The following is a 64,894-nucleotide window of genomic DNA, read 5'->3' as shown; positions in this document are numbered from 1 at the left end:
CATTTCCTTCTCCCATGCATGAAAGTGAAAAGTGAAAGTGAAGTCACTGAGTCGTGTCCAACTCTCAGCGACCCCATGAACTGCACCCTACCAAGCTCCTCCGTCCTTGGGATTTTCCAAGCAAGAGTACTGGAGTGGGGTGACATTGCCTTCTCCATATGATGTACTCTACATATAGTTAAATAAGCAGGATGACAATATACAGCCTTGATGTACTCCTTTTCCTATTTGGAACCAATCTGTTGTTCCATGTCCAGTTCTAACTGTTGCTTCCTGACCTGCATACAGATTTCTCAAGAGGCAGGTCAGATGGTTTGTTATGCCCATCTCTTGAAGAATTTTCCACAGTTTATTGTGGTCCACACAGTCAAAGGCTTTGGCATAGTCAATAAAGCAGCAATAGATGTTTTTCTGGAACTCTCTTGCTTTTTCCATGATCCATCGGATGTTGGCAATTTGATCTCTGGTTCCTCTGCCTTTTCTAAAACCAGCTTGAACATCTGGAAGTTCATGGTTCACGTACTGCTGAAGCCTGGCTTGGAGAATTTTGAGCATTAATTTACTAGCATGTGAAATGAGTGCCATTGTGCGGTAGTTTGAACATTCTTTGGCATTGCCTTTCTTTGGGATTGGAATGAAAACTGACCTTTCCCAGTCTTGTGGCCACTGCTGAGTTTTCCAAATTTGCTGGCATATTGAGTGCAACACTTTCACAGCATCATGTTTCAGGATTTGAATGAGCTCAACTGGAATTCCATCACCTCCACTAGCTTTGTTCGTAGTGATGCTTTCTAAGGCCCACTTGACTTCACATTCCAGGATGTCTGGCTCTAGATTAGTGACAACATCATCATGATTATCTGGGTCATGAAGATCTTTTTTGTACAGTTCTTCTGTGTATTCTTGCCACCTCTTCTTAATATCTTCTGCTTCTGTTAGGTCCAGAACATTTCTGTCCTTTATCAAGCTCAATTTTCATGAAATGTTCCCATGATATCTCTAATTTTCTTGAAGAAATCTCTAGTCTTTCCCATTCTGTTGTTTGCCTCTATTTCTTTGCATTGATCGTTGAAGAAGGCTTTCTTATCTCTTCTTGCTATTCTTTGGAACTCTGCATTCAGATGCTTATATCTTTCCTTTTCTCCTTGGCTTTTCGCGTCTCTTCTTTTCACAGCTATTTGTAAGGCCTCCCCAGACAGCCATTTTGCTTTTTTGCATTTCTCTTCCATGGGGATGGTCTTGATCCTTGTCTCCTGTACAATGTCATGAACCTCATTCCATAGTTCATAAGGCACTCTATCTATCAGATCTAGGCCCTTAAATCTATTTCTCACTTCCACTGTATAATCATAAGGGATTTGATTTAAGTCATACCTGAATGGTCTAGCGGTTTTGCCTACTTTCTTCAATTTGAGTCTGAATTTGGTAATAAGGAGATCATGATCTGAGCCACAGTCACCTCCTGGTCTTGTTTTTGTTGACTGTATAGAGCTTCTCCATCTTTGGCTGCAAAGAATATAATCAATCTGATTTCGGTGTTGACCATCTGGTGATGTCCATGTGTAGAGTCTTCTCTTGTGTTGTTGGAAGAGGGTGTTTGCTATGACCAGTGCATTTTCTTGGAAAAACTCTATTAGTCTTTGCCCTGCTTCATTCCACATTCCAAAGCCAAATTTGCCTAATACTCCAGGTGTTTCCTGACTTCCTACTTTTGCATTCCAGTGCCCTATGATGAAAAGGACATCTTTTTTAGGTGTTAGTTCTAAAATGTCTTGTAGGTCTTCAAAAAATCGTTCAACTTCAGTTTCTTCAGCATTACTGGTTGGGGCATAGACTTGGATTACCGTGATATTGAATGATTTGCCTTGGAGACAGACAGAGATCATTCTGTCGTTTTTGAGATTGCATCCGAGTACTGCATTTCAGACTCTTTTGTTGACCATGAAGGCTACTCCATTTCTTCTGAGGTATTCCTGCCCAGAGTAGTAGATATAATGGTCATCTGAGTTAAAGTCACCCATTCCAGTCCATTTTAGTTCGCTGATTGCTAGAATGTCGACGTTCACCCTTGGCATCTCTTGTTTGACCACTTTCAATTTGCCCTGATTCTTGGACCTGACATTCCAGGTTCCTATGCAATATTGCTCTTTACAGCATTGGACCTTGCTTCTATCACCAGTCACATCCACAGCTGGGTATTGTTTTTGCTTTGGCTCCATCCCTTCATTCTTTCTGGAGTTATTTCTCCACTGATCTCCAGTAGCATATTGGGCACCTACTGACCTGGGGAGTTCCTCTTTTGGTATCCTATCATTTTGCCTTTTCGTACTGTTCATGGGGTTCTCAAGGCAAAAATACTAAAGTGGCTTGCCATTCCCTTCTCCAGTGGACCACATTCTGTCAGACCTCTCCACCATGACCCGCCCTGTCTTGGGTTCCCCTGCGGGTATGGCTTGGTTTCATTGAGTTAGACAAGGCTGTGGTCCTAGTGTGATTAGATTGACTAGTTTTCTGTGAGTATGGTTTCAGTGTGTCTGCCCTCTGATGCTCTCTTGCAACACCTACCATCTTACTTGGGTTTCTCTTACCTTGGGCATGGGGTATCTCTTCACAGCTGCTCCAGCAAGGCAAAAAGTGGCCATTTAACTGAGAGAATGTACGTACCACAGTTTAGGCCAAGCACACAGCATCATCTTAGGAGCCTCCATTTTAGAAGATACACACCCTAGACACACAATTAAGAGGACATGGCCTTCATGAGGCATAGACACACCCTGTGATACCCACACAGCTCCATAAACCGTTCATTGGTAACACTGTAAGTCTAATGCAAACAATTGCCCAAAGTCACTTAAATTATTCTGAAAGATGTATCTTAAAATAGACATAGTCCAGGTATACCTTAAGAACACATTTGTCAGAGGCACTTCAGCCATCCTGACACATAGTCCAGGGAAACTGAGTCAGGGTAAACCTTACTCCTGATCATTCATCTCTCCCTCATACCCGTACATCCTGCTGCCACTACCTGCTCTTCACCCCATGTCTCAGCACTGTTTGTCCTAGCTGCTATCTCCCTTTTTAAGAGTTGGGTGGAGACTTGAGACACTGGTATATGTGCCCTTGTTAAGTAGGAGTGTATATCTCAAGCTAGATAGTAACTTCAGGAGAATTATCCAAGAGTGAATAGTGTACTGAGAGGAAGTGAAAGAAAGTGAAAGTGAAAGTTGCTCAGTCGTGTCCAACTCTGCTACCCCATGGATTGTAGCCTGCCAGGCTCCTCTGTCCATGGAATTCTCCAGGCAAGAATACTGGAGTGGATAGCTGTTCCCTTCTCCAGGGGATCTTCCCAACCTGAGTATCAAACCCAGGTCTCCCACATTGCAGGTGAATTCTTTCTCATTTGAGCCACCAGGGAAGCCCACTGGGAGGAAAGGAAGAAGATAATTTTATGAGAAGAAAAGAAAAATGCACTTTAAGAGGACAGAGTCACTGAAAGCAGAGGAGGGATAACTGATCAGCTTCATCTCAGACCATATGTATTTTGTCTCCATCCAGGTTATTAAGGTCAAAAAATTGAAGTGAAAGGGATCAATTCAGATCAACTGGTCTAAGCAGCATTTAATTGAAGAATATCTGAAATGTACAACTTCTTCAACCAGATGGTGAGTTACTGGAGAGCAGCAGAACCCAGGCTCCTTCCTAACTCCAGATGAGTCAGGATAGGAAAATTCCTGAATAAACCATTCCAAAATTTCAACATGTTATCACAATAAAAGTGTATTTCTCGTTTATTGAAGCCTATAGCCAGGTTTAGTTTGGGGTGATGATAGGGTTCTGCTCTATGTAAATATTCAGGAATATTATAGATGTTCAATATCTATTAAATGAAAAAATAATTAATAGGAAATATGTACTATTTGTAGCTATACAAGTTAATATACACTATAAATAACCAAATTCACAGCAAAAATATCAAAGGTTTAGAGCATGAAATAATTGTCAGTCTCATTGATAACATGAAAAATGAAGTTAATCTAAAATTTATTTTCTCATGTTTAACTGTTCTACAAGATAACTGAGGTTCAAAAAGAAGGATTGGAAAAATTTTTTTCAGTAAAACATCCAATAGGACATATTGGGTTGGCCAAAGAGTTATTTGGGGATTTTCTGTAGGGTAATACAGAAAAACCTGAACAAACTTCACGGCCAACCCAATGTTTTAATCTACATGAGCCCTATAGTCTCTATTACAGATGCTTGCTTTGCATTGGCTACAAAAGCAGCCATAGACAGTCCGTAGATGAATGAGCGCGTTTGTGTAATAAAACTGCATGGTAGTCACTGAAACTTGAATTTTATGTAATTTTCCTGTGTCACATTTGTCTTTCGATTTCCCCCCAAGTATTAAAAGATCTTCATAAGAAAAATTTTGATAATTTAAACTTCATCAAAATAAACATGTCTTTTCAAAAAATACCTTAAAAGCATGAAAGACAAGCCGTAGATTGAGATGTTAATATTTGCTAGCCACATAGCTACTAAGGATTCTAAAACTGCAATTTATAAAAGATTCCCAAAACTCAGTATTGTGAGAACAAACAGTTAAATTTTTAAGATGCGGGAAAAAAAAAAAAAAGATACACGGGTGGCTAATAAACACATAAAAAGATGCTCCAACTAATTTATCTTTAGGGAAATGCAAATTAAAACTACAGTAAAACACCACTATGCAGAAATTAGAAAGACTAAAATTTTAAAAGACTGACCATACCAGCAACCGATAAGGATAAGGAGGAGTTAAGACTGGCGTATAATGGTAGCAGAAACATTAAATGGTACACTGCTTTGCAAAAGAGTTGGACAGTTTTGTTTGTTTGTTTGTTTTTAATTAACATTCACCTACAGTGCTAAATTTTGAGGTGGATACAGAGCAACTGAAACTCTCACAGATTGCTCCAGGGAATGAAAAATCTATAGTCACCTGAGATAACAGTTTGGCAATTTTTTACATACTTGAAATACATTTACCATATAAACCAACAGTGTCACCCCAAAAGTTTTACTCATGGAATGATAATATAGATTCACACAAAAATCTGCATGTGAGTATTCGCCTCAGTTTTATTTGTAACTCTGTGAAAGTGTCAACAATCCAATCGTTCCTCACTTGGGGAATGGATAAACTTCAGTGAGTCCACACATTAAATTCTACACAGGAATAAAAAGGAAAAAACCAATACACACAACTACATGGATGAATCTTAAAACACACTATACAAAGTAAAAACAGCCAGATTCAAAATGCCATTTTAAATTCCATCTTAGGAAACTTTGGAAAAAGAGAAAGTTTAAGTTAAGAGGGCCTTCCCTGATAATTCAGTTGGTAAAGAATCCACAGGCAATGCAGGAGACCCTGGTCCAATTCCTGGGTCAGGAAGATCCACTGGGGAAGGAGTAGGCTACCCACTCCAGTAATCTTGGGCTTTCCTGGTGGCTCAGCTGATAAAGAATCTGCCTGCAATGCGGGAGACCTGGGCTCAATCTCTGGGTTGGGAAGATCCCCTGGAGAAGGGAAAGGCTACCCACTCCAGTATTCTGGGATGGAGAATTCCATGGAATGTATAGTCCATGGGGTCACAAAGAGTTGGATGCAACTGAACAACTTTCACTTTAAGCTTTTCTAGATTCCCTACATATGCATTAATATGTATTTGTTTTTCTTTTTGGAATCTAGGAAAGTAGTACTGATGAGCCTACTTTCAGGGAAGGAATGGAGACGCAGAAGCAGAGAATGAACTTATGGACACAACAGAGGAAGGAGAGAGTGGAATGAATTGAGAAAGTAGCATCGAATATATACAGTATTAAGTGTAAAATAGATAGCTGTGGGAAGCTGCTGTAATACAAGGAGCTCAGATGGTGCTCTTTGATGACCTAGACAGTTGGGGTGAGGGAAGGGGATATGTATAATTATTACTGACTCGAGTTGTACACAGAATCCAGCACAATATTAAAAGCAATTTCCCTCATATTATAAAATAACTAAAAATAAAAATAAAAAACTATACTAGTGGTTTCCAGGAGCTTGGATTAGAGAAAGCATTGGCAAAAAAGTGGCATGGGGGAAATCCTTTTTATGATGGAACTGTTCTAATCATTAAAAACATGATCTTGCCATTCTGTCTCTTATTTTTATTAGGAGAGTTGAAAAAAAACAATCCTATCAACCCTCTAGAGCTGGTATAAGATTAAGTGACACAAAATAATTGTAAAATATCAAGTACCAAATGTGGGCTCAACAAATACACTCTAAAAAAACTATACTCAATATCCTGTAATAAACCATAGTGGTTTATTAAATAATACAAAAAAGAATACATTAATATGTATAACTGAATCAGTATGCTGTACAGCAGAAATTAACATTATAAATCAACTGTACTTCAAAAAAATAAATGTAAAAGAACACACTGTTAAATCAGTGTTAGTTACTTTCTGCCACTGTAAAAGTGAAGTCGTTCAGTCGTGTCTGGCTCATGGACTATAGCCTACTAGGCTCCTCCATCTATGGGACTTTCCAGGCAGGAATACAGGAGTGGGTTGCCATTTCCTTCTCCAGGAGATCTTCCCAACCCAGAGATTGAACCCAGGCCTCCCACATTGTAGGCAGATGCTTTACCCTCTGAGCCACCAGGGAAGTCACTGTACTGTAAAGTAAATTAATTATTCTTCTGCTGCTGCTAAGTTACTGCTAAGTTGCTTCAGTCGTATCTGACTCTGTGCGACCCCAAAGATGGCAGCCCACCAGGCTCCCCTCATCCCTGGGATTCTCCAGGCAAGAACACTGGAGTGGGTTGCCATTGCCTTCTCCAATGCATGAAAGTGAAAAGTCAAAGTGAAGTCGCTCAGTCGTGTCGGACTCTTAGCAACCCCATGGACTGCTGCCTACCAGGCTCCTCCGTCCATGGGATTTTCCAGGAAAGAGTACTGGAGTGGGGTGCCATTATTCTTCAGTGTTTGCCTAATCCAGGTCTTTGCCTGGAGCAACCTTCTCATAGGACCCATACATGTGCGGACCATGAAGTATAACTGGAGAACTACTGAGCTGTTGGTACTTGAATAAATAAGTGGAACCAGTTATTTCACATGAGAGGGACCAGAGTTAATTTCAAAATGTACCAGTAGCTTCGGGCAAATAGCCAAAAGCTGCTTTATTTTGTAAGCAAATTACCCAATCATGGCCCCTCCTGGAGATCAATTCTGAAAAGATAACGTTGTTTTAGACTAAAGCAGCTCCACCCTGGGATGGGGGTTGGCAATGAAGGACAGATGGAATTTCAGTTGGTCTGCTTTCCTCCTGGGCTCTTTGAGCACAGCTTGCTCAACCTGTTCATTCTTGACCAGAGTTATATCCTGTAAAGATCACACCCAAAGTATAAATTCAAATATTGCTTCAGGCTTAGGTGTCTCTATCTGATTTTCAGGCCACAGATGACTATTTCCTTTTAAGCAAGAAACCAATGAATTAGACTCCTAGGGATACATAATTTCAGGAAAGGAAAACATAATATTTATTATTTTTTTCCAAGTTATAAAAGTTATAGATGCAAAAAGGGACATTGAGATATTACAGAAAAGTATAAAAAAATGTAAAGCTTTTCATTCCTAAGAAGTAATGGCTAATAAAGTACACTATATGTGTGTGTGTGTGTACACACACACATTTTTGCTTTAATTCTATCTAAGTTCCATAAGCATCAATATTAATGACATCCAGGTTTTTAGAAGAACAGCTCTGAGCAGGTTTCCATATATGAATCAGAATTGTGTGGTTGTTCTTTGCTTGACCTTGGTGACCTTGAAGAAGAAAAAGATAAACAATGAGATGAACCTGATTATATATTTCTCCCTTCATTCACATTGTCACATCCCTTTTCCTCTTTCCACCTAAGAGGCTCTTCTTTGAGTCTCACCTAGCTTATTTAGTGAATTCCTATCTTTTGAGCCATCACCCCCAATTCTTTGTTGGAACCCTCAAATGAGATAGGCACTCATACCCAGCATAAGTGCATGTAGACAGGCAAGAGTTTTGGAGAACAAGAGAGAAGAATCAATTATACTCAAGGCCAAGAGTTGAGGGGAAAGTTCTTACTGGGAAGAAAGGTGGAAGGAAGGGACAAAAGGTATTCCTGGTGCCATGCTGTGAAGGAAGGATTGGGATGTCTCATTGAGAGCCTGAGAACTGGCAAGACTAAAGAGCATGTGCATTTCTGAGTGCTTGGATATGTCAGCCTTTGTATCTGATCTGTTTGCATTCCAGTACAGGCACACCTCAGAGATAGTATGGGTTCAGTTCCAGACCACTGTGACAAGGAGAATATTACAATAAAATTACACATATATATATTTTTTGCTTTCCCAGTACATATAAAAGTTATGTTTATATAATACTATACTGCAATCTATTAACTGTGCAAGAGCATCAATGTACATAACTGAATCAAAAAATACTTTATTACTAAAAAACATTAACCATCATCTGAATTTTCAGTGAGTCATAATCTTTTTTTTTTTTTTTTTTTTTTTTCTGGAGGAGGATCTTGTCTGGATATTGATGGCTGCCAACTGATGAAGCTGATGTTTGCTGAAGCTTGGGTTAGTGGTGGCAGTTTCTTAAATAAGACAGTGATGGATTTTGTTGGAATGATTGACATTTCCTTTCATGGAAAATCTGTCTGTAGTATGCAATGCTGTTTGATAGTGTAGAGGAAATTTATCACCCCCAAAAGATGTCTTTCAGGCATGAGGATTAACTTCTATTGATTATTTTTAAGAAACAGAAGCCTCTGGAAATCTTTCTTTTCAGAGCCCCTTTAGTACCTAAAAGATACTTGCTCCTGGAAAGGAAAGTTATGAGCAACCTAGACAGCGTATTAAAAAGCAGAGACATTACTTTGCCAACAAAAGTCCGTTTAGTCAAAGATATGGTTTTTCCAGTAGTCATGTATGGATGTGAGAGTTGGACTATAAAGAAAGCTGAGCACAGAAGATTTTATGCTTTTTAACTGTGATGTTGGAGAAGACTCTTGAAAGTCCCTTGGACTGCAAGGAGATCCAACCAGTCCATCCTAAAGGAAATCAGTCCTGAATCGGAAGGACTGATGCTGAGGCTGAAGCTCCAATAATTTTGGCCACCTGATGTGAAGAACTGACTCATTTGAAAAGACCCTGATGCTGGGACAGATTGAAGGCAGGAGGAGAAGGGAATGACAGAGGATGAGATGATTGGATGGCATCACCGACTCAATGGACGTGAGTTTGCTTAAACTCTGGGAGCTGGCTATGGACAGGGAGGCCTGGAGTGCTTCAGTCCATGGGGTCTCAAAGAGTCAGACATGACTGAGTGATTGAACTCAACTGAACTTAGCTACCTAAAGAATTCAGTTAAAGAGGCTGTTCCCAGAATAAAGGTCTCATAAGAGGTATCTGCAAAGAATATGGGCTAAGTGTGGTAGAGGAAACTTTGCAGGGTCCATAGAGTAGAGGTCACTCTCTGTCCCATCTTCTCTGGATGTCCAGCAAACATTTGTTTACTATAACATTTGTTTTTCCATCTCCATGTGAATTGTCTTTCTCCCCAGTGGAGGTCTCAAACAACTACCCCTGACATTCTCTTTTATCATTAACTACTATGGTATCTAACTGAAGATGGTATTTAAATTGAGGGTTTCAGCCATTTTGGTAAGCTATTCATTTTTTCTGGGTCTCTCATGAATCAGTCAGTTCAGTTGCTTGGTTGTGTCCGACTGTCTGTGAACCCAAGGACTGCAATGCCAGGCTTCCCTGTCCATCACCAACTCCTGGAGATTGCTCAAACTCATGTCCATCAAGTCGGTGATGCCATCCAACTATATCATCCTCTGTCGTCCCCTTCTCCTCCTGCCTCCCATCTTTCCCAGCATCAGGATCAGTTGTTCACACCAGGTGGCCAAAGTATTGGAGCTTCAGCTTCAGCATCAGTCCTTCCAATTCAGGACTGATTTCCTTTAGGATTATCTGGTTTGATCTCTTGCTGTCCAAGGTACTCTCAAGAGTGTTCTCCAAACCATAGTTCAAAGACATCAATTCTTTGGCACTCAACTTTCTCTATGGTCCAACTCTCACATCCATACATGATAACTGGACAAATCATAGCTTTGACTATACAGACCTTTGCTGGCAAAGTAACATCTCTGTTTTTTAATATGCTGTCTAGGTTTGTCCTAACTTTTCTTCCAGGGAGCAAGTAAGCAGGACATGTGTCCTCTCCATGTACACATGTTATTAAATTTTTGTTTGCATTTCTCTTGTTAATCTATCTCATTTTAATTCTTAGACCAGTCTAAAGAACTTAGAAGAGTAGAAGAAATTTTCTTTCCTCACCAACAATAACCATAGTATAACTTTTTTCCAAAATTAGAGCCAAACTTCTCAAAGCCTGCCACTGTTTTATCAACTAAGTTTGTATAATATTCTAAATCCTTTGTTGTTTCAACAATATTCACAGCATCATCCTCAGGAGTAGATGACATTTCAAGAAGCTATCTTCTTTGCTCACCCAGAGATGGTTAGATAGCATCACAAAGTCAATGGACATGAATTTGAGGAAACTCTGGGAGAAGGAGGAGGCCTGGTGTGCTGCAGTCCATTGGGTCACAAAGAATTGGGCATGACTTAGTGACTGAACAAGAACAACAAGAAGCAACACCACATCTATTAAAGTTATCATCAAAGTCCAATAATTCAGTAACATCTTCATGCTCCACTTCTAACTCTAGTTCATTTTCTACCACATCGGCCATTACTTCCTTCACTGAAGTCATGAACCTTTCAAAATCATCTATGAGGGATGGAATTAATTTCCTTCAAATGCTTATTCATCTTGGTATTTTGATCTCTTCCCATGAAATATGAATGTTCTTGATGACATCTAGAATGCTGAATCCTTTACAAAAGGTTTTTATTTGACTTTGCCTAGACCCATCAGAAGACTCATATCTGCTGCAGTTATAGCCTGGTGAAATGTATTTCTTAAATCATGATCCATGGGCTGCAGAATGGATGTTATGTTAGCATGATAACAACATTAATTTTTTTCATATATCTCCATAGGACATCTTGGGTGATCAGGTGCATTGTCAATGAGCAGCAATATTTTAAAAAATATATATTTTTTTCTTTTTCTAAACAGTAGGTCTCAGTAGTGGACTTAAAATATTCAGTAAAACATGTTGTAAACAGATGTGCTATCATCCAGGCTTTATTGTGCCATTTATAAGAGCAAAAGCAGAAAAGATTTAGCATTCTTAAGGACCCTAAGATTTTCAGAATGGTCAGTGAGCACTGACTTAAACTTAGTCACCAGCTGCATTAGCCCATAACAATAGAGTCAGTCTGTCCTTTGAAGCTTTTAAGCCAGGCACTAACTTCTTTTCTCTATCTGTAGAAATTCTAGATGATACCTTCTTACAATATAAGACTGCTTCATCTTCTTTGAAAATCTGTTGTGGAGTGTAGCAATCATTATTAATCATCTCTTCTAGGTCTTCTGGATAACTTGCTGCAGCTTCCATATCAGCAGCACTTGCTGCTTCATCTTGTACATTTATGTTAGAGATGGCTTCTTTCCTTAAACCTAATGAATCAATTTCTGCTAGCTCCAAACTATCCTTCTGCAGATTTCTCATGTCTCTCAGCCTTCATGGCATTTAAGTGTTAGGGCTTTTCCCTAAGAATGATTTCCATCCAGACCACAAAAATTTTCCATGTCAACAATAAGGTTGTTTTGTTGTCTTATCATTCATAGGTTCACTGGCATAACATTTTTAATTTATTTAAAAAATTTTTGCATTCACAACTTGTCTATTTGTTGCAAGAAGCCTAACTTTTGACAGCTTGTTTTCCTTTCTCACTGAGCTTAATCATTTCTAGTTTTTTTATTTAATGTGAGAGATGTATAACACTTCCTTTCACTTGAACACTTAGCAGCTTATATAGAGTTATTAAATGGCCTAATTTCAACATTGTTTTGCCTCAGAGAATTGGGAGACCAAGGAGAGGGAGACAGATGGGGAAATTGTCCATCAGTGGAGCAGTCAGAACATGCATAACCTTTATTAAAGAATTCCCCGTCTTATATAAGCGTGCGATTCATAGCACTCCAAAATGATTTAATAGTAACATCAAAGATCACTAACCCCAGATCAAAATGACAAATACAAGAATTCAAGAAAAAGCTTGAAATATTAGGAGAATTGCCAAATATGACACAGACACTCAATGTGAAAAATGTTTTGGAAAAACGACTCCAGGAGACTTGCTCTACACAGGATTGCTACAAATCCTTTATTTGTATAACAAGCCAAAGAAAAAGCAAATATCTATGACGCACAAGACAGTGAAGTATAATAAAGCAAAGTATTTCATTAGTAGCCTTTGTTAGTATTCAAAGAATCCATTCCACATGAATGTGTGGGTTTGACAAAAATCATGGAATTTGTCCCATAGGACCAATCACCTCTGTTGTTGACCAACATGTGTATCTCACCAAAGGCAGGTAACTTTGTGTTCTGAAAGGCTCAGAGGCACCCTTGATCATTTATTAATAGATCTGAAATGGGCAAGTAACTACCTCTGAGATAAAAGATATTTCCTCCATTTTATAGATGATGAATCAAAAGTTTTTAGTATTTATTAGTCAGCTAGCAAATCATAGAACCAGTATTCAAAATATATTTGCCTTAAAAAGTCAAAATTTAATAATTAATCCACCTGATCTTAAAATTCCAACAACTTTATAATATTCAGCTTAGATATAGCTTTTGATAGACTTTCTGAAGTTTTTCTCTTTAATATGATTAAAAATATCCTTAAATGAAAACTAATAGATGTTAATGAAAGAAACTGAAGATGACACAAACAGATAGAAAGATATACCATGTTCCTGGATTAGAAGAATCAATATTGTTCAAATGACTATACTACCTAAGGCAATGTACAGATTTAATGCAATCCCTATCAAATTACCAGTAGCATTTTTTACAGAACTCCAAAAAGTTTGTAATTTGCATAAAACTTCAACAGACCACAAATAGCCAAAATGATCTTGAGAAATAAAAATGGAGCTGGACAAATCATGCTCCCTGACTACAGACAATATAACAAAGCTATAGTCATCAGAATAGTATGGTACTGCTGCACACACACACACACACACACAAATATAGATCAATGGCACAGGCTAGAGAGCCCAGAAAGAAGCCTACACATTTATGGCCAATTAGTTAATGACAAATGAGGAAAAAATATACAATGGAGAAAAGACAGTCTCTTCAGTAAGTGGTGATGGGAAAACTTGATAGTTATGTCTAAAAGAATCAAACCAGAACATTCTCTAACACCATTAAAAATTAAACTCAGGATGGATTAAGGACTTAAATGTAAGTCTGGATACACTAAAACACCTATCAGAAATATAGGCAGAACAATCTTTGAAGTAAGTTGAAGCAATATTTTTTGGGTCAGCCCCCTAGAGTAATGGAAATAAAAACAAAAATCACCAAATTGAACCTAATTAAACTTAAAAGATTTTGCATAGCAAAGGAAACCATAAATAAAACAAAAAGACAACCCACAGACTGGGAGAAAGTGTTTGCAATGGATGCTAAAAACAGGGATTAATTTACAAAATATACAGACAGCTCATACAGCTTAATATCAAAACTCAAACCCAATCAAGACATGGGCAGAGGACTAATAAGCATTTCTCTAAAGCAGACATATAGATGGAATACAGACTCATGAAAAGATGCTCAATATTGCTTATCATTGGAGAAATGAAAATCAAAAATACAATGACTGTCACCTCACACCAGTCAGAATGGCAATCACGAAAAAGTGTTAAAGTAACAAATGCTGGAGACGATGTTGAGAAAGTGAAACCCTCTTACACTGTTGGTGTGAACATAAATTGGTGCATCCACTCTGGAGAACAGTATGGAGGTTCCTTAAAAAACTAAAAATAGAGTTACCATATCATCCTACAATCACTCTCCTGGGCAAATATCTGGAGAAAACTAATTTGAAGAGATACATGCAGCCCAATGTTCATAGCAGCACTATGAACAGGTTATAGTACCAAGACATGTACGTAACCTATATGCCCATTGACAGATGAATGAATATAGAAGATCGGGGGTAACAATGGAATGCTACTTAGCCATAAAAAGAATAAAATAATGCCATTTGCAGTAACATGGATGAACCTAGTGATTTTCATACTGAGTGAAGTAAGTCAGACAAAGGACGAATATCATATGATATTACTTACATGTGGATTCTAAAAAAGAAAAAAAAAAAAAAAAAGAAAGAAAGAAAGATATAAATGAACTTACCAAACAGGAAAAGACTGACAGAAACAGAAAAAAATTTATGGTTACCAAAGGGGATAGTGGTGGGGGGAGGGGAAATAAATTAGGAGTTTAGGATTAACATATACACATTACAATATATAAAATAAGTAAACAACAAGGACCTACTGTATAGCTCAGAGAATTATACTTGATTTCTTATAATAACCTACAATGGAAAAGAATCTGAAATGAATATATATACACGTGTATGTGTGAATACAATATATAAATATGTGTGTGTGTAAGTGAATCCCTTTGCTGTACACTTTAACCTACATTTTAAAATATCCTTTAAAAAAAAAAAGAATGATGAAAAGGGACTTCACACACACTAAATGACAAGGATTAGTTATTTCACCTGATGGACTCTCTGTGTAATAGCAGCAGTATAGTTTTCTTAAAGACTTCTACTTTGGAACAATGATGACCCACCAGAAGTTCTCACCTTGATGTAACTATGAATTACAGATCTCAGCTGCCTCTTAGCCCTGCTTTCTGCCAATTCAAAGCACACGAGTGTGAGTCTGTCACCCTCTTCACAGCTGATACTGGTTAGTCGCTGTCCATAAACCATGACTTCCATCACTCCTGTATCATCTCGTATTTCATAATATATGAATTCATTATATACCCATTTCTGCAAAAGAAAATTAGCATTCATCTTTTGAGGACTGGATCAGGAATTACCACAACTTTGAAAAATGGAGAATGTTAGTGGAAACTTTTCTCTCAGAATAGTGAAACCGAGCTGGAGGTCTAAGTATTACAGGTATCAAATAGTGTAAGATATCTTGTTCAGTTTATTCTCCCATGTAAATTCTCTATCTTTTCTTCCTTTAGGTGTTTGTGTGCTGGGTCATTCTAGAAAAAGGGATTACCTCCCTAATTTTTCCTGCTTCCATCTAAGACTAGCTGAGATTTCTTAAGGATCTTAGATGTGGTGTGGTCTGAGAAACATCAGAGCCTTTTTTGGATTTCCCTGGCTTCCCTGGTGGCTCAGATGGTAAAGCGTCTGCCTGCAATGCGGAAGACCTGGGTTCGATTCCTGGGTCAGGAAGATCCCCTGGAGAAGGTAATAGCAATCCACTCCAGCACTCTTGCCTGGAAAATCCCATGGACAGAGGAGCCTGATAGGCTACAGTGCATGGGGGTCACAAAAAGTCGGACATGACTGAGTGACTTCACGATGAAGAACAGAGAAGAAAGCCTATTCCTGTCTTATGCTTAGTCTAAAAAGATTGCTACAAATCCTCCTTCAGTTGATTGTTACTTCAATATGCAATTCTTTCCTCTATCTTCTGTATCTATTCATTCTTCCCTAATCTGCCCAAATCTTGACTCTAGATCATCTTGTTCCATTGTTCTAGTTTCGATATCACTTACTTTACTCATCAATTCTGCTAACGCTCATGTATGCACAGTTTCTATAATAGAGTGCACAAAAAAAAAAAAAAACAGGATAAGTAAAGAGCCACCCTAGAAGACATATATAATGAGATATAAAACATACTTCACATAAAAGTTAGGTCAGTTAAGTTTAGTATTTCTGTGAAGTGTTGGGACTAAAATACCTACTCTGATTCTAAGAATTCACCTAAATTCTATCTTTTATTGTCCATATAATAAATTTAAAAATGAAATGACATTTTTTCAATATCCATATTTCTCACTTAATTAATGCTAAAGTTTTTGGCTCAGTGATTTTTTGATGAAAGAATGTGAAGATGTGAGAACACTTTACAGTTCAGATGATCAGAATCTTAGCTAATTGTTGATAAGAGCAAATTCTAGGGAAAAGCAGTCTACTGATTTCTCATCTTCTTTGTTAAAGTTGAAATCCAAGCTTGAAAGAACAATTCTTTATTCACAAATTAACTTAAACTGTCACTGAAATAGGTAGGTAGAACTTAAAAAAAACACACACAATTATAAGGAGTGCTCTCTCTATGTTACCATGTTAATAATATGTTAATAGATGTTAATAGATGAATATAAATTCTGCACAGGGTGGCTGTGAATGGATCAGTACAGCTCATAAAATACTCTGATTTCTGGTGAACCACTTTCTTAAAAACTTGCATGTTATTATGGCAAGAAGAATGTTAAGAAATTATCAGCCCTATATTCTGAAGTGAAAGACTGCACCCAACTATCCCTAGTCAGAAGGGCTTTGAGTTCCTGTATTTATTAACTTTATTCATTTGGCAGTTAAGACTTTTGAATTCTGAGATTGCAAAAGAAATATTGCAAAACAATGATGTGGACTTACCTTATGAACCACAAAAACCCCATTCACAAATGTTCCTAGGTGTTGCAGATAAAGATGACTGATTTTAGGAGTTGCTTTTGCCTTTTGAATTAGGCTTTTAGAGATCTCCATCTTTCGGTCAGTGTTAACATCAGACACAGATGAGACATTGAACACTTCCAGGAACCCATTGCGGCCAATATACTCTGATATGGCAATGACTTTATTGGGGATAAACTTCTCCTTCAGGGCAACATTAAAAATCTTCACTTGGAAGAACCGACTCTCAGTAGCCACTGTGGCATGAAACATCATCTTGCCTCCTGTGACATCATATGTAAATGGTTCCGTTGCCTTCAGCACCATCACTTCTTTGGGGCCCTTCTGGAAGCCCTCTTCTGTGGAAGCTTCTTTAGGTACAGACTTCAATCTTGGTTTCTACTTAGAAGTACACACCAAATACAGGCACAATTAAGAAAAGGAATGTAATTTCATTCCCTAATGAAAGTCATCTATGGCTTAATGTTGAACCTCAATAAAGAGCATAATCGGGTAGAGCTTGGGGCGGGGGGGGAAACTAGACAAAGATCACTAACATGGTATAAATAAACAAATGGAATAATGGAGATTTAATCAGTGATTTCTCTCTCTCTCTTTTTTTTTTTTTCTATTCCTTTATGAGTGTGGTAGGAAGAATATTTTTCTTTAAAAAGTGTTAGCTCAAAAGGAAAAGTATTTTTTCCCCAAGAAAAGCTATGTAGAGTCAGAAGCAGTAGACAGTAGCAATGTTTCTGTGTAGTGATTCCTAGTAGAGATGAGAATGAAAAAAATCATCTTAAATTGTCCCATTAACTTATTTTCGTGCACGGATTAATATACAAAGGCTCAGACGGTAAAGCGTCTGCCTGCAATGCGGGAGACCCGGGTTTGATTCCTGGGTCGGGAAGATCGTCTGGAGAAGGAAATGGCAATCCACTCCAGCACTCTTGCCTGAAAAATTCCATGGACAGAGGAGCCTGATAGGCTACAGTCCATGAGGTCGCAAAGAGATGGACACAACTGAGCGACTTCATTTCATTTCATTTCAATGATGAAATAGTGATACTGTGCAGGCCTTGAGGGGCTTCTGGGCACAAGGCTTTTGTGTGCCCCATTTCTTTGACTATAAGAAGCAGCCTTCATTCAACCTCCATGACCTTCCCTGAGTTCAAGCAACTATTAATTGAGGAAGGAAGTAAATGGGAGACCAAGAAGAAAGAGTCAAGAGTAGCCTTGGGGCAAGGTACTATTTCCCCATCAAAGGATAAAACAGAAGTATCTTTAATCTATTTTGCAGATACTGAATCTTCCTCCAAATGGGAGAAGTTAATTAATGATTAACAATGATATGCTGCCTACAAGCATGTAGATCCCAGACCAGCTGGACTTGAAGGTTGTTTGTGCTGACTCCTACTTAGTTCATCACCAACCCATTATACGAATGTCCATGAGCTTATCATACCTTCTTTTACTATAAAACTTGCCACTATCTTCCTCAAGTTGGGACATATAGGTTTGAGGACATTAGCCCACTGTGTCCCCTTTTGCCTGGCAAAGCAATAAAGCTATCTTTTTCTACATCGCCCAAAACTCTCTCTGAAATTTGGTTCAGCACAGGTGTACAGAGAAGTTGAGCTTTCTGCATCAGTAGCACTGAGAGTAGAGAATGGCTCCAGTTAGAATCCACTGATGTCATCCCTGTTGGTGTTTAGGCACTAAGTCATGTTCAACTCTTTGCAAGCCAATGGACTGCAGCATGCCAGGCTCCTCTGTCCTTCACTACCTCCTGGACTTTCCTCAATTCATGTTCATTGAGGTGGTGATGTTATCTATCCATCTCATCCTCAGCCATCACCTTATCCTTTGCCTTCAATCTTTCCCAGCATCAGAGTCTTTTCCAATGGGTCAGCTCTTCATGCCAAGTGGTCAAAATATTGGAGCTTCTGCTTCAGAAACAGTCCTTCCAGTGAATTTTCAGAATTGATTTTCTTTAGGGTTGACTGGTTTGATCTTCTTCCTGTCCAAGGGATTCTGAAGATCTCTAGCACCACAATTCAAAAGCATCAATTCTTTGGCACTCAGCCTGCTTTATGATCCAACTCTCATATCCATACATGACTACTGGAAAAATTATAGCTTTGATCTTTGGCAGCAAAGTGATGTCTCTGTTTTTTAATTCAGCATCTGGGTTCCTCATAGCTTTCCTTCCAGGGAGCAAGTGTATCTCATGGTTGCAGTCACCATCCACAGTGATTTTAAAGCCCAAGAAAATAAATTCTGTCATTGCCTCTATTTTTTTTTCCCCTTCTATTTTCCATGAAGTGATGGGATTGGATTTCATGATCTTAATTTTTTAAATGTTGAGTTTCAAGCCAGATTTTTCACTCTCCTCTTTCACCCTCATCAAGAGAATCTTTCCTCTTCAATTTCTGCCATTAGAGTGGTATCATATGCACATCTGAGGTTGTTGATATTGCTCCTGGCAATCTTAATTCCAGCTTGTGTTTCATCCAGCCTGGCATTTAGCATGATGCACTCTGCACAGAAGTTAATAAGCAGGGTGACAGGATACAGTCTTGTTATATTCTTTTCTCAATTTTGAACCCATTAGTTGTTTCATGTCACAGGCAAAGTGGTATGGTATTCCCACCTCTTTAGAATTTTCCATAGTTTATTGTGATCCACAGTCAAAGTTTTTAGCATTGTCAATGAACCAGAAGTAGATTTTTTTTTTTTTTGGAATTCCCTTGCTTTTTCCATGATACAAAGAATGTTGACAATTTGATCTCTGATTCCTCTGCCTCTTTGAAACCCAGCTTCTAAATCTAGAATTTCTTAGTTCATGTACAGTTGAAACCTAGTTTAAAGGATTTGGAGCATAACTGTGCTAACATGTGAAGTGACTGCAATTGTATGGTAGTTTTAACATTCTTTGGCATTGCCCTTCTTTGGAATTGGGATGAAAACTGAACTTTTCCAGCCCTGTGGCCACTGCTATGTTTTTCAAATTTGCTAACATATTGAGTGCAGCACTTTAACAGCATCATCTTTAAGGATTTTAAATAGCTTAGCTGGAATTCTGTCACCTCCACTAGCTTTGTTTATAGTATGCTTCCTAAGGCCCAGTTGACTTCGTACTTCAGGATGTCTGGCTCTAGGTGAGTGACCACACCATCATGGTTATCTGAGTCATTAAGATCTTTCTTGTGTGGTTCTTCTGTGTATTCTTACTACTTCTTCTTAATCTCTTCTGCTTCTGTTAGGCTCTTATCCTTCCTGTCCTTTATTGTGCCCATTCTTACATGAAATATTTCCTTGATATCTTGAGATCTCTAGTCTCTCCCACTCCATTGTTTTCTACTATATCTTTGCATTGTTCATTTTAAAAGGCCTTCTTATCTCTCCTTGCTAGTCTCCAGAACTCTCCAATCAGTTGGGTATATCTTTCCCTTTCTCCCTTGCCCTTCACTTCTCTTCTCTCCTCAGCTAGTTGCAAAACCTCCTCAGACAATCACTTTGCTTTCTTGCATTTCTTTTTCTTTGGAATGATTTTGAACACTGCTTCTATACACCCCCCTCCTGGAGAAGGAAATGGCAACCCACTCCAGTACTCTTGCCTGGAGAATCCCATGGTGGGAGGAGCCTGGTAGGCTACAGTCCATGGGGTCACAAAGAGTCGGACACGACTGAGTGACTTCACTTCTATACACCCCAGTAGATGTGACAATTTAAAGACCAAAATTAGACAGTCCTTCTTCAGGAAAGCAGTGTTATGTTGAAAAAGTATTAATAAAACAATGATTGGAAGAATCTCATGAATTTTCTGAATGTGGAAATGTCCTGGATAAAGGACATTTTGAAGAGTAACAAAATCAGCCACTCCAAAATATGTTTCCTTGGCACAAGATTATCTTAAACTGATCATTTTTACAAAACAGCATACATAGAGGAAGCTCTAAAACCAAAAAGGAAGATGCCTTTTTGGAAGGGAAATTTGTATTTATAAATTAAATCTCCATTTCTAAGTGTGTCTGTTTCTGTGTACCAGGAAGAGAAGGAGGACTCTAAACCTCGAGAGAATATTATCACTAGAGGAGAAACTGACTTAAACCTGCATAACAAACATTACCCTTGTTTACCCTGATTTTCCTGGTAGCTTTCCTATGACTGACCTCCCATACTTTTCTTTCTACTGTCTTTCACTAAAGATGGTATTTTAAGTTGGTGGCTTAGGTCACCTCAGGGAGTTACTTATTTTTCCTGGGTATCTTCTATGTATAGATGAGATACACCTGTTAGTAAACTTCTGCTTGTTTGTTTGTTTCTTTTTTCTTGTTAATCTCGGTTTTAACAAAGATACCACTCTAATGGCAGAAAGTGAAGAGGAACTAAAGAACCTCATGATGAATATGAAAAAGGAGATTGAGAAAGCCAGCTTAAAACTAAATATTGAAAAAAAAGAAAAAACAGTAAGCTCATGGCATCTGGCCCCATTACTTCATGGCAAATAGGAAGCAGTGACAGATTTCCTCTTCTTGGACTCTAAAATCAGTCTGGTTGGTGACTGCAGCTATGATATCAGAAGATTGCTTCTTGGCAGAAAGCAGTGACAAACCTAGACAGTGTGTTGAAAAGCAGAGACATCACTCTGCTGACAAAGTTCCATACAGTCAAGATTATGGTCTTCCCAATGGTCACATGTGCTTGTGAGAGCTGGATCGTAAAGCAGGCAGAGAGCCAAAGAATTGATACCTTTGAACTGTGGTGCTGGAGAAGACTCTTGAGAGTCCCTTGGACAGCAAGGAGATTAAAGCAGTCAATATTAAAGGAAATAAACCCTGAATACTCATTGGAAGGACTGATGCTGAAGCTGAACCTCCAGTATTTCGGTCACCTAATGTGAATAGCCAACTCATTGGAAAAGTCCCTGATACTGGGAAAAATTGGGGACAGAAGGAGAAGAGGACATCAGAGGATGAGATGGCTGGGTGGCTGGATGGCATCTCTGTTGCAATGGACAAAAACTTGGGCAAACTCCAGGAGGTGGTGAGGGACAGGAAGGCCTGACGTGTTGCAATCCATGGGGTCACAAAGAGTCAGACACAACTGGGCAACTGAACAACAACAACAACAACAATCTTTGTTTTAAAAAAGGGATCTCAGCTAAGACCTCAGAAGGGCAGAGGGCAAATTGTTTTTCCTCCTCTACACACTCATGGTAGAATAATGGCAGGACCCTGAGGAGAAGAATGCCAAAAGAGAAGTCAGGTGTCAAGGGGCTCATTCCCAGGACAAGTTAACCAGTAACAACAAATTTCTTACTAGTAATATGAGCAGCACCTTGAGAAGAAGTACACAGGACTTGAGAAAAAAGTTATATTCTATACACAGGGTCATGAAAGTAGGCCTGATGGACAGAGGCTCTTATTATGCTCATCGTATGTTTGTGGAACACTGAAAGAGCCTAAAGTCAAATAGCAAAGAATTATTATTTAATTTACAAAATAATCAGGTAATTATTTTTATGTTAAAATAATAATTTAAATCTACATTTCTTGAATAGCATTTCAAGATGAAAGAAAAAGAATGAATTATAGAAAAATATGTGTAATGTGATCAACCTGAAACAAATTAATATTTTTTCTATATACACAACAAAAGGTACAATCAGAAAGTCTATTTACCAAAAGAGAGCATTTGATAGAGGGGAGATTTCAGACGGTTAACAGTAATTATCTTTGTCCATGTATCTTCATTTCCTAAATTTCTGCATCCTAATATGGATGATATTATTTCCAAAAGAAAAAAAAAAAAGACGATAGTGCTGTGTTTCTCTATTTCTCTACCCTATTGCTCCTTAAGTTTTCTCTTTCACAGTGAGAAAACTATAAGGAAACTTTCTGTCTTTCATAGTATTGAAGGAAACACAAAAATAAAATTAAACAAGTTACTAATTATACCCACTACTGAAGAGGAATGATTTAGGTGCACACTAGGCCATAGATTATCCTAAGGCCAGGGACAGCGTAGTTAGAGTCAGAATTTGAATGCCAGTAGATCCTCAAAGTACACACTCAGTAACAACATGTGCGACCTAATGAATAAAGAATTGGATACTGTAAGGGATGAGTGAGAAGTTCTTATATGGTTCTACTGGTGCCTGTCATTATATTGTAGGAAGAGGGAAATATTGAAAATGAGAATCTGATACCTTGGTTGAGGAACCGCTGGATGTGGTTGGTGGCAGCTTTTGAGGAGTATGGAGGCAATTCTTAGTTGGCATTATGCTGCATGTTGGAATTTGCAGAAGCTGACTCTGCTCCAGGGATAGTTTCATCCTGGGGTCAGCAGTTCTAGTGGTTATGTCTTCTATTTTTCCAGTTGAAAGACATGCATTTTCTTCTTTCTGGTTAATGATTTTCAATATCATATGAACAATAACATTTCTCTCTTACCCTCCATCTTTCTCTGTATCTGTCTGTCTTTCTTTCTCACAGACACACCACAGTATCCACACTCTGTCAATTTTCTCTGGAATAACGAATTTCTCTGGAATAAGAGCACATCTTCTGACACTCCCAATGCCTCCCCAGCTTGGCTCCCCACTAGGATTGCAAACTTCTCTCTGCAGATGTTAAAACTCAGGTAATTGCAATGCCATTGGTCTGTTTTTGAATTCTGGCCCTACCTCTGCTGCAACTTCACTAAGACAACACTTGGAGTAATAAAATAGTGGAAAATTCTGCCAGGTTATAACGGTCTCAAAACAATATAGGCTGCATTCATGGACTTTTTTACTCATTAAGTCTTTCATTACCTCATGCATTTACCAAATAAGCAAAATGGTTTCTATCTTCCACTCTTCAAATCTAGGAAACCCAGGTCTCCTTTCATTTCAATGCTTTGTTTGTCCACATACCAGAGATATTCACTCAAATTCATAAACCCTTAGGCAGGATTCTCTTGTCTGCATAGTCTCTATCAGGCAACCAAATCTTTCATCACTATGAACAATGCACAAATCCATTTGCAATTTCACCCAGGGTACAGACCCATACATATACAATTTTAGGACTTGAATTTTTATAGTTGTTTAAGCCAGGGCAGGAAGTGTCTATGAAATAATGTATCTTGACCATCTCAGGTTTTACCCATGAAAGACTATTTCTAACATTCTACAGTATAGAGGGCTTCACCAGTGCCTCAGCGGTAAATAATCTGCCTGAAATGCAGGAGCTGCAGGAGTCGCAGGTTCTATCCCTGGGTCAGGAAGATCCCCTGGAGGAGGGCATAGCAGCCCACTCCAGTATTCTTGCCTGGAGAATCCCATGGACAGAGGACCTGGCAGGCTACAGTCCATGGGGTCGCAAAGCGTTGGACACGACTGAAGCGACTTAACACGCACAGTATAGAAGTGCCACAGTTCTTACCACTTCGAGCATCCATTTAACCAATTCATAAAGTATCAGTTGTTGATAAAACTTTAGATGAGGGACCTGATTTAAATGACTGTCTCTGACATGTAGCTTTTTGATTAGAATACTCTCTCACCTCCCTTGTCACTTCATTTCTCATTAGAAGGCTTGAGAGCCTAGGATATGAAAACAAATCTGAGACATAACATTATCTGATATAAATTTGTAGAGGTAAATTTCAGATATTGAAGTAGTCTATCCTCTGACTGTGGGAGCAATATATGCCATTAAATGCTCATGTTTTAGAATTCAATTAAGCTAGATTTGAATCCTGGCTCTAACGTTTATTTTCTGTATGACTTCAGTTCAGTTCAGTTCAGTCGCTCAGTCGTGTCCGACTCTTTACGACCCCATGAATCGTAGTACGCCAGGCCTCCCTGTCCATCACCAACTCCCGGAGTTCACTCAGACTCATGTCCATCGAGTCAGTGATGCCATCCAGCCATCTCATCCTCTGTCATCCCCTTCTCCTCCTGCCCCCAATCCCTCCCAGCATCACAGTCTTTTCCAATGAGTCAACTCTTCCTTCATGACTTAGGAGATTTTTAACCCCTAGGAACTTCAGCATTTTCATATGTCAAGTGGGATTAACAATAGCATCCTCATGTGGTGTTATAAAGAATAAATGAGATAATGTACACAAAGAACCCACATCTTAAAAGTCTAACACCATTAAGTGCTCATACATAGAAATATCACTGCATTATTATTTTACAGTAGACACAGGGGTTTCTGTTTCTGCTCTGATCCACAGATGTTTCATGCTTAATTCTGGTCTTTTTGATGGAAACCCCAGATAGAGGTGGTATTGGAAGGACTTTATTAAAGAAACTTTTCTATTAACCTCTACTACTAATTTAATCACATTAACAAGAGCATCATGATTGGTTTTCATAATCAGTTAAAGCAAAAACTTCCATCATAAAAGCAGGATTTAGATCCCTAAAATATACTATTTGGGTGGTTAGTATTTAAAAATAGTAATTGATTTTTTTCCCTTGGCTTATGTCCTTCACAACTCCACCTGGTTCTTAAATCATGTCAATATGTGGTATTTGCTTTTTTAGGGAGACACAGCAGTAGTAATCAAAGAAAATATTGGTCTGCTTCTGTCTCTGAATCCCAAACATAGCCTATATCACAGAAAAAATAGTTGGGAGACCCTCTGATGAAGGAGCAAGGCTTTCCTGCTCTTTCCCAGAAGAATGGCCAGATCCTTTTAGTTCCATGCCTCCTATTGAAGTGGCTGGGCTCCAAAGGAGAAATGACTGCAAGGTGTTTTTAGGTGTATGAAGCCAAGGGAATAGATGGGGCTCTCTGGGATTCCTATGCTCCCAGGGATTTGGGGGGTAGAAGAATGATTCATATGAAAGTAGAAATGACTATTTCACAAATTTAGGCAGATGGGACCTTAGAAAGTGTCGATTCTAAGCCTGTATGCATAGAAAAGCATAGTTGACTTGTGGTGTACATGCATGTCATTGTCACAGCAGACTGACAGTGGGTCTGAGGTTTCAATGACTAGACCAGGGCCATCTGGACCTAGAGGCAAACAGGCACAGATTACTAGCTCTATCCCATAAATAAAACAGAGACTACGTGAGGCATTACTAATTATCAGAGTTAACAGTAATAAAAACAATAACACGATAAAACTTGAACAATTATGTTAAAAGAAACGTCTTCAACTGGTATGCTTGGATTCGTATAGAGGGCTTCAGCCTAGGCAGCTTGGAACTTGCGTGACAAGCTATTTTCGTGATTTAAATGTTGCTTTGGCCTATTTCTCCTGTCACTTGCTTATTTGCTGCAGGAATAGGTGTTGTACCCCAGCGTGATGGTAACCACAAGGGTCATATCAGGACAGAATAAAGGCAGGTGAGGATAGGAGTCGATGCACACATGCGTGTGCTCACTTTTCCATCCTGATCTGCTCTTATCCCGGGAATAGGGCACTATGAATGAAAAACGCTGCCTGCCATATCAGTAAACTGAGAATGTTGTGGCCATCAAGCCATCGCATTACAGCTGCCCACACTGTAAGCCCTGAGGGAACTCAGGATAGAAGCAAAATGCCCTCCAGCAAGCAGTCAACTGCTTCAGCCAATCCTGACGGTGCCCCCTCAGGAGACTCAGGGTAAGGATACTGCCCCCAGATAGCTGAACTTTATAGCAAAGGGTCTGTGAGCCCATGTCTTTGCATCTTTCTGTATATAAAAATGTGTTAAATTTTAACTTGAGACTTCAGGTTCTCTTTACAAACAGTAACATTTTGATGTTCTGACTGCCTGGTCCTTGTTACAAGATTCCTGTATAACCTGCCTCCCCCTCTTGCTTCTTCAGAGCAGCTCTCTCAGAGCTACCTGAGAATCTGTGTCCCCATCTTAAGTCCTCATATTTGTCTGCTGAATAAAGCATAATTCTTAACTTTTAGGTTGTGCATTTTTTCAGTTGACAGGCACCTTATAATTTATATTATAGTCCAGTAACAAAGAAAAATGTACATTTATTATAGTTTCAGTAAGTGCTAAAAAAGGGAAAGTAAACTGACCTTTGAAAGCAAGCAAGAGGAATACCTAATATATTCTGAGAGTGGGCAGGTATCAGTGGGGACTTGCCCTAGGAAGAGATTAAACTTTGCAACGCAAGACAAGTGATTTCAAACATGAAAAGGGTCTATGTCAAAATATCAGACCTGAGAAGGAGCACCGGACTTCGAAAATGAACCCTGCCATGTGGTCAGTGAGCAAATGGGAAGAGGGCCAAAGGAAAGTGGAATGTATGAAGTACAGACACACTCGTTTTGACTTGTTTAGTCACCTTTCCCTCCTCTTTCTATTCAATACAAGAAAGTAAACCTCTCAAACTTGGAGGTTTCACGAACTCATGCTTTGGTAAACAGCCAAATTAACAGGAGTTAGAATAGAGTGGGATCACAGACTAAACACTGATAAAGGAAGGAGTAAGCATAATAAATGACTAAATGGGAAATTCAATGATGATATTCTTGTACTTATGTTGTAAGAAGTCCAAGGAATGGGATCAAAAAGCTGGTACCTTGCTTGAGAAATTGCTGAATGGTTTTGGTAGAACAATTGGAGTGATCTGGCCACTGCTCACAGTTGGGCACAAGCTGGTTGCTGAAGTTCCTGGAAGCTGACTCTGGTTATAAGATATCATCTTCCTTTTTAAGTCCTTATGTGTGGTGGCTGTGTCAGTTTTTCTCTGGATAAAAATAGATTTTTTTCTTAGTTCTTGACAATGATTTTCAAAATCACACAGAATATAGCATCTTTTCTCTTTCTCAATGTTGAATCTGAACTTTTCAATTTTTTCTGGGCTGATAGCACATATTCCGATATCTGTATTACTTATCCTTTACCTACCTCAACTATGATTACAAATTTCACTCTCCAAATACTAAAAGCTCAAACAAAATTTCATTGATTTGGGGATGGAATCTGGGTCCTACATCTGATGCAAACTGGCCAAAGCAAGTAGATAACCTTCCCTGGCTATAAGAGAAGTAAATCTCAGTCTAAAGTTGGCTACACTTAAGGATGTCTGTTAACTATGACTTTTTCATCAAGAAAAGACACAAGTGGGTTTCTAACATCTATTCTATAGGCTTCTACAAACCTACTGATCTTCTGAGAAATATTACTGGGAAAAATATGGACTCTTGTGACTAATAAGAACAATGGCAACAACCACAACAAAACCACAAATTTAAAGTCCTCTTATGTAGGAGTTCTGTCTTCAGGTGGAATGTGCGGGGTGGTGGTGAGGATATAGCCTGAGTTAGAGGGCAGCTTGGGTCTTGGGTAAGAAACTGGGTTAGAGATTGTGGTTTAAATCTTGCCTTTGCCTACCCTGAACACTTATCTTGGGGGAATCTTTTCCTGCCCATTCATCTTAGACACACACTCCATAGTTCCAGGTTTCATGTAACCCAGGGCAAAATAAAAAGCAGGTTGGGATAGAAGTTGATGCCTACAACTGTGGCCTCACTTTCTCACCCCTGTCTTGTATTCTCTTTTGATAGAGTACCTATACTCCAAGATCATTGTCTAAAAGAGAAGAAAAACAAATTTATTAGAGTTGTGATACACACTATAAAGGAATAGTAAAGGATTCTGTAACGGCGATAAAAAATGAGACTATCTATAAGTTTTGGGGAGGGGTGTCTCAGTGAGGACATGCTGAGGAAGGAATTCAGGCTGGTACCTGATGGTTTTATTAATTTAGCCGTTAAAGCAACATGAATCATGAGTGCGAATCAAGGAATTAGCCTGTGAGCAAAGACCTGACATGGGAAGGAGCATAGAATGCTGAGAACTAATCTAGAGGTGTGGTTAAGAGAAAAGGGATGAAAGGAAACCGAGATGTCAGGGATAAACATACCCTTATGTTCCTGTCTAATTGCCTGGCCACCTCCATAGGCCTGTCACATTTGTAAGGTCAGCAATTATTCATAAATGTAAAAATGTCCAAAAGTCCAAGGACTTAGAACACACTAAGACCTCAACACTTTTTTAATTCATTTATTTAATTTGCCTCAATATTTTATTTGATAAGTTTTGGGGTGATTTGATTGCATAAAGAAGTTTGTATCTAGAAAGGGAATACTGAGAGATTCTTTCGGGGTCATGAGTATTCTTATAATATGTTGTAAGGAGGGACACGTATTAGGAACAGGAAAATGGCACCTTGGTTGAGGAACTGCTGGATGGCTTTGGTGAAGGCATTTGAGGAGTCTGGAGAAGGCACTTAGTTGACTCTGTGCTCGTTCCTGACAATCCTGGAAGCTGACTCTCCTCCTTGGTTAGCTTCATCCTCTTAGATTCACTAGTTTTGGCGGTTTTCTTTTTCTGAAAAGTAGGATTTCCCCTGCCTGGTTAGTAGTTTTCAATGAGAAATGAAATACATCTTCACTACTTAGAAAATCAACTTTTTATTACTAGATTCTAATTATACTCATTCTAGTTAATCTCATTCTCTGTTGCTCACTTCTCCTGTCCTCAGTCTTTCTCAGCATCGGGGTCTTTTCCAAAGAGTCAGCTCTTTGCATCAGGTAGCCAAAGTACTGGAGCTTCAGCTTTAGCGTCAGTCCTTCCAATTAATTTTCAGGGTTGACTTCATTTAAGATCGACTAGTTTGACCTCTTTGCTGTCCAAGGAACTCTCAAAAATCTTCTTCAGCACCACAATTTCAAAGCATCAGTTCTTCAGCACTCAGACATCTTTGTGGTCCAACTCTCACATCTGTATATGACTACTGGAAAAACCATAAGTTTGACCTTTGCCGGCAAAGTGATGTCTTGGCTTTTTAATGCACTATCTGGGTTTGTCATAGCTTTTCTTCCAAGGAGCAGCCATCTTTTAATTTCATGGTTGTGGTCACCATCCACAGTGACTTTGGAGTCCAAGAAAATAAAGTCCGCCACTGTTTCCACTTTTTCCCCATCTATTTCCCATGAAGTGATGGGACAGGATGCCATGATCTTCATTTTCTGAATGTTGAGTTTTAAGCCAGCTTTTTCACTCTCCTCTTTCACCTTCATCAAGAGGCTCTTTAGTTCCTCTTCACTTTCTGCCACAAGTGATGTCATCTGCATATCTGAGGTTATATGTTTCTCCTGGCAATCTTGATTCCAGCTTGTGTTTCATCCAACCTGGCATTCCGCATGATGTACTTTGCATATAAGTTAAATAAGCAGGGTGACAACATACAGCCATGTGGTTCTCCTTTCCCAAATTTGAACCAGCCCCTTGTTCCATGTCCAGTTCTAACTATTGCTTCTTTTCCTGTATACAGTTTTCTCAGGAGGCAAGTAATATGGTCTGGTATTCCCATCTCACTAAGAATATTCCACAGTTTGTTATGACTCACACAGTCAAAGTGGGGGAGGGCTGGCAGCAACAGAGAAGGATGGCATGCATGTACAGCAAGGGCTGTGGGGACAAGGACTTCCCAGGTGACACAGTGGAAAGAATCCACCTGCCAATGCAGGAGATGCAGAAGACACGGTTTCAATCGCTGGGTCAAGAAGATCCCCTGGAGAAGGAAATGGCAAGTCACTCCAGTATTCTTGCCTGGAGAACCCCAAGTACTGAGAAGCCTAGTGGGCTACAGCCCATAGGGTCACAGAGTCGGACACGACTGAGTGACTGAGCATGCACATAGTCAAAGGCTTTAGCATAGTCAGTGGAGCAGAGTTCAAAGTTTAAAGTGTTAATCACTCAGTCATGTCCAACTCTTGTTGACCCCATGGACCGTAGCCCACCAGGCTCCTTTGTCCATGGGATTCTCTGGGCAAGAATACAGAAGTGGTTTGCTACTCCCTTCTCTAGAGGATCATCCCAACCCAGGAATCAAACTCAGGTCTCCTGCATTGCAGGCAGATTCTTTACCATCTGAGATGTTTCTCTTTATTAGAATTCTCTTGCTTTTCCTATGATCCAGCAGTATTTGGCAATTTGATCTCTGGTTCCTCTGAATTTTCTAAATCTGCTTTGTACATCTGGAAGTTCTTGGTTCACATACTGCTGAAGCCTAACTTGAAGGATTTTGAGCATAATCTTGGAGGCATGTGAAATGAGTGCAATTGTACAGTAATTTGAACATTCTTTGGCATTACCTTTCTTTCAGATTGGAATGAAAATTGACCTTTTCCAGTCCTTTGGCCACTGCAGAGTTTTCCAAATTTGCTGGCATAATGAGCACTGCACTTTAACAGCATCATCTTTAAGGATTTGAAATAACTCAGCTGGAATTCTATCACCTCCTAGCTTTGTTCATAGTAAGGCTTCCTAAGCCCACTTGACTTCACACTCCAGGATGTCTCACTCTAGGTGAGTGACCATACCATCGTGGTTATCTGGGTAGGCTTTGGCAAACGTTGGTAAACTGTTTTCCTAATATGATTGTTTTAATATACTTCTAGAAGAGGAGTAATGATTCCATATTTCCATCATTCAGAATTATATTATATAAGTTAAAGTGCACAGTAGTTCAAAAACATAATGGGTAGTCAAGTTCAGTTCAGTTCATTTCAGTCGCTCAGTCATGTCCGACTGTTTGCGACCCCATGAATCGCAGCACGCCAGGCCTCCCTGTCCATCACCAACTCCCGGAGTTCACTAAGACTCGCGTCCATCGAGTCAGTGATGCCATCCAGCTATCTCATCCTCTGTCATCCCCTTCTCCTCCTGCCCCCAACCCCTCCCAGCATCAGAGTCTTTTCCAATGAATCAACTCTTCGCATGAGGTAGCCAAAGTACTGGAGTTTCAGCTTCAGCATCATTCCTTCCAAAGAAATCCCAGGGCTGATCTCCTTCAGAATGGACTGGTTCAGTACCTATTAATTTACTGACTCTGAAACTCATTTTCACTCTGCCCCCGGTACCCCTTTTCTCTGATTCTTCTATTTGCACATTGAGAAATGAATAAAGAACTAAGTGTTCATAAAAAGAGCCATAGGAAAAACTCCTTCTGTGGGACCTAAGCCATCCTACCTTCACAGGTGTATCCTTGACTGATTCAGATCCCGAAGCTTCATTCGCGGTGGATGTGGATTGCCCAAGACTGGACTTATCCTGTTTTTCCGCTGGAGTTGCTCCTTTTGCCTTGATTGTCTTTATAGCTGATGTCATAAAAGAGAACATGGTAAATCCAAAGGAGCTGGTCGAGATACATGAAGCACCTTCAATAGTGTCTCCTCTCAGTTCCTGCGGGTGGATCTGGGTATGGTTTCATCTACCTCTACTGCATTAGCCTCACTTGGCCAAAGGTGGCCAAAGTAACAACATAGGTACAGATTCTGACTCGAACATCCTCAGTGGTTTCCTTTCTTGTCCCCTGTACAACAAGCATACTCATCCTATTCTCTGGACTCATCTATCTCAGTCGAATCCTTTTACAACTCTCATATTATTTATCTTCCTCTTAATAAACTAAAATTTCATGATGCTAGTCATGGGTCAATGCCTATAGAAGATCTATTTGAATTATTGAAACCAAAGAAGGAAAATATAATCTAACTTGTGATGGGACAAAATGGTGATACTGGATTTCATTTTTTCAAATATGTTTTCTAATCCAATGGTTTTATAAGAGGTGAGTTCTTCACATCTCTGAGAGGTAGGTTTTTGCTTAAGGTTTTTGTCTCATATTTATTTCTAGAAAGTATAAAAATGATGATAATAGAGCATGCATATTAACTGATTTAAATACTTCAAAATCCTACATGGTCTAATTTTGTTTCTTCATTGTCTAAATCTTTGAATGCATGGAAGTCTCAGACTTTCTCATAAATTCCTACTAATTTCTTTGCCCACACCCCCAAAATACACTCTCTAAAACACATCAGATCTCTCTGTAGGAAACACATCCTCTAAGTTGTTAATTTTTGGCATCTAAAATGCTACCATTGTCATGGCTACTGAGTCTCAAGTTGGGAAAGAGAGGTCTAAACTTTGACCAATTCAAGGTCAAAGTTGAGGTCCGTAAGAGAGAGTGATAAATAAGGGTTCTTCCAGTTACCTTTTAACTTCTCCTTTCTAAGAGTTTTGACAAGGTCTTTAGTTTCATCTATTTCTCTGAACAACTCTATCAGCTTGTCAACACATGCAGGCCCTCGGAACTTCATTTCCATCAAGTCAGCAATTTTAGTTCTGTCGTATTCATCTTGCGTTTTACTAGTCAGTTTTAAATCGTCTTTAAGTAAAGACTTAATCATGTTAAAACATTTATCACTGATGTGCTGAAATCCTTTTAGCAGGATAATTTTCTTGTATTCATTCCCCATCTCTCAAGTTAGGGATGTGCCTACAAGAGAAAAAAAACATATAGTGTTACACCTTTATATAGACCACAAAGTGGGGTGGAGGGATTGTTTCAGGATGATCTGAGCACATTACATTTATTGTGCACTTTGTATCTATTGTTATGCTGTGATATATAATGAAATAATTATATAACTCACCATAATGCAGAATCAGTGAGAGACCTGAGCTTGTTTTCCTGCAACTAACTGGGGATTCCCAGGTGGTGCTAGTGGTAAAGAACTTGCCTACAAATGCAGGAGACATAAGAGACATGGGTTCAGTCTCTGGGTCAGGAAGATCCCCTGGAGGATGGCATGGCAACCCACTCCGGTGTTCTTGCCTGGAGAATCCCATGGACAGAGGAGCCTGGTGGGCTACTGTCCATAGGGTTGTAAAGAGTTGGACATGACTAAAGCAACTTAGCACATTAGTACATAGGCAGTCCCATTTGGCAGTGATGAGAAACAGTGACACTCGGAGTATGTTGCTTATTCTCAGTGTACTCTGTAATCTCATTTTGCTTCCAGTCACTGGAGAAAACTCTGCTCCACAAAGATAGGATGTTGAAAATGGAAGCAGGCTTTTCAATGCTTTTGAGGCAATCTCCAGATATTCCACCAGAATGTATGGAGATTTGAAAGTTTGGAGAAAGGCATGGCAACCCACTCCAGTAGACTCTTCAGTCTGGATTAGGTACCAGGGTGATTCATTAATCCCAACAATATTGTGTCAATATCTTCTGGTATTTCATCAGCTCATCCAGTTATGATACTAGCTGAAAGAACACTTTCTTTTCAACTGTCCCCTTTTGAACTGCAGCCTCTCCTAAAAGTTCACAACAAATGTCTTTAACAGCAGGCAGGATCAACTCTTCACCAATAATATAGTAAAGGGCTTCTTAGCTTTAGCAATGTGGTTAGCCACTATAGCTTTAGCAATGTGGTTAGCCACTAAGAATGATCTTCTCAGTTCAGACATATTTGATGAAGTGGTGGCCTACAAAAATTGTTTCTTTTCTTTGTGTAATATGTTTTTCTTTTGAAAAAATCCAAAGGTGACATTTAATGCAGGGTGCTTTTTCTCTATGTTGCAAGGAAGTTTTAAAGGTTTCATGGCTTCATTGGATGGTTAGTTAACACATATTATACAAAGCAGGCTTGGAGAATGTGAATTACCTGTGCAAGGAGCTTGTAATTTAAGAGGACTTGATACTTTCTTTTAAATTCAGTTTTCTTTCAGCCTACAATCTTAGAGTCTTCTGCTGTCTCATCACTGGGTCTTTTCAATTTTTCAAGGTGGCTCTCCAGTATGTATGACATTTGTATTTCAATCATTTTGGCAGGGATTAACTTATGGACTTACAAAAATTGTGACCAAGACTAGCACACAGTGAGGAAAAGAGACCTTAATGGTAGTGGTAAATAAAATAATGGGCAGGCCACATGAGGACTAAAATAAGTGTTGAATTCTGACTTAAAGTACATCAACTCACATACCACTATAGAACCTGCCACCAGATGCAACTTGTCTTTTGCCATTCACTAAAAGGGTTTTGATACGTCTGCAACCAATTGATTTATTATGGTCTCTGTGCAGTCAAACCTCTCTGCTAAAGATAGTCTGCATTTGCAGGCACTCGGCAGCACTAGCGTCACCATCTCAGCTCCACCTCAGATCATCAGGCGTTAGAGTCTCATGACGGAAACACAATCTGGATCCCTCACAAACAGAATTCACACTAGGGTTTGTGCTCCTAGAGCTTATAGCTCTGGTGACCAGAAAGGATGCCCTAGAGGGACAAGTAGGGTATGTTCAACAAAAGACTATTTCTCTAAGGTTAGGAAATGTAACAAATGTAGCAAATACACAGAAATAAAGCAGGAAGTTAGACAAAATGAGGCTACAGAAGAATATGTTTCAAATGATGAAAGGAGCTAAAACCTCAGAAGTAAGTGAAATGGAGATAGGCAATCTACCCAATAAATAGTTCATAAAGATGACAGCAAAGATGCTAAAAAAAAAAAAAACTCAGGAGAAGACAGGATGTACAGAGTGAGAAGTTATAAATGTTTAACAAAAAACTAGAAAATATAAAGAACAAAGAGATGAAGAGTAAAATAATTGAAAAATACAGCAGAAGGAGTCAACAGTAGATCAAACGATACAGTGGAAAAGACCATTGAGCTGGAAGACAGAATAATGGAAATCAGTGAAGCTGAGCAGAATAAAAATAGAAAAAATTTGAGGACAGTTTAAGAGAACTCTGGGGAATGTCAAGCATGTTATCATTTATCATATCATTATAGTGGGTCCCAGGAGGAGAATAGAGAGAAAGGGGGGCAAAGAACATATTTAAAGACATAATAGTTAAAAACTGCCCTAACTCCAGTAAGCAAATAGACATCTGGGTCCAGGAAGCATGTGGAGTCCCAAACAGAGTAAACCCAAAGAGGACCATGCTAAGATACATTGTAATTAAGTTGGCAAACATTAAAGGTAAGGAGAAAATATTAAAATCAGCAAGGGAAAAGCAACATATATACAAGGGAATTCCTTTAAGGCTATCAGCTGAATTTTCAGCAGAAACTCGGCAGACAAGAAGCGAGGGACATGATATGTTTAAAATGATGAAAAAGAAAACTCTGTAACCAAGAATGCTCTAGCTGGCAAAGCATTTATTCAGATTTCACAGAAACAATAAAAGTTTCATAGGCAAGCAGAAGATAAATGAGTTCAGCACCAGCAAACCAGTGTTAAAAGAAATGCTAAAGGGACTTTTTCAAGTAAAAAGAAAAGAAACATTAAACATAGAAGGAAAAATCTTATTAGTAAATGTAAATATACAGTAAAGGTAATATATGAAGCTAGTAGGAAGGTTAAAAGATAAAAGTTGTCAAATCATCTATACATAAGATGTTAAAGGATATACAAAGCAAAAAGTTGTGAAATATGATGTCAAAATTTTAAACATGGTAGTGGGGAGGAAATGCAGCATTGTTAAAATGTATTTAAACTTAGATTAGCAACTTATAATAACCATATATATATATATGAACTAGACAAGGATGTCCAGTCTTCCCACTTAAATTGAACATATTATTAGAAGTCCTAGTCACAACAATCAAACTAGAAACAAAGAAATAAAAGGAATTCAAACTGCAAAGGTAAATTTAAAATGGTTACTGTTTGCAGATGAGATAAAGACATCACAAAAAACCTACTAAAACTCATCAATGAATTCACTTAAGTTGAAGGATACAAAATTAATATATAGGAGGAACTTTCAAGATGATGGAGGAGCAAGATGGAGAGATTTATATATATTAAAGAGATATATATATTTATCCCCACATTTATATATATTAAAAAAATACATCTACATATGGAAAAACTCTTGCAGAAGTCTTTTAAACACTGGCAGAAGACCCCAGACTTCCAAAACGGCAAGCTAACCTCCACAGAATGAGATGGGACAGAAGATATAGAAAAATGAAGAGACAAAGGACTTGGGACAGGGACCTGCGCCTTGGGGAGGAAGCCAAGAAGGATGAAAAGTTTCCTCATACTCGGAAACCCCTTCATGGGCAGGGATGGGCGGAGCTTCGGAACCTCAAAGAGGAACACATCAACAGGTCCTCAGAAGGCAGAATGGAGATGATTCACCACAGATATCATTGCTGACCAGCACTTTCCAGTCGAGACTGTTTGCACGCTCATGGCAATGAGTGGGAGTTGGGTGCTGAGGCTCAAGTTTTGGAGGTCGGACCCTAGGGAGATGACTGGGATTGAGTTGCTGTGAAGATACTCTGAGGATGCTAGTATGACAGCTTAGGGAGTCCAGGGAAAAGCCTGGGCCTGCCACAGAGGCAACAGACCCTCTAACACTGCATGCTCGCATATCATAGATGTCGCCTTTGTGAGTGCTGTAAGTGGCATGAGCCATGGCTGTGGACTGCAACCCCAGAGATATAGATATCCCAAATCCGGCCTAAGTGCCAGAGGTGAGACTACACATAACCGCATTTGTGATCCCAGAGTGGGGAGGGACCAGTGTAGATGCCAGAGGCAGAGGACAGGAGGCCACTGCAGTCTTGACCTCAGGGCTCACAGCTGTCACCAAGCTGCGTTCAGGTACAAGTCATTGTTCATACCTTCCTGGGAATCTGTGAAACTTGGCCCTGCTGAGGGACCGAAGACATGGGACCAGTTCCTCTGGGGAAACACACACCCCCCACCTCAGACTGTGGTGACTGGCCGCAGATCTCAGCCACAGTGGACACTCCGCACATACCATAACTATGTCTGACATACCTCTCCCTCTTCCAAATCCAACTGAGTAAGTGAGCCTTAATAAGCTGCTACTTTCACCCCATTGTGTCTGGGGAGGGAACAGACACCTGGATCTCAGTCGCATCTGATTCTTTGTGACCCCATGTACTGCAGCACACCAGGCTTCCCTGTCCATCACCAACTCCCGGAGTTCACTCAAACTCATGTCCACTGAGTCAGTGATGCCGTCAAACCACCTTATCCTCTGTCATCCCCTTCTCCTCCTGCCTTCAATCTTTCCCAGCATCAGGGTCTTTCCAAATGAGTCAGTTCTTCGCATCAGGTGGCCAAAGTATTGCAGTTTCAGCTTCAACACCAGTCCTTCCAATGAACACCCAGGACTGATTTCCTTTAGGATTGACTGGTCAGATATCCTTGCAGTCCAGGAGACTCTCAAGACTCTTCTCCAACACCACAGTGCAAAAGCAGCAATTCTTGGGTGCTCAGCTTTCTTTATAGTCCAACTTTCACATCCATACATGACTACTGGTAAAACAATAGCCTTGACTAGATGGACTTTTTTTGGCAAAGTAATGCCTCTGCTTTTTAATATGCTGTCTAAGTCGGTCATAACTTTTTTTCTAAGGAGTAAGCGTCTTTTAATTTCATGGCTGCAATCACCATCTGCAGTGATTTGGAGCCCAAAAAAATAAAGTCAGCCAAAATTTCCACTGTTTCCCAACATATTTGCCATGAAGTGATGGGACTGGAGCCCATGATCTTTGTTTTCTGAATGTTGAGCTTTAAGCCAACTTTTTCACTCTTCTCTTTCATCAAGAGGCTCTTTAGTTCCTCTTCACTTTCTGCCATAAGGGTGGTGTCATCTGCATATCTGAGGTTATTGAGATTTCTCCCTGCAATCATGATTCAGCTTGTGCTTCATCCAACCCAGTGTTTCTCATAATGTACTCTCCATATAAGTTAAATAAGCAGGGTGACAATATACAGCCTTGATGTACTCCTTTCCCTATTTGGAACCAGTCTATTGTTCCATGTCCAGTTCTGGCTGTTGCTTCCTGACCTGCATATAGGTTTCTCAAGAGGCAGGTCAGGTGGTCTGGTATTCAGAATTTTCCACAATTTGTGGTGATCTACACAGTCAAAGGCTTTGGCATAATCAACAAAGCAGAAGTAGATGTTTTTCTGGAACTCTCTTGCTTTCTCAATGATCCAGTGGATGTTGGCAATTTGATCTCTGGTTCCTCTGTCTTTTCTAAAATCAGCTTGAACATCTGGAAGTTCACAGTTAATGTATTATTGAAGCCTGGCTTGGAGAATTTTGAGCATTACTAGTATGTGAGATGAGTGCAATTAAGTGGCAGTTTAAGCATTCTTCAGCATTGCCTTTCTTTGGGATTGGAATGAAACGGACCTTTCCCAGTCCTGTGGCCACTGCTGAGTTTTCCAAATTTGCTGACATATTGAGTGCAGCACTTTCACAGCATCATCTTTCAGGATTTGAAATAGTTCAACTGGAATTCTGTCACCTCCATTAGCTTTGTTTGTAGTGATGCTTTCTAAGGCCCACTTGACTTCACATTCCAGGATGTCTGGCTCTAGGTGAGCGATCACACCATTGTGATTATCTTGGTCATGAAGATCTTTTTTGTATCATTCTTCTATGTATTCTTGCCACCTCTTCTTAATATCTTCTGCTTCTGTTAGGTCCATACCATTTCTGTCTTTTATCAAGCCCATCTTTGCATGAAATGTTCCCTTGGTATCTCTAATTTTCTTGAAGAGATCTCTAGTCTTTCCCATTCTGTTGTCTGCCTCTATTTCTTTGCATTGATAGTTGAGGAAGGCTTCCTTATCTCTCCTTGCTATTCTTTGGAATGCTTCATTCAATTGGGTATATCTTTCCTTTTCTCCTTTGCTTTTTGCTTCTCTTCTTTTCACAGATATTTGTAAGGCCTCCTCAGACAGCCATTTTGATTTTTTTTTTCATTTATTTTTCTTGCAGATGGTCTTAATCCCTGTCTCCTGTACAATGTTACAAACCTCTAGCCACAGTTCATCAGGCAGTCTGTCTATCAGATCTAGTCCCTTAAATCTAGATTTAAGAGGACAGGGCCAAAACCAAAGAGGCACCAAAGGCAGGGCCAAAACCAAAGCTGAGAACCAGAGGTTGTGTGACCAAGGAAGAGGGAGGAAATTATTCCTGCAGCCACAGGTGCAGTGGATTAAGTATCCACAATCAGCTTGAGATTGTGGACTTTGGGGGCAATTATGGGATTTGGAAGCAAGTACAAGCTGGAATTAGGCCAGATGTGAGTGTGAACTGAGCCCAGAGTGCCCACAGCACGTCCAGAGACCACCTTCCTAGAAATATTGGTGGGCTTCCTGAGCAGGCAGATTGGCTGATGCTCACTGTGTGGTGAGGACAACAGAAGACTGAGGAGGACGTTCTTCTTACTATCACTCTTTATATATGTGTATGTGTATATATGTATACATACATATATATATATATATATACACACACACACACACACACACACACACACACACACTTTTTTTTTTCTTTTTTCTTCTATCTCTTTCTTTCTGTACTGTATGATTTGTGGAGTCTTGAGTCTATAGTAAGGGTTTCGGCCTGAACCCCTGAGGTGGGAGATCAGAGTACAGGACACTCAATCACCAGAGAACTTCTGACCCCATGGAACATTAATCAGTAAGAAGTCTCCTAAAGGTCTCCATTTCAACGGTAAGACCAGGCTCCACCCAAAGGCTAGCAAGTTCGGTGTCAGATGCCTCATACCAAACCATCAGTTAAACAAGAATATAACATTGCCCATTAGCAGCAGGCTGCCCAAGGCCATACCAAACCCACAGACACCCCAAAAAAACAAACCACTGAGCACGGCACTGCCCTCCAGAGAGAAAAGATCCAGCTCCACTCACCAGGACAGACACCAGTCTCCCCAACAGGAAACTTTCACAAAGCACAGATCCATCCCCACCCACTGGGTGCAGACTTCACAAATAAGAGGAACATGACCTTGCAACCAGTAGAAAGGAGATGGCAAATACAATCAATCAAACAAATTGAAAAGAGAAAGAGGCAGCAGATGAAGGAATATTGTAAAAACCCATAAGACCAAACAAATAAAGAAACAGGCAATCTACCTAAAAAAGAATTCAGAGTAATGGTAGTAAAAATAATCCAAAATCTTTCAAATAAAATGGAGGCACAGATAAATAGAAGAGGCACAGATTGAGAAGATACCAAAAAATGCATAACAAGGATCTCGAAGAAATAAAGAATAGACAATCAGCAATGAGAAACACAATAACTGAGATTAAAAATGCACTCAAGGGAACCAAAAAAAAATAACTGAGATAGAACAGATAAGTGAACCGGAAGATAGAATGGTGGTGATAATTGAAGTAGAGCAGAATAAAGAAAAAAGAAATGAGGACAGCCTCATAAACCTCTGGGACAACATTAACCACACCAACATTTGAATTATAGGGGTCCTAGAAGAAGAGAAAAATAAAGAGTATGAAAAAAATTTTGAGTTTATAGTAGAAAAGTTCCCAAACATGGGAAAGTAAATAGCTACCCAAGTTCAGGAAGCTCAGAATCCCATACACAATAAACACAAAGAGAAATACATCAAGATACATATTAGTCAAACTAACAAGAATTAAACACAAAGAAAGAATATGAAAAGTAGCAATAGAAAAGCAACAAATAACATATATGGGTGTCAGGAAACATTTAACAAGAGGCTTCCTGTGTGCTGTTTTGGATCTGTCAGGAATTCTCTGTTCCTTATTAATTCCTGAATACTCAGTAATTAAGAGGAGAGGCAAGCCTCTCCCAGAACTGAGGAATCCAGGCATTTCCTTCATTAATGTTTCTATATGGTGATAAGCACCTTCTTCCTTCTTGTGAACCATACGGTAAAAGTGATTGTTTACAACTCTCTCTCTCTTACAACTCTCTCTCTCTTTAATATGGATCACCTATGTTTTGTAAGTCTGGAATTTTAATCTTTAGCTTTGCTGAGAATAACTACTTTGTAAGACAGTATATATGCCCACACCATGTTGATTAAAACAACTTTGCTCCATCAGAGCTCTGCCCCCTGTGTCTTTCTTTCTCTTTCTTTCTCTCTCTCTCTCAGGCTATTTCTTTGGAGCAGAGAGGCCCTCTGAGTTCACTTTCCTGCCTGGACTTCTAAGACCCTCTCAAGAAGGTGTTCTGTGCCTTCACCCCATCGAGAGGGCGCCTGAGGCCTCTGTGAACAGAGCAAGCCCCGTACTAGAGGCTTTATTGCCTTTTGGTGTAAACTAAGGAATAGCAGCCTCTTTCTGTCTTTTACTTTCTTATCATTGACTCCAGACCACCAGGTTCTGGTCCATTAAAGGACCTCAACATATGGGGATTCCCATAAGGCTAGAAGCTGATCTTTCAACAGAAACTCTACAGGCCAGAAGGGAGTGGCAGGATATTATTAAAATGATGAAAGGAAAAATGTCTATGATCAAGATAACTCTACCCAGCAAAGCTATCATTCAGATTTAATGGAGAAATCAAAAGTTTTACAGATAAGCAAAGTTAAGACAACTCAGAACCACCAAACCAGCTTTATAATAGATGCTAAAGGAACTTCTCTAGACAAGAAACACAAGAGAAAGTAAAGAGCTACAAAAACAAAGTAAAAAAAAAAAAAAACTAAATAATGGTAATAGGATCATACATATCAATAATTAGTATAAATGTAAATGAACGAATTACTTCAACCAAACTGGCTGAATTGATACAAAAACAAGGTTCCTATATATACAAGAAACCCACTTCAGACCTAGGGACACATACAGACTGAAAGTGAGGGATGGAAAACAGGATTTCATGAAAATGGAAAAAGTGGGGGTGGTGATACTCATATCAGATAAAATAGACTTTAACCTAAAGATCATTACAAGAGACAGGAAGGACACTACATTATGAACAAGGGATCAACCCAAGAAGAAAATATAATAATTATAAATATATACACACACAACATAGGAGCACCTCAGTACATAAGGAAAATGCTAATAATTATAAAATGGGAAATTGACAGTAACACAGTAATAGTTGGGGACTTTTAACATTCCACTCACCAACAGACAGATCATCCAGGCAGAAAATTTATAAAGAGATACAAGCTTTAAATGATACACTGGACCCTAATTGATAGCTATAAGACATTTCATCCAAAAAGTTTTCACTTTTTTCTCAAGCACACACAAAACATTATCCAGGATAGATAACACTTTGGGTCACAAATCAAGCCTTGATAATTTTTTTTTTAAAAAATAAAACTGCATTAAGCATTTTTTCTGACGACAATGCCATAAGATTAGATATCAACTACAAGGGGGAAAAAAATGTAAAAAACACAAACACATAGAGGCTAAATGGTATGCTTCTGAATAACCAAGTGATCACTGGGAAATCAAAGAGGAAATAAAAAAATACCTAGAAACAAATAATGATGAAAACTTGCTAACTCAAAACTATGGGATGCAACAAAAGCAGTGCTAAGAGGGAAGCTTACAGCAATACAAGCCTACCTCAAAAAACAAGAAAAACATTAAATAACCTAACTATACACCTAAATCAACTAGGAAAAGAACAAAAAAACCCAGTTAGTAGAAGGAAATAAATCATAAAGCTCAGAGCTGAAATAAATGAAAAATAAATGAGGGAAATAATAGCAAAGATTTAAACACACACACACACACACACACACACCTAAAACCTGGTCCTTTGAGAAGATTTTTCTAAAAAATGACAAACCATTAGCCTGACTCATCGAGACAATAAGGGAGAAGGTTCAAATCAATAAAATTAAAAATGAAAAAGTGGAAGTTGCAACAGACAATGCAGACATGCAAAGGATCATAAGAAACTGCTATGAGCAACTATACACCAATAAAATGGACAATCTGAAAGAAATGGACAAATTCTTTGAAAAGTAAAACCTTCCAGATTGAACCAGGAAGAAACAGAAAATATTAACAGACCAAACATGAGCACTGAAATCAAAACCATGATCAAAAATCTTTCAATAAACAAAAGCCCAGGGACAGATGGTTTCACAGGTGAATTCTACCAAGCATTAGAGAAGAGCTAATATGCAACCTGCTCAAACTCTTCCAGAAAATTGCCAAGAAAGGAAACACCCCACTCATTCTACAAGGCTACCATTAGTCTGACACCAAAATAAGGCAAAAACGACACCAAAACAAGGCAAAAACCCCACCAAAAAAGAAAATTATAGGCCAATATCAGTGATGAACAGAGATGTGAATATCTCCAACAAAATTCTAGCAAACAGAATTCAACAAGACATTAAAAGGATCATATAACATGATTAAGTGGGGTTTATCCCAGGGATGCAAGGATTCTTCAATATATGCAAATCAATGTGATACATCACATTAACAAACTGAAAGTTAAAAACTATATGATCATCTCAATAGATGCAGAGAAAGTTTTTCAACAAAATTCAATATTCATTTATGATAAAAGCTCTCCAGAAAGTTGGCATAGAAGGAACGTATCCCAACATAATAAAGGCCGTATATGACAAACCCACAGGAAATATTATTCTCAATGGTGAAAAACTAAAATTATTTCCTCTAAGATCAGGACAAGACAAGGGTGCCTACTCTCACAACCATTATTCAGCATAGTTTTGGAAGTCTTAGCCATGGTAATGAGAGAAGAAAAACAAATAAAAAGAATCCAGATTGGAAAATGAGTAAAACTCTCATTGTTGCAGAAGACTTGATACTATACATGCAAGCGTGCATACTAAGTCATTTTAGTTGAATCCAACTCTTAAGTGACCCTATGAACTGTAGCCCACGTGGATTCTCTGCCCATGGGATTTTCCAGGCAAGAATACTGGAGTGGGTTGTCATGCCCTTCTCCAGGGGATCTTCCCAACCCAGGGATTGAATCTGTGTCTCTTTTATCTCCTGCACTGGCAATCAGATTCTTTACCACTAGTGCCACATGGGAAGCCTGATGCTATACATAGAAAACTCTAAAGATGCTACCAGAAAGCTACTACAGCTAATCAATGAATATAGTAAATTTTCAGGATATGAAATTAATACACAGATATCCCTTGCATTCCTATATACTAACCAAAAAAAAAAAAAAAATCAGAAAGAGAAATTAAGGGAACAATTCCATTCACCTTTGCAAAAAAAAGGATAAAATACAATAGGAATGAACCACCTAAAGAGACAAAAGACCTGTATGCATAAAACTATAACACACTGATGAAAGAAATAAAAGATGTCACAAACAGAAGAATATTCCTAAACTGGAAGAATCAATATTGTAAAAATGACTATACTACCTAAAGCAATCTACAGATTCAATGCAATCCCTATCAAACTACCAAAGGTATTTTTCACAGAATAGAACAAAAAAAAATGTTCAAACTAGAACACTTTTTAACACCATTTGTTGTTATTTAGTCACTAAGTCATGTCTGACTCTTGGCGACCACATGAAGAGCAGCATGCCAGGCTTCCCTGTATTTCACTATCTCCTGGAATTTGCTCAAGCTCTAACTCTGCGTTTGAGTCAGTTCTAATGAGGTGGATGAACCTAGAGCCTATCATACAGAGTGAAGTAAGTTAGAAAGAGAAAAAAAAATATTGTATGTTAATGCATATATATGGAATCTAGAAAGATGGTACTGATGAAATTATTCACAAGGAAGGAATGGAAACACAGATGTAAAGAATGGACTTGTGGATATAGAAGGGTAAGGAGATAGTGGGACAAATGGAGAAAGTAGTATCAACATATTACAACTATTGTGTGTAAAACAGATAGCAGGTGAGAAGCTGCTACATAACACAGGGAGCCCAGCCTGGCACTCTGTGATTACCTGGAGGGGTAGGGTTGGGGGAGGAAAGAGGCTCAAGAAAGGAGAGATACACATACAATTATGATCAATTCACCTTGTTGTACGGCAGAAACCAACACAAAATTGTAAAGCAATTTTACTCCAATTAAAAAATAAATTAACTAATTAAAAAAAAAAAAAACCTCACAGTTAGTACAGAAGTCTGTTGCATTTCTATACACTAGCAATGAACTATCAGAAACAGAAATTAAGAAAACAACCCCATTTACAATCACATCAAAAAGAACAAAATACCTAAGAATAAATTTGACTAAGGAAATAGAAGACCTCTTTTTGGAAAACTACAAAACACTGATGAAAGAAATTGAAGACAACACAAACAGATGGAAAAATATGGATTTAAAGAATTAATATTATTAAAGTCACTTTTCCACCCAAGGCACCATACAGATCCAATGCAATCCTGATCAAATTACCAGTAGCATTTTTCACAGAACTAGAACAAAAAATTTGAAAACTTGTATGGAAGCACAAGATGCCTCAAATAACCAAAACAATTTAAAGAAAGAAGGACAAGCCTGGAGGTACAACATTCCCTGATATCAAAGTATACTACAAAGCTACACTAATCAAAACAGAAGAAAGATGGAACAAAAACATATATGTGCTGCTACTGCTGTGGCTAAGTCGCTTCAGTCATGTCCGACTCTGTGCCACCCCACAGACGGCAGCCCACCAGGCTCCCCCATCCCTGGGATTCTCCAGGCAAGAACACTGGAGTGGGTTGCCATTTCCTACTCCAAAATATATACCTAGATCAACGAAATAAAATAGATTCCAGAAATGAATCCACACTTTAAGGGTAATTAATCTGATAAAGGTGGCAAGAATTACAATGCATAAAAGACAACCTGAACAAGCGGTGTTGAGAAAAGTGGACAGCTATGTGAAAAAATCAAACTGGTCTACTTTCTGACACCATGTACAAAAATAAATTCAAAATGAATTAAAGACTTAAATTGAAGACTTAAAACCATAAAACTTCTAAAGAAAACTAGCACTATACTCCTTGACAGCAGTCTTCATTATGGTTTTTTGGATATATCTTCTGGGTAAGGGAAACAAAAATTAAAATAAAAAGATAAGATTTCATCAAACTAAAAATCATTTGGACAGCAAAGGGAACTATCAACAAAACCACAAGCCCACATACTGAATGGGAGACTTTATTTGTAAACAATATATCTGATAATGGGTTGATAGCCAAAATATACAAAGAATTCATACAACTCAACATCAAACAAGCAAGAAATACAGTTAAAAAAATCAGTAGAGGGACTGAAGGAATATTTTTCCAAGGAAACATATAGATGGCCAACAGGCTTATGAAAAGTTGCCTAACATTACTAATCATCAGGGAAATGCAGTCAAAATTACCATGAGATATCATCTCACACCTGTCAGAATAGTTATTTTGTCAAACAGTGACAAATAACAAGTCTTCATGAGAATGCAGAGAAAAGAGAACCCTTGTGCACTGTTGGTGGGAATGTAAATTGGTGTATCCACTATGGAAAACAACATGGAGATTTGCAAAAAATAAAGAATATAAAACTACCATATGATTCAGAAATACCACTCCTGAGTACCTATCCAAACAAAATAAAAATACTATTAGAAAACATGTACACACCCCAATGTTCATGGCAGGACTATTTGCAATAACCAAAATACAGAAATAGCCTAAATGCTCATCAGTGGAAGAATAGATAAAGAATACATGGCCAATATATATGATGGGTTATTACTCAGTCATTTAAAAAAATTCAGTCTTGCCATGTGCAACAACATGGATGGACCTAGAGGATATTATTCTGAGTGAAATAAGCCAGACAGACAAAGACAAGTATTTTATGATTTCATGTGATGTACAATCTAAAAAATTCAGATGAATAAACATATCAAAAACAAACAATTATAGGTACAGAGAATAAATAGGTATTCTCCAGAGGCAGAGTATAGTAGAAGCAAAGAAATAGGTGAGGGAGATTAACATGTGCAAACTTCCGGCTGCAAAATAAATGAGTCATGTGTAGGGAATGTACATAATTTAATAATGTACATAATGTAATATAAATGTACAGTGTATGGAATATAATCAATAAGAATGTAATATAGTGACAAGTATGTATGGTGACAATCATAGCTAGACTTATGGTGATTGGTTTGAAATGTATAGCACTGTCATTTAGAAAGATGGTACTGATGATCTTACATGCAGGGCAGCAAAGGAGACACAAATGTAAAGAGCAAACTTTTGGACTCAGTGGGAGAAGGTGCGGTTGGGATGATTTGAGAGAATAGCACTGAAATATGTACATTATCATATGTAAAATAGATGGCCAGGGCAAGTTTGATGTATGAAGCAGGGCACCCAATGGTCTGGGAAAACCCAGAGGGACAGGGTGGGGAGGGAAGTGGGAGTGGGTTCAGGATGGGGGGTCATGTGTATACTTGTGGCCAATTCATGCTGCTGTATGGCAAAAACCATCACAATACTGTAAAGTAATTATTCTCCAATTACATACATTTAAAATAAAAAAAAGAAATATTGAATCACTATATCATGTTATAGCAACCAATACAATTTCTTAGGTCAATTATACTGCAAAAACAAACTCATAGCAAAAGATGGTAACCAGTAATCAGGGTGTGGTAGGGGGAAGGGAAATTAGATGAAGGTAGGTGAAATGTACGAACTTCAAAGCTATAGGATAAATAAGTACTAGAGATGTAATATACAACGTGATAATATAATTATGACTGCTGCATGTTATATATGAAAATTATTGGGAGAGTAAACTGAGTTCTCATTACAAGAAAAAAAAATTTTTTGTACATCTTTAATTTTGCACCTATATGAGATGATGGATGTTCACTAAAGTTATTGTGCTTATTACTTCATGATGTGACTTAGCAGCAGCAGCAGCAGTGTATAAATTGGATCACTATGTAGTATATCTTAAATTTATATGGTGATGTATGTCAATTATGGCTCAAAAAAACTGGAAGAAAAATAATAAAATGCAAACTTTAGCCCCTTTGTATAACTGCATTTGTGGAATCGAAATTTATCTGCTCTGCTCTGTGTGTGTGTGTGTTTTCAAAAATTAGGATAATATCACACAATATAGTTTTATATCTGGTTCTATTTTTTACTCAATATTATTTTATGATATTTTATCATGCCCTTATCTGGACTTTTACCCAGGCCCCCACCACAGCCACTAAGTTTCCTGTGCATCTTTTAGGGAAGGAAAGCAAATACTATCTCTAAATATAACTCACGCCCATAGTTCCCTGGGGAATACATTTTAATATCTTCTATTGTCAAAATGCACCTCCCTTTGTTCAGGCTTCAGTTGTGGTAGAATGAAATGTCTATTATTTGTCTAGGCAGTAAATGTTTAGAATCAAGTTAGTGCTGTTTTCACTTTTCTGAATATAGTTGATTCCAATCCATTCCCCCCAAATTCTTCATCAAAAGCTCCCCTTGTCCTCTTGAGGTTACCAACCAGATACCCAGACCTCTCAACAAGAATTCCTACTCATCTTACCTCAGTGGAGATGTCTTCCACAGTAGTCCAGATCTTGAGGTTATCTTTAAAAATGTAAGAATCACTGTTTAAGTAGGATGATAAATCAGTAAAGCTCTTAGAGACTGAACTACAGAATTGTATAATCTCCTGAAGGGCAGAGGGAAAGGAAGTATTTTGAAAGATAACAGGGAAAAAGGGCACTGACTAGTCAAAACCCCTGATTGAGTGCTGGCTACCTCATATGGTGCTTTCCCAGAGAGGAGGACGTTATGAAACAGTATTGAGACTCCTCCCACCAATGCTCTTAGCTTTCGATTTCCTCAGTCAGAGAAAACAGTTTATTTCCTGTAAATATTTTACTCAAAAACAAAAAAAAAATTATGGCAAGGTTACACTCAAATTTTTTTATTATGAATGTTGGTAGATGAAAAGAGTTCCAAGATTAGAACTTTTTTTATCCAGAAGACTTACATGTGGGTCATTAAAAATCTATATTCACTTGAATGACTCTCAAATATAAGAGAAGTAAGATGAGTCATCTGGCTACTTGTCAGAAAACATTCCTGTGCGCTGCTTTGGATCTGTTAGGAATCCTCTATTCCTTATTAATTCCTGAATATTCAGGAATTAAGAGGAGAGGCAAGCCTCTCCCCGAGGCTGAAGAATCCAGGCATATCCTTCGTTAGTTTTTCTATACAGTGATAAGTCCCCTCTTCCTTCTTGTGAATCATATGGTAAAAGTGATTATTTAAAACTCTCTGTCTCTCTCTTTTTAATATGGATCTCCTATGTTTTGTAAGTCTGGAATTTTAATCTTTATCTTTGCTGAGAATAACTACAGTATATATGCCCACACCATGTTAATTAAAACACCTTTGCTCCATCAGAGCTTTGGTCCCAGTGTCTTTCTTTCTTTCTCTCTCTCTCAGGCTATTTCTTTGGAGCACAGAGCCTCCTTGAGTTCACTTTCCTGCCCAAGCTTCTAAGACCCTCTCGAGAAGGTGCTCTGCACCTTCACCCTATCGAGAGGGCTCCTGAGGCCTCTGTGAAGAGAGCAAGCCCCGAGCCAGGGGCTTTATTGGCTTTCTGGGTAAACCAAGGAATATCAGCCTCTTTCTCTCTCCTTTACTTTCTTATCGGTTGACTCCGGACCACCAGGTTCCGGTCCATTAAAGGACCTCAACAGCTACTTACGCTTGTTTCCTGTTGTCGGTGTAGCAGTGGCAAGAGAAGACGTTGGAAGAGCCATCTTTCTACTTTTTTTTTTTTTTTTTTGGTCTAAAACTCCTGGGAGTGATTTTTCTATAAGTTATCTATTGGTTTAAATAGGACCTAAAACATTCACCCTTATCTCACTCATCTCACATGCTAGTAAAGTAATGCTCAAAATTCTCCAAGCCAGGTTTCAACAGGATGTGAACCATGAATTTCCAGATATTCAAGCTGGTTTTAGAAAAGGCAGAGGAAACAGAGATCAAATTGTCAACATCTGCCAGATTATTGAAAAAGCAAGAGAGTTCCAAAAAACATCTATTTCTGCATTATTGCTTGTGCCAAAGCCTTTGACTGTGTGGATCACAAGAAACAGTAGGAAATTCTGAAAGAGATGGGAATACCAGACCACCTGACCAGCCTCCTGAGAAATCTGTATGCAGGTCAAGAAGCAACAATTAGAACTGGACATAGAACAACAGACTGGTTCCAAATCGGGAAAGGAGTATGGCAAGGTTATCCTGCTTATTTAACTTATATGCAGAGTACATCATGAGAAACACTAGGCTGGAAGAAGCACAAGCTGGAATCAAGATTGCCAGGAGAAATATCAATAACCTCAGATAGGCAGATGATACCACCCTTATGGAAGAAAGTGAAGAAGAACTGAAGAGCCTCTTGAAGAAAGTGAAAGAGGAGAGTAAAAAGTTGGCTTAAAGCTCAACATTTAGAAAACTAAGATCATGGCATCTGGTCCCATAACTTCATAGCAAATAGATGGGGAAACAATGGAAACAGTGACAGACTTTATTTCTTGGGAATCACAAATCACTGATACTGTTCTGTTCATACTGATCATAGGGTTCTCAAGGCAAGAATACTTAAGTGGTTTGCCATTCCCTTCTCCACATTTTGTCAGAACTCTTCACCATGACCCGTCCATCTTGAGTGATTCTTCACGGTATGGCTCAAAGTTTCATTGAGTTAGATAAGTCTGTGGTCCATGTGGTTAAATTGGTTAGTTTTATGTGATTGTGGTTTTCAGTCTATCTGCCCTCTGATGGGGAAGGTTAAGAGGCGTATGGAAGCTTCCTGATGGGAGAGACTGACAGGGGGAAACTGGATCTTGTTCTGATGGGCTGGGACATGCTCAGTAAATCTTTAATCCTATTGTCTGTTGATGAAAAAGAATGAAGGGATGGAGCCAAAGCAAAAACAATACCCAGTTGTGGATGTGACTGGTGATAGAAGCAAGTTCTGATGCTGTAAAGAGCAATATTGCATAGGAGCCTGGAATGTTAGGTCCATGAAGCAAGGCAAATTAAATGTGGTCAAACAGGAGATGGCAAGAATGAACATCGACATTATAGGAATCAGCGAACTAAGATGGACTGGAATAGGTAATTTAACTCAGAGGATCATTATACCTACTACTACAGGAAGGAATCCCTTAGAAGAAATGGAGTAGCCATCATGGTCAACAAAAGAGTCTGATGTGCAATACTTGGATGCAATCTCAAAAATGACAGAATGATCTCTGTTCATTTCCAAGGCAAACCATTGAATATCACAGTAATCCAAGCCTATGCCCCAACCAGTAATATTGAAGAAGGTGAAGTGGAATGGTTCTATGAATATCTACAAGACGTTTCAGAACTAACACCCAAAAAAAAATGTCCTTTTCATTACATAGGACTGGGATGCAAAAGTAGGAAGTCAAGAAACACCTGGAGTAACAGACAAATTTGGCTTTGGAATATGGAATGAAGCAGGGCAAAGACTAATCGAGTTTTGCCAAGAGAACGCACTGGTCATGGCAAACACCCTCTTCCAACAACACAACAGAAGACTACACATGGACATCACCACATGGCGAACACCAAAATCAGATTGATTATATTCTTTGCGGCCAAAGATGGAGAAGCTCTATACAGTCAGCAAAAACAAGACCAGGAGCTGACTGTGGCTCAGATCATGAACTCCTTATTGCCAAATTGAAGAAAGTAGGGAAAACCACTACACCATTCAGGTATGACCTAAATCAAATCTCTTATGATTATACAGTGTAAGTGAGAAATAGATTTAAGGGACTAGATCTGACAGACAGAGTGCCTGATGAACTATGGAATGAGGTTCATGACATTGTACAGGAGACAGAGATCAAGACCATCCCCATGGAAAAGAAATGCAAAAAAGCCAAAGGGCTGTCTGGGGAGGCCTTACAAATAGCTGTGAAAAGAAGAGAAGTGAAAAGCAAAGGAGAAAAGGAAAGATATAAGCATCTGAATGCAGAGTTCCAAAGAATAGCAAGGAGAGATAAGAAAGCCTTCCTCAGTGATCAATGCAAAGAAATGGAGGCAAACAACAGAATGGGAAAGACTAGAGATCTCTTCAAGAAATTAGATACCAAGGGAAAATTTCATGCAATGATGGGCTCGATAAAGGACAGAAATGGTATGGACCTAACAGAAGCAGAAGATATTAAGAAGAGGTGGCAAGAATACACAGAAGAACTGTATGAAAAAGATCTTCATGACTAAGATAATCACGATGGTGTGATCACTCACCTAGAGCCAGACATCCTGGAATGTGAAATCAAGATACTACAGACAAAGCTAGTGGAGGTGATGGAATTCCAGTTGAGCTAATTCAGATCCTGAAAGATGATGCTGTGAAAGTGCTACACTCACTATGTCAGCAAATTTGGAAAACTCAGCAGTGGCCACAGGACTGGAACATGGTCCATTTTCATTCCAATCCCAAAGAAAGGTAATGCCAAAGAATGCTCAAACTACCACACAATTGCACTCATCTCACATGCTAGTAACGGAGAGGGCAATGGCAACCCACTCCAGTGTTCTTCCCTAGAAAATCCCATGGATGGGGTAGTCTGGTAGGCTGCAGTCCGTGGGGTCACGAAGAGTCGGACACAGCTGAGCGAGTTCACTTTCACTTTTCACTTTTATGCATTGGAGAAGGAAATGGCAACCCACTCCAGTGTTCTTGCTTGGAGAATCCCAGGGATGGGGGAGCCTGGTGGGCTGCCGTCTATGGGGTTGCACAGAGTTGGACACGACTGAAGCAACTTAGCAGCAGCAGCAGTAGCAGCACATGCCAGTAAAGTAATGCTCAAAATTCTCCAACTCAGGCTTCAGCAATACATGAACTGTGAACTTCCTCATGTTCAAGCTGGATTTAGAAAAGGCAGAGGAACCAGAGATCAAATTGCCAACATCCGCTACATCATCAAAAAGGCAAGAGAGTTCAAGAAAAACATCTGCTTCTGCTTTATTGACTATGTCAAAGCCTTTGACTGTGTGGATCACAATAAACTGTGGAAAATTCTGAAAGAGATGAGAATACCAGACCACCTGACCTGCCTCTTGAGAAACCTATATGCAGGTCAGGAAGCAACAGTTAGAACTGAACGTGGACCAACAGACTGGTTCCAAATAGGAAAAGGAGTACATCAAGACTGTATATTGTACCCTGCTTATTGAACTTCTATGCAGAGTACATCATGAGAAACACTGGACTGGAAGAAACACAAATTGGAATCAAGATTGCAGGGAGAAATCTCAATAACCTCAGATATGCAGATGACACCACCCTTATGGCAGAAAGTGAAGAAGAACTAAAAAGCCTTGTTATGAAAGTGAGGGAGAAGAGTGAAAAAGTTGCCTTAAATCTCAACATTCAGAAAACTAAGATCATGGCATCCGGCCCCATCACTTCATGGCAAATAGATGGGGAAACAGTGTCAGAATTTATTTTTCTGGGCTCCAAAATCACTGCAGATGGTGATTGCAGCCATGAAATTAAAAGACACTTACTCCTTGGAAATAAAGTTATAACCAACCTAGATAGCATATTGAAAAGCAGAGACATTACTTTGCCAACAAATGTCTGTCTAGTCAAGGCTATGGTTTTTCCAGTGGTCATGTATGGATGTGTGAGTTGGACTTTGAAGAAAGCTGATCCCAAAGAATTGATGTGTTTAAACTGTGGTGTTGGAGAAGACTCTTGAGAGTCCCTTGGACTTCAAGGAGATCCCACCAGTCCATCCTAAAGGAGATCAGTCCTGTGTGTCCTTCCTTCTTTGGAAGGAGTGATGCTAAAGCTGAAACTCCAGTACTTTGGCCACCTCATGGGAAGAGTTGATTCATTGGAAAAGATTCTGATGCTGGGAGGGATTGGAGGCAGGAGGAGAAAGGGATGACAGAGGATGAGATGGCTGGATGTCATCACCAACTCGATGGACATGAGTTTGAGTGAACTCCGGGAATTGGTGATGGACAGGGAGGCCTGGTGAGCTGCAATCCATGGGGTTGCAAAGAATCAGACACGACTGAGCGATTGAACACAGCTGTGTTCCCTCCCTGCTATTTACTGAGGCCAAACTCTGATGGCTCAGATGGTAAAGCATCTGTCTACAATGCAGGAGACCCGAGTCCAATCCCTGGGTTGGGAAGGTCTCCTGGAGAAGGAAATGGCAACCCACTCCAGTATTCTTCCCTGGAGAATCCCACTGATAGAGGAGCCTGGTGGGCTACAGTCCATGGGATGGCAAAGAGTCGGACACGACTGAGCGACTTCACTTTCACTTTCAAACTATACTGGAGGTAATGAAGATGATGGCAATCTCCTTCAAAAGATCCCATGCATGTACTGCTACACTCACAGCCCCCAACCCTGCAGCAGGCAACCACCTACCCACGCCTCTGCTGGAGAGTCCTAGACAACAACAGGAAAGTCTGGTTCAGTCTTTTGTGGGGTCACTGCTCCTTTCTCCTGGGTCCTGAGCACACAAGGTTCGTTTTGTGCCCTTCAGGAGTCTTTTTCCCAGTCCTGTGTAAGGTCTGGCCGTCTATGGTGGGGTTAATGGCTACCTCCTCCAAGAGGACTTATGCCATACCAAGTCTGCTGCATCCAAGCCCCTTTCCCTGTGGCAGTCCACTGCTGACCCGTACCTCCACAGGAGACACTTACAAACACTGAAAGATAAACTCCCCAGGTCGGCATGCGCCCAATATGCTACTGGAGATCAGTGGAGAAATAATTCCAGAAAGAATGAAGAGACAGAACCAAAGCAAAAACAACACCCAGTTCTGGATGTGACTGGTGATGGAAGGAAGGTCTGATGCTGTAAAGAGCAATATTGCCTAGGAACCTTGGTCCATTAATCAAGGCAAATTGGAAGTGGTCAAACAAGAGATGGCAAGAGTGAACACTGACATTCTAGGAATCAGCAAACTAAAATGGACTGGAATGGGTGACTTTAACTCAGATGACCATTATATCTACTACTGCGGGCAGGAATTCCTCAGAAGAAATGGAGTAGCCATCATGGTCAACAAAAGAGTCTGAAATGCAGTACTTGGGTGCAATCTCAAAAACGACAGAATGATCTCTATTCATTTCCGAGGCAAACCATTCAATATCACGGTAATCCAAGCCTATGCCCCAACCAGTAATGCTGAAGAAGCTGAAGTTGAACGGTTCTATGAAGACCTACAAGACCTTTTAGAACTAACACCCAAAAAGATGTCTTCTTCAGTATAAGGGACTGGAATGCAGAAGTAGGAAGTCAAGAAATACATGGAGTAACAGGCAAATTTGGCCTTGGAATACAGAATGAAGCAGGGCAAAGGCTAATAGAGTTTTGCTAAGAGAATGGACTGGTCATAGCAAACACATTCTTCCAACAACACAAGAGAAGACTCTATACATGAACATCACCAGATGGTCAACACCAAAATTTGATTGATTATATTCCTTGCAGCCAAAGATGGAGAAGCTCTATACAGTCGGCAAAAACAAGACTGGGAGCTGACTGTGGCTCAGACCACAAACAACTTATTGTCAAATTCAGACTTAAATTGAAGAAAGTAGGGAAAACCACTAGACCATTCAGGTATGACCTAAATCAAATCCCTTACAATTATACAGTGGAAGTGGGAAATAATTTAAGGGACTAGATTTATTAGATAGAATGCCTGATGAAATATGGATGGAGTTACATGACATTATACAGGAGACAGGGATCAAGAACACCCCTAAGAAAAAGAAATGCAAAAAAGCACAATGGCTATCTGAGGAGACCTTAAAATAGCTGTGAAAAGAAGAGAAGCAAAAAGCCAAGGAGAAAAGGAAAGATATACCCATTTGAATGCAGAGTTCCTAAGAATAGCAAGGAGAGATGAGAAAGCTTTCCTCAAAGATCAGTGCAAAGAAATGGAGGAAAACAATAGAAAAGGAAAGACTAGAGATCTTTCCAAGAAAATTAGAGATACCAAGGGAACATTTCAGGCAAAGATGGGCTCGATAAAGGACAGAAATGGTATGGACCTAACAGAAGGAGAAGATATTAAGAAGAGGTGGAAAGAATACACAAATGAACCATTCAAAGAAGATCTTCATGACACAGATAATCATAATGGTGTGATCACTCACACTCACCTAGAGCCAGACATCCTGGAATGTGAAGTCAAGTGGGCCTTAGAAAGCATCACTATGAACAAAGCTAGTGGAGGTGATGGGATTCCAGTAGAGCTATTTCAAATCGTGAAAGATGATGCTGTGAAAGTGCTGCACTCAATATGCAGGCAAATTTGGAAAACTCAGCACTGGCCAAAGGACTGGAAAAATGTCAGTTTTCATTCCAGTCTCAAAGAAAGGCAATGCCAAAGAATGTGCAAACTACCACACATTGCACTCATCTCACATGCTAGTAAAGTAATGCTCCAAATTCTCCAAGCCAGGTTTCAATAATACATGAACCATGAATTCCAGATGTTCAAGCTGGTTTTAGAAAAGGCAGAGGAACCAGAAATCAAATTGCTAACATATGCTGGATCATCAAGAAAGCAAGAGACTTCCAGAAAAACATTTATTCTGCTTTATTGATTATGCCAAAGCCTTTGACTGTGAAGATCACCACAAATTGTGGAAAATTCTGAAAGAGATGGGAATACCAGATCACCTGACCTGCCTCTTGAGAAACCTGTATGCAGGTCAGGAAGCAACAGTCAGAACTGGACATGGAACAATAGACAGTTTCCAAATCAGAAAAGGAATACGTCAAGGCTGTATATTGTTACCCTGCTTATTTAAATTCTATGCAGAGTACATCATGAGAAATGTGGTGCTGGAAGAAGCAGAGGCTGGAATCAAGATTGCCGGAAGAAATATCAATAACCTCAAATATGCAGATGATACCACCCTTATGGCAAAAAAGCGAAAAAGAACTAAAGAGCCTCCTGATGAAAGTGAAAGAGGAAAGGGAAAAGTTGGCTTAAATCTCAACATTCAGAAAAGTAAGATCATGGCATCTGGTCCCATCACTTCACGGCAAATAGATGGGGAAACAATTGAAACTATGGCTGAATATATTTTAGGGGGCTCCAAAATCACTGCAGATGGTGACTACAGCCGTGATATTAAAAGACGCTTACTCCTTGGAAAAAAAGTTATGACTGACCTAGTTCAATTCAGTTCAGTTTCTACAATCTTTAAATTGCAGCATGCCAGACCTCCCTGTCCATCACCAACTCCAGGAGTTCACCCAAACTCATGTCCATCGAGTCAGTGACACCATCCAGCCATCTCCTCCTCTGTGGTCCCCTTCTCCTCTGCCCATAAGCCCTCCCAGCATCAGAGTCTTTTCCAATGAGTCAGCTCTTCGCATGAGGTGGCCAAAGTACTGGACTTTCAGCTTTAGCATCAGTCCTTCCAAAGAACACCCAGGACTGATCTCCTTTAGGATGGACTGGTTGGATCTCCTTGTGGTCCAAGGGACTCTCAAGAATCTTCTCCAACACCACAGTTCAAAGGCATCAATTCTTCCACGCTCAGCTTTATTCAAAGTCCAGCTCTCACATCCATACATGACTACTGGAAAAACCATAGCCTTGACTAGATGGACATTTGTTGACAAAGTAATCTCTCTGCTTTTCAATATGCTATCTAGGTTGGTCATAACTTTCCTTCCAAAGAGTAAGTGTATTTTAATTTTATGGCTACAATCACCATCTGCAGTGATTTGGGAGCCCTCCAAAAGATAACATCTGACACTGTTTCCACTGTTTCTCCATCTATTTGCCATGAATTGATGGGACCAGATGCCATGATCTTCGTTTTCTGAATGTTGAGCTTTAAGCCAACTTTTTCACTCTCCACTTTGACTTTCATCAAAAGGCTTTTTAGTTCCTCTTCACTTTCTGCCGTAAGAGTGGTGTCATCTGTATATCTGAGATTATTGATATTTCTCCCGGCAATCTTGATTCCAGCTTGTATTTCTTCCAGTCCAGCGTTTCTCATGATGTACTCTGCATAGAAGTTAAATAAGCAGGGTGACAATATACGGCCTGATGTACTCCTTTTCCTATTTGGAACCAGTCTGTTGTTCCATGTCCAGTTCTAACTGTTGCATCCTGACCTGCATACAGTCAATAAGCCATATATTTCCTGGAGTCTCTGATTGCCTCTGGCACAGAGAGCTAAACTTTATCTCTAGCCACTAAGTCCTAGGGCCTTCCAAATATTTTCTCAAGTAATTTCACAACATACTATATGGTAAAGACATTAAACATTAACTAAATCTCATTGATAAGGGAACTGAAATTGAAAGAGGTTAATGCAACTGCTCAAGGACAACTAACTATGGAAAACTCTTTAAAAGATGGGAATACAAGACCACCTTGCCTGCCTCCTGTGACACCTGTATGTGGGACGAGAAGTAACAGTTAGAAATAGACATGAAACAACAGACTGGTTCCAAATTAGGAAAGGAGTACAGCAAGGCTGTATATTGTCACCCTGCTTATTTAACTTATATGCAGAGTATATCATACAAAATGCCAGACTGGATGAAGCACAAGCTGGAATCAAGACTGCCAGGAGATATATCAATAACTTCAGATAAGCAGATGACACCACACTTATGACAGAAAGCAAAGAGGAACTAAAAAGCCATTTGATGAAAGTGAAAGAGGAGTGTGGAAAAAGCTAGCTTAACACTCAACATTCAGAAAACAAAGATCATGGCATCCAGTCCCATCACTTCATGGCAAATATATGGGGAAACAATGGAAACAGTGACAGAGTATATTTTATTTTCTTGGGCTCCAAAATCACTATTAATGGTGACTGCAGCCATGAAATTAAAAGGTTTTGGCTCTTTGGAAGAAAATCTATGACAAACCTAAACAGCATATTAAAAAAGCAGAAACATTACTTTGCCAACAAAGGTCTATATAGTCAAAGCTATGGTTTTTCCAAGTAGTCATGTATGGATGTGTTAGATGGACCATAAAGAAGTATGAATGCCGAAGAATTGATGCTGTTGAACTGTGGTTTTGAAGACTCTTGAGAGTCCCTTGGACTGCAAGGAGATCCAACCAGTCCATCCTAAAGGAAACCAGTACTGAATATTCACTGGAAGGACTGATGCTGAAGCTGAAGCTCCAATACTTTGGCCACGTGATGCAAAGAGCTATCTCATTAGAAAAGACTTTGATGCTGGGAAAGACTGTAGGCAGGAGGAGAAGGGGATGACAGAGGATGAGATGTTTGGATGGTATCACTGACTCAATGGACATGAATTTGAGCAAGTTCCAAGAGATAGTGAAGGACAGGAAAGCCTGGCATGCTGCAGTCTATGGGGTCGCAAGAAGTTGGACACAACTGAGTGAATGACCAATAACAACAACCCAGCTAGTTAGTGGTGGAGAAAGAATTTAAAGTCAGTTGTTTTCTATTAAATGCCCATTCTCTATATGTCACTGTGCCTTGCCTTTTGGAATATTTGCAAATAATTTGTATATTTGGCACACCAATATAAAGAAATCTTTTTGGGGGAAGAAGAGACATATCAAATAAACAAACCCTACATCCACATCCCACATGCTAGTAAAGTAATGCTCAAAAGTCTCCAACTCAGGCTTCAGCAATACGTGAACCATGAACTTCCAGATGTTCAAGCTGGTTTTAGAAAAGGCAGGGGAACCAGAGATCAAATTGCCAACATCTGATGGATCATTGAAAAAGCAAGAGAATTCCAGAAAAAACATCTATTTCTGCTTTATTGACTATGCCAAAGCCTTTGACTGTGTACATCACAATAAACTGTGGAAAATTCTGAAAGAGATGGGAATATCAGACCACCTGACATGCCTCTTGAGAAACCTATATGCAGGTCAGGAAGCAACAGTTAGAACTGGGCACGGAACAACAGACTGATTCCAAATAGGAAAAGGAGTACATCAAGGCTGTATATTGTCACCCTGTTTATTGAACTTCTATGCAGAGTACATCATGAGAAACGCTGGGCTGGAAGAAATACAAGCAGGAATGAAGATTGTGGGGAGAAATATCAATAACCTCAGATTTACAGATGATACCACCCTTATGGCAGAAAGTGAAGAGGAACTTAAAATCCTCTTGATGAAAGTGAAAGTGGAGAGTGAAAAAGTTGGCCTAAAGCTCAACATTCAGAAAACGAAGATCATGGCATCTGCTCCCATCACTTCATGGCAAATAGATGGGAAAGAGTGGAAACAATGTCAGACTTTATTTTATGGGGCTCCCAAATCACTGCAGATGGTGATTGCAGCCATAAAATTAAAAGACACTTACTCCTTGGGAGGAAAGTTATAACCAACCTAGAGAGCATATTGACAAGCAGAGACATTACTTTGCCAACAAAGATCTGTCTAGTTAAGGCTATGGTTTTTCCAGTGGTCATGTATGGACGTGAGAGTTGGACTGAGAAGAAAGCTGAGCACCAAAAAATTGATGCTTTTGAACTGTGGTATTGGAGAAGATTCTTGAGAGTCCCTTGGACTGCAAGGAGATTCAACCAGTCCTTTCTAAAGGAGATCAGTCCTGGGTGTTCTTCGGAAAGACTGATGCTAAAGCTGAAAGTCCAATACTTTGGCCACCTCATGCAAAGTGTTGACTCATTGGAAAAGACTTTGATGCTGGGAGGGATTGTGGGCAGGAGGAGAAGGGGACGACAGAGGATGAGATGGCTGGATGGCATCACTGACTCGATGGACATGAGTTTGGGTGAACTCCTGGAGTTGGTGATGGACAGGGAGGCCTGGCATGCTGCAGTTCGTGGGATCACAAAGAGTCGGACACGACTGAGTTACTGAACTGAACTGAACACCCACATTCACCCACATCCACCCTTTCTAGGCCTTTCTCACCACACCCTTCCCCACTTCAGTTTTCACACAGCTCAACAGAGATAAACATTCTACCAGACAGGAAGCAACAACCTCAGACTGTTCAAGATCCTTACCGGAAATTGTAACTAGTGGGTTTTTTTTTTGTTTTGTTTTTATATTTGTTTTTCCAGTTTGTTGTATAATGTAATGATTTAGTGAATCAAATGGGTTTATCTCTCTGATCTCGTGAAAGCTGAAGGAGCAAACTCAATTCTAAACTCAGGGCTTCCCTGGTGGTCCAGTGGTTAAGAATTCACCTGGCAATACAGGGGACAAGGGTTCAATCCTTCCACATGAAGCAGGGGAACTTAGCTCATTCCTTTGCCACAAGTACTGAGTCTGCATGCAGCAACAAGTGAAACCCCTGCACCCTACAGAGACTGCTTTTCAATAGGAGAAGTTATTGCAACAAGAAACCTGCATACCTCAATGAAGAGAAAGAAGCCCGTGCTTGCCACTACTAGGAAAAAGCCCGCATGCAGCAATGAAGACTCGGTGCAGCTGAAATAAAATTTAAAAAAATTTTATGTCTAAATTCACACATAAACCACACAGGATCCTCTATGACCCACCTCCCAGAATATTGCAAATAAAAGCAAAAATAAACAAATGGGACCTAACTAAAATTAAAAACTTCTGTACAACAAAGGAAACTATAAGCAAGGTGAAAAGACAGCCTTCAGAATGGGAGAAAATAAAGGCAAATGAAGCAATGGACAAAGAATTAATCTCAAAAATATAAAAGCAATTCCTGCAGCTCAATTCCAGAAAAATAAATGACCCAATCAAAAGATAGGCCAAAGAACTAAAGAGACATTTCTCCAAAGAAGACATACAGATGGCTAACAAACACATGAAAGATGCTCAACATCACTCATTATCAGAGAAATGCAAATCAAAACCACAATGATGTACCATTTCACACCAGTCAGAATGGCTGCGATCCAAAAGTCTACAAGCAATAAATGCTGGAGAGGGTGTGGAGAAAAGGGAAGCCTCTTACACTGTTGGTGGGAATGCAAACTAGTACAGCCACTATGGAGAACAGTGTGGAGAGTCCTTAAAAAACTGGAAATAGAACTGCCTTATGACCCAGCCATCCCACTGCTGGGCATACACACCAAGGAAACCAGAATTGAAAGAGACACATGTACCCCAATGTTTATAGCAGCACTGTTTATAATAGCCAGGAAGCAACCTAAATGTCTATCACCAGACGAATGAATAAGAAAGGGATAGTACATATACACAATGGAATATTACTCAGCCATTAAAAAGAATACATTTGAATCAGTTCTAATGAGGTGGATGAAGCTGAAGCCTATTATACAGAGTGAAGTAATCCAGAAAGAAAAACACCAATACAGTATAATAACACATATATATATGGAATTTAGAAAGATGATAATGATAACCCTGTATGCGAGACAGCAAAAGAGACATAGATGTATAGAACAGTCTTGTGAACTCTGAGGGAGAGAGCGAGGATGGGATTATATGGGAGAATGGCATTGAAACATGTAAATTGTCATATGTGAAACGAATCACCAGTCCAGGTTTGATGCATGATAGAGGGTGCTCGGGACTGGTGCACTGGGATGACCCAGAGGGATGGGATGGGGAGGGAGGTGGGAGGGGGGTTCAGGATGGGGAACACGTGTACACCCATGGTGGATTCAAGTCAATGTATGGCAAAACCAATACAATATTGTAAAGTAAATAAATAAATAAGTCTAAACTCACACAAAAAAAATTCCACCATGGTTCACATACCTTCTCATCCCACCCACATTCACACACTCCAAACAAGGCAGCAGAACTGTTCTTAATGAGCAAGCTCAGTAGTTCTGCCACTGCATTCAGTTAAGTTCAGTTCAGTTCAGTTCAGTCACTCAGTCATATCCAATTCTTTGTGACTCCATGAACCACAGCATGCCAGGCCTCCCTGTCCATCACCAACTCCTGGATTTTACTCAAACTCATGTCCATTGAGTTGGTGATGCCATCCAACCATTTCATCCCCTGTCATCCCCTTCTCCTCCTGCCCTCAATCTTTCCCAGCATCATGGTCTTTTCAAATGAGTCAACTCTTTGCATCAAGTGGCCAAAGTATAGGAGTTTCAGCTTCAACATCAGTCCTTCCAATGAACACACAAGACTGATATTCCTTAGGATGGACTGGTTGGATCTCCTTGCAGTCCAAGGGATTCTCAAGAGTCTTCTCCAACACCACAATTCAAAAGCATCAATTCTTCTGCACTCAGTTTTCTTTATAGTCCAACTCTCACATCCATACATGATCACTGGAAAAACCATAGCCTTGACTAGATAGACCTTTGTCAACAAAGTAATGTCTCTGCTTTGAATATGCTATCTAGGTTGGTCATAACTTTCCTTCCAAGGAGGAAGCATCTTTTAATTTCATGGCTGCAATCACCATCTGCAGTGATTTTGGAGCCCAAAAAATAAGGTCTGACACTCTTTCCACTGTTTCCCCATCTATTTACCATGAAGTGATGGAACCAGATGCCATGATCTTAGTTTTCTGAATATTGAGCTTTAAGCCAACTTTCACTCTCTTCTTTCAATTTCATCAAGAGGCTCTTTAGTTCCTCTTCACTTTCTGCCATAAGGGTGGTGCCATCTGCATATCTGAGGTTATTGATCTTTCTCCAGGCAATTTTAACCCAGCTTGTGCTTCCTCCAGCCCAGTGTTTCTCATGATGTACTCTGCATATAAGTTAAATAAGCAGGGTGACAATATACAGCCTTGACGTACTCCTTTTCCTATTTGGAACCAGTCTGTTGTTCCACTGCTACTGCATACAAGATGTCAAAACCTGATTCAACCTTATTCACTAAATCTGCAGTACTAGTGCCAGGTCCATATAGGGAATTTTACCTTGTGATTGCTGCTGTCACCTAATATGCTTACATATTTAAAACCAGCTGTATCCGCCAGAGGGAAGCCCTATGTATATCTTGGTTCTTCTGTTGATGACTTCTACATCAAACCTCACTTGGAAGCAGGTGATAGGGCAAACCTATGCCACATGCATCCAGCTGGATTTCAAGAGATCTTGAGAGTTTGACTTCTGAGTTGGAAGGTGTGAATTGCTACATGTGGATTGTTTAAAAGATGTTGGGTAGCCATGAATTTGACGTGTCTACTGTAAACCCATTCAAAAGACATAAGAGCCACATCATTCACTGATTTCTAGCTCAAGATCGTAGGTGAATGAATGATGGGCCCATTACAGGGAACGGGAGCAGTGGAGGAGGAGTACATCAGAATAGGTGAAGAGACGTGGTTTTAGTGCTCAAAGTGTTGAACTTGAGGTTACTGTGAGATATAAATGGAGATGCTTAATTGAATACATGACCCTGGAACTTAGATGAAAGTGAGAACTCTAGATAATAACGTGAAGGGAGTCAGAATACAGATGACAGTTGATCCTCTAGAGCAGGATGAGATAGTCAGGGCATGCTGAGTGGGGAAAAAGTAGGCCTTGGAGCCACAGGGAGCTCAGACAGGAAATAGCTGAGCAGAAGAGGAAGGGTCAGCCAACAGAACTGACAAAGAAAGGTCAG

At 39.4% G+C, this 64,894-nt stretch overlaps 1 protein-coding gene across 1 annotated transcript; it reads right to left on the bottom strand.

Moving 5' to 3' along the window:
- Positions 1–7,631: 7,631 nt before the first annotated feature.
- LOC138073362 (interferon-activable protein 203-like) lies at positions 7,632–49,064 on the bottom strand. Its single transcript, XM_068965027.1, has 9 exons — positions 48,879–49,064; positions 32,760–33,044; positions 31,733–31,860; positions 28,925–29,086; positions 27,273–27,440; positions 22,952–23,146; positions 16,723–17,139; positions 14,899–15,090; positions 7,632–7,860 (listed from the first exon to the last, which is right to left on the bottom strand). The coding sequence occupies exons 2-9, from the start codon at positions 33,022–33,024 to the stop codon at positions 7,822–7,824; spliced, it is 1,566 nt and encodes a 521-aa protein (XP_068821128.1). The 5' UTR covers positions 33,025–33,044; positions 48,879–49,064; the 3' UTR covers positions 7,632–7,821.
- Positions 49,065–64,894: the final 15,830 nt, after the last annotated feature.

The sequence above is a fragment of the Capricornis sumatraensis genome, chromosome 2, assembly GCF_032405125.1.
Source record: "Capricornis sumatraensis isolate serow.1 chromosome 2, serow.2, whole genome shotgun sequence".
NCBI lineage: Eukaryota > Metazoa > Chordata > Mammalia > Artiodactyla > Bovidae > Capricornis > Capricornis sumatraensis.
Note: the sequence above shows the minus strand (reverse complement) of the source record. Positions and strands in the feature narration are given on the sequence as shown.

Coding starts and splice junctions, on each gene's coding strand:
- LOC138073362 (XM_068965027.1), bottom strand. CDS start 33,024: ATGGGGAATGAATACAAGAAAATTATCCTGCTAAAAGGATTTCAGCAC. Junction 27,441..28,924: donor CCAGCAGTTCCTCAACCAAG/GTGCCATTTTCC, acceptor ATTTTTATCCAG/AGAAAAACTGACACAGCCAC. Junction 17,140..22,951: donor CCAGCGGTTCCTCAACCAAG/GTATCAGATTCT, acceptor ACTTCTAAGTAG/AAACCAAGATTGAAGTCTGT.